Source organism: Zootoca vivipara, chromosome 1 (genome assembly GCF_965207765.1).
Source record: "Zootoca vivipara chromosome 1, rZooViv2.hap1.1, whole genome shotgun sequence".
Classification (NCBI taxonomy): domain Eukaryota; kingdom Metazoa; phylum Chordata; class Lepidosauria; order Squamata; family Lacertidae; genus Zootoca; species Zootoca vivipara.
This window is the reverse complement of record NC_142582.1, coordinates 33,173,532-33,234,479: the sequence shown is the minus strand read 5'-3', so window position 1 is coordinate 33,234,479 and position 60,948 is coordinate 33,173,532. Positions and strand designations below refer to the sequence as shown.

General features: G+C 43.3%; 1 protein-coding gene across 6 annotated transcripts; it reads left to right on the top strand.

The window, feature by feature from the left end:
- Positions 1-316: 316 nt before the first annotated feature.
- Positions 317-59,333, top strand: LYPD6B (LY6/PLAUR domain containing 6B). Of its 6 annotated transcripts, XM_088661631.1 has the most exons (7): positions 317-809; positions 50,911-50,967; positions 52,143-52,232; positions 52,854-52,998; positions 53,972-54,070; positions 55,001-55,131; positions 57,318-59,333. In XM_088661631.1, the coding sequence occupies exons 4-7, from the start codon at positions 52,884-52,886 to the stop codon at positions 57,480-57,482; spliced, it is 510 nt and encodes a 169-aa protein (XP_088517757.1). In that variant the 5' UTR covers positions 317-809; positions 50,911-50,967; positions 52,143-52,232; positions 52,854-52,883; the 3' UTR covers positions 57,483-59,333. The 6 variants fall into 6 exon arrangements, with proteins under 6 accessions (XP_088517757.1, XP_034987220.2, XP_088517753.1 ...); XM_035131329.3 differs by lacking the exon at positions 50,911-50,967; XM_088661627.1 differs by lacking the exon at positions 50,911-50,967 and having other exon boundaries at positions 52,143-52,240.
- The last annotated feature ends 1,615 nt before the right edge of the window (positions 59,334-60,948 follow it).

Here is a 60,948-nt window from a genome sequence, read left to right as displayed (position 1 = left end):
CAACCCCCTACGAGCGCCGCTAAAGAATCCCTGACAAGTGGCCACCCAAAACCCTCCTCCTGCGAAGTCCGACGTTCCCGAAGAGGCAACAGGTCCAAACAGAGGAGGCACCCCAGCAGTTCCTGGGGAAGGGGAGCCGCTTCCGAATCCGCGCCGGCGCTTCGGTCGCGCTCTCGCCCGACCCCACTGTTCCCTCCGCGCGTCTCCACAGCGCCGCCTACCCGCCGACACCGCGCCGTCGTGCGCGGCTACCCTTTCCCTCGGCCCCCGCCAAGCTTACAGGTGTTGCACAACTCCGCATCCTCCCGCCCCGCCTCCCGAAAGCAACTTCTTTGAGGTGGCGGGAGAGAGTGGCGCCGAGGGAACAACTTTCCGAGGAGCTAGCTCCGCGTTCCCTGGCCGTCCCGGAGCGCGAGGCCCAGTGGCTCTTGCCCGTTGCGCGGGAAGGACGGGTGTGTGTGTGAGTGAGAGTGAGTGAGAGAGACTGTGTGTGAGTGTGAGGTGTCTTCTTGCGCGCCGCCTCCTCCAGCCCCTTTCCAAGCCTCAGCCGGCGCTTTCCTCCTCCCGCCCCCTCGCTCCCCGCCTCTCAGAATGGGGGGTGCGAGCCGACCCCCTGGCGGGAGGGCGGGCGCCCACCTGGCAGCCCCACCCCGGCAGCAGGTAAAGCCCCGCCCCTCAGGTGTATGAGGCGGCGGCGCTCCTCTTCTTCTTCCTCGGGTTCCCGGGGCTCGCTCTGCCCTGAACGAAGCCTCGCCTCGGCGCACACCTTCTTCGGGAGAGAAAGAGAGACACGACCACTCGAGCGCGGGGTGAGTGAGTGAGGGTGGCGGCGGGTGCGCGGGGTCTGGGCGAAGCGGCGGTGCCTCCTCCCTCCTCCTCGGCCCCCAGCTGATGCCCTCAGCTGATCCTAGCCCCCAGCTGATGCCCTCCAGATGTTTGGGCCTGCCAGCTGCCGCCCTCTCTGGTAGGCCTGGTGGGAGTTGGGGGGTGTTTGGGGGTGTCCAGCCACACCTAGAAGGGATCGGGTTAGGGCAGGGGCAAGCCAGTGGGGTGTAAGGAGGAAGCCAGAAGTGATGGGCAACAACCCCAACCATGGGCGTAGCCAGAGGGGGCAAGGAAATAAATATATTTAACTAACTGACCACTTGCATCACAGATAATTTGGTTATTCCCACCACCACGTAAGGACTGCCCCTCCCTAAAATAAATCCTGGCTACACCCATGACTCCCAGCGTGGCCAGTGGCCAGGCGTTAAGCAGAACAGTTTGTCCATAGATACCGTTTGGCTACCCTGGGATGCGAGGAGGTGAGGAAGCTGATACCGTATTTGGGAACTGGCCATGGCACTCCAGGGTTTCAGACAGGAGGTGCCAAATATCAATTCTGCAGGGAGGTGCCAAACATCAAACATGGAAACTTTTGCATGCAAAGTGTGGCTTCTGAACATGTGTCAAGGGATAAGGAAGTGGCTTTGAAGACACGCTCCTTGGATTCCGAGGCATTTGTATTTTTTCAGGCTGAAGGATGTGTCAGAATAGTTTCTGCTGCACTCTGCCAGCCTGTGTGTCCTTACCCCTTGGTCTCTCTTACTCTTGCTCTGTGCTAGGTTAGATCTAGCTTGCAGCCACGAGAGACAGGTGACGTCCATCTCTAGAAGGCTGCAAGTATTGCTGAGCAGATTCTGATCGATGCCCACCTAGTTCAGCATTGCGTTGCCAGCCAGACAGCTCCAAAAGTTCACAAGCAAAAGCCCCCACCCCCCATTTTTAGTTTTATTTTATTTTTGCTTATAGGTCATCCCCTCACCAAATGGTCCTGGGCTGTAACAAAACCATCACAGTTCAAAGAAATGCAACATACAGGTCTTTAAAATAAAGGGCCAATATCATAATAACAAAGCCACAGCACAGAACAGCAGTGTGTAGCAACGCAGGAGGCAGGAAGACACCCACTCAACCAAAGGCTCAGGAAAGAGGTGTGTCTTGGCCAATCACCAAGAAGCATACATTGATGGCCCAGGACACACTTGGAAGGCCATTTGACAACTTGGGGACCACCTCAGATAATGCGGATTGCAATTCCCATGGGCCCAAGCCAGCACAGGGATGATGGGAGGTGTAATCTGACAACCTCTTGAGGACACTGGGTTGGGGAAGGTTGCTCTGTTTGTTCCCTGGGAGTGCTGTTTCTTGCTCATGGCAAATAGCCCTTACTATGACTATTCAGAGCAGGGTTTGCCATCCTCATCTTGAATGGGGCCCTATGCATTTAACACTTTGCAGAGTGGGCAGGAATTCAGTAGGGAGAACGGTTTGTTGGGGCTGAAAGCCTAAGCTGTTAAGGTATGCCTGTCATGCAAGTGTTGGAGATAGAGGAACCTTGTGAAAAAAAGGAGGAGGGGAGCTGGCAACCTTGTTCAAAGAGTGTCCCCTTTGAGCAGGGTGGGTACAAATTCAGAACACATTGCTATTACTTTTTTCCCCAGTTGGGTTGCAACAACTTCTTTTTATAGGGGAAACATATTTTCTTTTATTTGTTTTATTCACACTAGTATATTTCCTATGGGCTTTGAAAGACGAATACTGCTGTGTTTCAGTTTGTCCATGTATTTTGGGGCCTTTTGGTGTTCACCTAAATACATAGATAGATATAGGGACCTGCACCAAATACATAATTTGAGCTACAAGGGAGTTATTTGCTTTTGGGGGGCTTATATGCCTTAAGTTACGTTAAACATGACTAGTCTTCCTTATCAGTACCATTCATCAAGTAAACTGAGAAATCAAAAATACTTAGATCAGCTGTGTTTGGGGTGTGTGGTCTGAAAATAGATTGAATACAAATGAATACACATTACACACTGGCTTGTATTTGAGTCAAGCAGCTATAATTATAATTGGGTCTGTAAATTCAAATCTCAGTTTTACTTGAACAAACAAGCTAGACTCTGATTCACAAACACGAGTCCTGTTTGGTTCCAGCTTGCTATTAACTTTGTTTTCTTTTCTTGCCTTTTCCCTCTGCTCTTCAACTATGGAGCCGCATTTTTCTCTTATAATTGGTAGGTTATACTCTATTTGTTTCCATAAAGCTTTGCTGGACCAACAATTGTGGTGACTCTCTCTGAGAGTGCAGACCTGCAAATGTCAATAATTGCACACCTGAACTATTCAATCAACAGTTTTTATTTATATTTCGCATGGACTCTCTAGAAAATAATACTGGGTGACTTTGTTTTATGAGGGAATAGGCTCCAAAGTCTACCTTTTGCTTTGTAGTGTGTTTTGCACAAAGAAACGGGCAGTTTTGAGTAAGGGACCATGGCCAACTTCCACTTGCAAAAGCCCTTGGTGAGGAGATTATGTCCTACCATCTGTTGAACTCAGCTGGGATGGGCTTTGGGTGCATGCACAGCTTCCCAACATCTGTGGTGCTGTGCCCACGGCTAACTTTGGCTGAATTCAGTGCTTGTGCACATGCTGCTCCCAACCACATTACACAGCTTGGTTTTAAATTTTTGAAGGCTGACAACATCCCATGAACCAGCTCTTGCATGGAAGGAAATAATGGGAGTTGGGTTGCAGCATCTATTTTACGAATTCCTCTGAAGTCATAACGACACAAAATTTTGTGAAATGGGAGTTGGTGGCATGCCCCTGCTTGATGGGGGTCACACTCCTCCTGATGGAGTGATTTGCCGCCAGGGCTGTTCAGAGACAGCAGGTGATATTTCTGATCTGCAGTGCTTTCTGTCTGTTACACTTCATCGGCAGCCACACTCTTACCAACAAATGAGGGATCTTGGCAGCTGTAGTTCATGGCTTCGTAACTGCACATAGTGATTACTGCAGCGTGTTCAGCGTGGGGTAACATGAGATATTGAGCAGTGTGGGCTTTATAGGTTACCTGTGCTACCCCCAAGAGCACTGCTTAGTTACCGAGGGATGGCCATTGCCTACAAAGTCCAAAAGTTGCTAACTTTGGTATTCCTTGGGAATACCTCTTCCCCATCGAAGCCCTCCACCTTGAGAGATCTGATTGTGAGCTGGTTTGGGTAACAGTCAGAAGCAGAGTAGTCAGGATAAAGTTGTGGAACATTCTCGCTGAAGAGGTGTGTCGTAGCCTGACCCTGTAATGTTTTCCAAAGGTATTTCCAGGCTCTTGGTCAGGTATTGGTTCACCTGGAGCTGATCCACCTGTTATTTCCTTGCCAATTCTCCACTTGGTTAGCACTTTGAGCCTTACTGAAAAGCAGCATAAAGAATATCTAATGCAGTGCTTCTGCAAGAGTGCAGAAGGGACAATCCCTGCCATTTTCCCCCTACTGGTAAAGGTAAAGGGACCCCTGACCATTAGGTCCAGTCGTGACCGACTCTGGGGTTGCGGCACTCATCTCGCATTATTGGCCGAGGGAGCCGGCGTACAGCTTCCAGGTCATGTGGCCAGCATGACAAAGCCGCTTCTGGCGAACCAGAGCAGCACACGGAAACACCATTTACCTTCCCGCTGTAGCGGTACCTATTTATCTACTTGCACTTTGATGTGCTTTTGAACTGCTAGGTTGGCAGGAGCAGGGACCAAGCAACAGGAGCTCACCCCGTTGCGGGGTTTTGAACCGCAGACCTTCTGATCAGCAAGCCCAGCCTAGGCTCTGTGGTTTAATCCACAGCGCCACCCGCGTCCCTACTGGAGTCCCACCTAAAAGCCTCCGCTGACAATCAGGAAACCCTTACAGCTTTTCAGGGCTGTAGTGGGGAAGAGGAGAAGGAAATTGCCCTTCCACAAGCATTGCATTATAGTTATGCCCTGCAACAGAATTCTGCTGAATCACTGGAAGATTTGGCAATACTACCAAACTTTCAAAGACCTGGCTCATCACTCATGTCTTTCCTTATCAGCTTGTAGCAGATACTATAACAAGAGGTAAAAACATTGAGCATCAGTACTGATTTGTTGTGTGCCCTAACTACTAGAATTCCTGGAATTATTTGGCTTTTGACCTCCTTTTCTTATGTTTTAAGGCATATGTGTTTGTGGTATAATCCTTTACAGATGTCAATCCATTAGTCTCTCAACTTCAGTGTTGCATTTTAAATAAATAGGCTCTACAGTAGCATCTGCTGCGCATAAATCAAGGCAGGAGTTACTTCAAAGTGACAGATTAGATGTAAATCTTCCTGGTTGATGAAAAGGAAATGTTAACATTCCTTTTGGGAGAGGGAGAATGAAAACCCGCAAGGGACCGGCTTCATCAGTGTTCAGGACTGAACTCATGAAATCCGAACTTGAGCCTTGTCAGTTTAGGCTTGCAGTAGGTAACAACTGTCTACATTTGATAGAGGCTTGTGATCATTAACAGGATCGCTGAATTTTGAAACAAAGAGTCCTCGGGGCATGCTGTTCATCAGATATGATGAAAAGGCAAGGTAGCATCTGGGTTTTGGGAAAGCATTTCAAGGATCTGCTTACAGAAAAAAAAATATTATCTCTTTGCCATTCATTCTGAAAACAGCCTTCTTATTTGCATGAGAAAACAGGATCACCCAAACTGGTGTGTGTGTTCTTTAAGAGAAAGATTTTGGGGGGCGTTGGGGGAGGTATTCAAAGTACCCTGTTTCTACATGCCTTAGCTGTTATTCAGACAATAGCCACCTTTCTGCCTGTGACACAGGGAAAACTGCTTTTGAAATGGAGGGGAATTTAAGAAATAAATTGTGACATGGCATGGCGTGTGTGTGATGTCAGCTGCTCAAATAAAAAATGATTAAAATTTACCCCAAGGCACATGCAAGCCTTTAGGTGTGCTAGAAGTAGCTGCCTGGACTCCCAAGTCTTTGCTTACAGTATGATTTAACTTTTGGGTGTATCCCTGCTGCTGAGGTTTGTCATTATTATTAATGATAATTTAGATAGGACTATTTATAAATGTATAGCTCTGTGTTTGACAAGGCTGTCAAACGAAAAGGCCCCCTGGGGAGCTTATCACCCTCTTTAATGAGATCCTGGTGCGGCCTATGGAAGGGGTGGGCAGATTTCAGGCTTGGGAGCTCTACAATGTTGGTGTTTGGTTTTTGCTAGAACCCCTCAGGATATATCAGCAAGAGCCCTGGGCAAAAGGCGTACAGTTAGAATTAAAGAACAATGTGCCTCAGAGCACATTCTCAGCCCAGGAATTTGTTATCAGTATCAGTACTATTGTTCCATAACATCTGAATCAGGAAAGGCCACAAAAGCTTTTTGGTTCAGTGTCTGGATATAGGTGTAGACTGGATGAGGGCCAGTAAGCTGTGTTCGAATCCTGGGAAGACCGAGGCTCTTTGGGTGGGTGGTTCCCATGTTCAGGAAATTAGCAATTTACCTGTTCTGGATGGGGTTGCACTCGGTCTGAAGGAGCAGGTGCTTATATTGGAGGTATATCTCTATCAATAGAAGCCCAGGTGCCCTCTATGCTAGGAGTGCCTTTTACCAGCTTTGTCTGGTTTGCCAACTATGGCTGTTCCTACCTTGACCACTGTAGCCCATGCATTGGTAACCTTGAGACTAGATTACCGTAATGCGCTCTGGGTCTGGTTTGGAAGATCAGCTGGTGCAGAATGCTGTGACCAGGTTGCTGACAGGAGCTTCTGTTTGAAAACATGTGACACCTTTGCTAAAACAGCTTCAAAGGCTGCCCATCTGCCACCAAGCCAGGTTCAAGGTCCTTGCATTGGATCTCCAAAGCTCTGAAGAACTTGGGTCCAAGGCACCTCAGTTCCCTGATACATCCCAGTACCGTAATTGTGTAACTTACCGTGCAATTCTATACATATCTACTCAAAACTAAATTCTGTTGACTTTGGTAAATCTTACTCCCAGTAGTCTGAAAAAAAACCCCCGTGGAATTCCTTTAATTGTCATATCTATGTGATGCAAAATAAGTTATTCTGGACATTTATATCCCCAAAGTCACAATCTGGGGAATTTACAACCCTTTCATTGTTATTTTTTTTAAAATAGCCTCTGGTTGCATCCAACTCTTACTCCTTGTTCCCCTCGTACTGTTCAGACATGTAAGATCCTGCCTGTTTACATTGTATAGAAAGGAAACATATTTGTACAATTGGAGGTATTTCTTGTCAGCTAGATGTAAGACTTGATCAGAATGTGTTATTCACTGGTAAGGATCTTTTTTTTAAAAGGCCTTGCATGCTGTGTAAAAGCAAATATTTAATCATATGACAGATAACAAAGGATGAAAGAGAGATTCTCTGAATCTAATGTATACCTTGCAACCAATGAATGTAGTTGTGACAGAGTAGGAAATGGACCACTGTGCTAGGAAAATGAAAGATGTCCGGGTGCAATTGCAATATACCTGTTAAAAGGAGTTCCTTGTCTGTGGTGAGGACCCTAAAGAGACTACAATCCTATACCCATTTACTTGTAAGTAGCCTCATTAACACAGTGAGGCATTACACATGTATAGGATTGCACTGTGAATCATTCAGATCTGTGTTTTGCACACAGGCACATCTACAACTAAGGGACATTGTTATCTTCCTCGTTAGAGAGAACGAGAGGAACCACTTTCCCCTTTTGTGTTCTATTTCCATCCTTTTGCTTCTTTAATTATAATGCTGGTGATATTACCATGCATCGCAACTCTATGCAGGTTTTTCTTTTGCACCTAGTTTTGGTGGCATTCCTCTTGGAGTTGCCAGGATGATGGAGGTTTCCCAGATGGTACTCATTAGCACAGCTTTGCTAGACCTGTATCCCCAATAATGGCTGTGTTGTGCTATATCCATGTCATGTTAACGACGAGAGTGAAGTAAATCTGGTGATCAGCTTATGTCAGATGAGCCCTGCCTAGTGTGCTGATCCTTGGACTGCTTCTGATTATTTCAATCCTCTCCCAAGGGACCAGATGCCATAAGGGCTATTGCTATTGTTGCTTTCAGGAATTTGTAAAAGAAAGCTGTGTTAAAAGAGTGCAAGGCACTTTATGAACTGGGAGAAAATATTAAGGAGATTCAAAAAGCCTGCTGGATTAGGCCAGTTGCTCATCTAGCCCAGCACTCCCCCCTTCTGTGGTTTCCAGCAACTGGCGTTCAGAAGCGTTACTGCTTCCATTCTTCAGTAATATGTGAATAATTTACTTGTGCAAGCTTAAAAATAGCCTCTGCCTTAGTTCTTTGGGATGAGTAAGTCACATGACTTCCACAATCCTGAAAGATGCATGTCCTGGTTTTCCTCTGAGACTTGGTGGTGGTTTTTGAAATAAGCACAACAGAAGGTCTACACTCCATAGCAGAAGTGGGGAACCTTTGGTGCTCCAGATGTTGCTGAACTACAGTTCCTGTCAGCCCTAACAAGCATGGCCAGGGATGATGGGAGTTGTAGTTCTGGAGGGACAGATGTTCCCCATACTTGCTGTGCAGGCAATGCATGGGACTGCTTCTTCCTTTCTGTGCATTTCAGATGACTGCTATTTATCAAGATACACATTTAAAAATCAAGCAAGATGCCATGTGCATGTTATTCGATGCCACAATTACAAGAGACCGACTGAAACACTCAAACATTGTTAATGTTTAAAGCATGGGTAGGCAAATTAAGGCCCGTGGGCCGGATAAATTGCCTTCTGGATCTGGTCCGTGGACGGTCCGGGAATCGCCACATAGATTGCCAGTGCGCACGTTCTTTCCCTCTCCCTTCCTCTCCCTCACATGGCGGCGCCGCCTCCCCCTCCCTCCCTCCTCCTGGCTTCTCTCCGCCCTGCCTAGAGGAGGAAGGGGGCTGGGTTTTATTGGTGCCAGCAGCAGCAGCAGCGCTTGAGCAGCCCCTCTCTGGAGCCCTTTCATGCACCACTCATCGTCCTGCTGCTGCTGCCGCCAGTCCCTGCCGCTCGCAAGACACAGGTAAGTAGCCACCGGGGCTCGTGGTGCTCTTGCATCATCCCCACCCCCACAAATATAGTCCAGCCCCCCACAAGATCTGAGGGACAGTGGACCGGCCCCCTGCTGAAGAAGTTTGCTGACCTCTGGTTTAAAGTTTTCTTGCTTATGAGGCGCATTTTAGCTTGTGGGTTGGCTTCTTAAAAAAAAACTCTTTCATCTAACAAACAGTGTTGTCACTGGGTGTGTAGAGGCAGCGTTGGCTCATGATTTCTGCTTGGCAGCATCGTTGGACAAAATTGCCTATGAAGATGATGCTTGGCTTAGCCAAAACTATTAAAGTCTGATCATTCATATAAAATAGCCAAGTAATATATAGAAGGTAAATATAGTGGCTGTTGTCTTTGTCCATGGAGTTTTCTTGGCAGGGATACTGGAGTGGCTTGCCAGTTCCTTCTCCAGGTGGATCACGTTTAGTCAAAACTCTCCACTATGACCTGTCCATCTTGGGTGGCCCTGCATGGCATAGCTCATAGCTTCTCTGAGTTATTCAAGCCCCTTCGCCACGACAAGGCACCTTTGCTTTTATCCAGGGTTTTAATATAATGGTTAACCTACAATTGTTGTAATTGGTAAGCCTGTCATAAAAGCATAATAGAGAGTGCCTCTGTAAATTAGGCTTAATGTTGTTCAGTTCTTCTGTGGTGGATTAACAGTGATTGACATCAGGTGAGAGCCTGGATTCGGTTAATAGTGTCATGCCAAGAGTAATCAGCAAAGTTCTGTGTGTTTCTCTTACCTTTAAGTCCCCTTAAAGCCTACTTTGGAGGCAAGGAACTGTAATGTTTATTCTGAAAATGTGGGGCCCTTGGGAATGTTACGACATTTTCCTTGTAGGAGACCACACAGAGGACTTTGGTCTTGAACCTGCCTTGGGAAGTAGCTAGTTGAGGTTTCTTTTTTAAAAATAATATATTTATTGATTTTATAGCAAACAAAAACAAAAACATACAGAATACAAAATACAAAAACACAAAATACAAAAAACACAAAAATAAAATTCCAACTTTCTATATCACCTTAAAGACCAACTAAGTTTATATTTTGGTATGAGCTTTCGTGTGCATGCACACTTCTTCAGATACACTCTCTGAAGAAGTGTGCATGCACACGAAAGCTCATACCAAAATATAAACTTAGTTGGTCTTTAAGGTGCTACTGAAGGAATTTTTTTATTTTGCTTCGACTCAGACCAACACGGCTACCTACCTGTAACTAGAACTTTCTATATCTTAGTTAAAATCTAACACTGTTGACTTCCTCATTCCTCCTCCAACTGCGTTACATTGTAAATCATCTTTAGTAATTTCTACATCTTGACCTTAAACTTATTTTCCATTTTAACTAAACCTTTTTTATATTATAGCTAGTTGGGGTTTCATAGCAGACTGCTAATTCTACACCAGGGGTCAGCAAACTTTTTCAGCAGCACTGTCCCTCAGACATTGTGGGGGGCCGGACTATATTTTGAAAATAATAATAATGAATGAATTCCTATGCCCCACAAATAGCCCAGAGATGCATTTTAAATAAAAGCACACATTATACTCATGTAAAAACACCAGGCAGGCCCCACAAATAACCCAGAAATGCATTTTAAATAAAAGAACACATTCTACTCATGTAAAAACTTGCTGATTCCCGGACCATCCGCGGGCTGGATTTAGAGAGTGATTGGGCCGGATCTGGCCCCCGGGCCTTAGTTTGGGAACCCCTGATCTACACCAACCAGTATAGATGAAGGATATGAATACATTTATGAGTCTCATGGACATAGAAGCATGTCCTGAAATGTAGGAAAGTTGTACAATTATCAGATATTAACTTTATGAAGGGCGAATTATCCAGACACCTAGCTCTTTTAATGCAACTGCTATTATAGCTTTTGATGTGACAGCTTCAATTTTTGAATTTGTTGCATTCATTTATTAAATTTCTACACCACTCGAAGATCACAGGGCACTCCCTTTACAATATAAAAACACAAAAATACATCTACAGTGGCAACTAATGCAGGAGTTACTAAAGCATTTCCTGCAGGGCATGTTCCTGTGGTTTGTCCGCCAAGCTCATCTTAGTATGTACACAGAAAAACTAGTAATTCCAAAAGCTTTAAGTTTAAGAGCTTCTTAAACAGAGCATCAATACATACAGATTAATGCTTTGTTTGCATAAACTAAGGCTGCATTTGCATGACAGTTTCTCTGTTTCCACATTATATTTGAGCTTTCACATAACATAAGGTCACATGGAAGTTTCGTGCTCATCTCCATGCTAATTGCTTCCGGGGGCGGGGGATGGGACCCCATTCTCAATGCCGTCAACCTAGAAAACCACTGGAGTAAAGATGACATTTGGGGTATTATACTGGCATGCAGTATTTTCCTCCAGTTTTCATGGGGGAATATGCATGTGTGGGAAGTTTGGAGAATGTCCAACAACATTCATTGTTGTGTAAAACTGTGTGTGTAAAACATGCACACAATACATTAGTGTGAATGAAATTTTGCATGACATGATCAGTAAAAAAGCCACAGTACCATAATGCAACAGGTAAAGGTAAAGGGGACCCTGACCATCTGGTCCAGTCGTGTCGGACTCTGGGGTTGCGGCGCTCATCTCGCTCTATAGGCCGAGGGAGCCGGCGTTTGTCCGCAGACAGCTTCCGGGTCATGTGGCCAGCATGACAAAGCTGCTTCTGGCGAACCAGAGCAGCGCACGGAAATGCCGTTTACCTTCCCACCGGAGCGGTCCCTATTTATCTACTTGCACTTTGCTGTGCTTTTGAACTGCTAGGTGGGCAGGAGCTGGGACCGAGCAACAGGAGCTCACCCCGTTGCAGGGATTCGAACCGCCGACCTTCTGATCAGCAAGCCCTAGACTCTGTGGTTTAACCCACAGTGCCACCTGCGTCCCTAATGCAACCGGTACTACAGTGCAAAAAGAACATTAGAAGGCAGCACAGAAAAAGCACTCACATTATGATCAAGAAAACTAATGTAATATTATCCACATCTGAATGCACCTTAAAAGAGTTTCCTTCAAAATGAAGTCTAGATGAGGAACCTAGGAAGTGAATGCTTGTTGTGGAGGAGAAAAGGATAAATGAGGAGGACAGAGCCATCCAACACCTGAGTGAACAATTACTCCCTTTTAGACAAATGGGTGTTATCTGTATTCATCTGCCAACTGACAAGTTGTTCTTAAGGTAACCTAGCAATAAGCTACTGGAAGTTCACAACTAAAGTAGTTGTTAACAACTGCATGCCTGAATGCAGAGTATAATCTTTTTGGAGGATGCCTAAATTCTGCTGTCAGGGACTAAAAGGTTTATGCTAAAAGATAATAAAAAGATATTCGTAGCAATAACTTCCCCGGGCAATTTTGGTAAAGCGTGAGCCACATAGCTTCACTGTAAACAATGGAGGGCTTACTTAAAACAGGTGCAGAAATTCGAATGCTTTTCTGCTCCTTTGCAGATTTATTGCAATCGGGAATCAAGCAGATGGCAAAATATACTGTTAGGAACATAGGAAACTGTCTTATATCTCTATATGAAGAGTCAGGCCCATTGGTCCATATAGCTTAGTGTTGTCCATACTGACTGTAGAGAAACTGCTCTGCAGGGTTTCAGATAGGATACTCTCCCAGGCATAAGGTACCTGAAGATGCCAAAGATTGAGCTTTCCTCATGCAAAGTGTGTGCTCTGCTCTCCCACTGAGCTACAACCTTTCCCTTAATTGCCAACTTCCCAACTTCAAAGGATGGTGAAAGTTACCATTATGGTAAACCCTAAGAAAGACTTTGCAACCATTTACAGCCATGCCTGAAAAGCCTCACAAAGGATCTGAGAGTACATTATTCTAAAGCTCAAAAGAGTCTGGTTGTTTGTCTGATGCTAACATTTCCTAAGGTGCCTACATTTTTTCTCAGCTCGGTTATAGACATAGCTCAAGACATAGCTTACTTGCTGTTTAGTACCCCAAGTTCTTTGAAAGATCATGAATAATAATAATAATAATAATAATAATTTATTATTTATACCCCGCCCATCTGTAACTCTGTGCCAATTTGCAGAGATGCCCCAGTGTATAACAGTGGATAAGTGGGAAAGTTTCTCAAGCGATAACTGGGTGCAGATTTGTTCTGATTTTGAGTAATTATCTCCTCCTTTTCTTCTTCCATGAGTGTGCCTGCAATGTTGCATCCACCTGTAATGCTTTCTGGAATTCTGGTATTCCAGAAGGAGGGCATGTCCTTCTAAACTGTGGGTCTGAAAGTATGATGTGAAACTGGCCAATTAAGTTGGACCCATGAGACCTCCCGGCCCCTCTATTGGTCTGTTCGTATCAGAATTTCTGATAGTGCTTTGGTTGGAAGTGGACTCTCCACTTCTCCCTACCCAGTCTCTGCAGCTTTATTTGCTGCATAGATTGTCCATTGAGGGCCAATGTGCAGTCTTCATTATGGGTAGTGGGTTCTGTGTGCTCTGGTATCCGGGACCAGGAGTCTGAGCTCCTTTCTTCAGGTGATGAGGTTGAGGACTCTTAACCATAAGAGGAAGCACACACAAGGCTAGCTGCAGAAGCAATTCTACCATATGACTTCATTGCAGAAGACCTAGTGTGGAACTAGAGGCTGTCCTACTCCAACATGGTAGGATGATGATGATGATTAAAATTTGTATACTGCCCTATACCCGTAGATCTCAGGGCAGTTCACAACATAAATGGGCAGGTCTCATTAGGCTCATCTGGTGAAAGTGCTGGAGAGGGCTGGGGCCTTTTAATCAATTGGAAAGCAACTGCTGCTACTATATAGCATCTCAGTATGTTTCTTGCAAAGAGTTCTGTGGTTTTAGGGCTAAGCTGGAACCTTGGATCCAGTCTGAGCACTGCACCCAGTATAGACCCTTTCTTGTTTTTGCATCTAGCCTGAAGCTCACCCTGCCTATCATCAGAGCGGGATAATAGCAGCAAATAGTTTTCATTTAGCGCAGGCTGAGGAGTATCTATATTTTTGTCCTGAGGACCACATTCACCCATGGACAGCTTTCTAGGGCCTATATGTCCATGATGGGCATGGTCCAATGTGAGTGGGGCCACCCACATTCTTACATGCCCACTAAACCTCTCCATCCAACCCATCACCATGATAGGGATGAAATCACTCCTTCCTCACTTGTGCCTCCATGCTTTTTATTTCAGTGAAGGCACCGTTAGGTTGGGAGGTAGCAGGCCACTTAGTAAAATTTGGCAGGCCAGTCCAGGCCTTTGGGTTTGCTGTTCTTTGCACCTGATTTAGGGTTTTTACCAGTGCGTGAAAATGTGGTAGTAATTTCAGGCAGAGCACTGTGCGGCTTTGATTTTATGCTGGATCCCGTGACATTTTGCTGATCATTTTATTTATATTTATTTGGCAAAATGTATATAAAGCTTTATAATAAACAATACAGTATTGTGATTATTCTAAATTGCTGAAATTGCCATGGCTGTTCCTGTGCTGTTGAGGTGAAGTATATTTCTTTTTCTTTGGCGATCACTCATATCTGAGTAAGATTATCTTCCATAAACACGGTTTTAACAATGGGTCCGTAAGTGACTGTGGAGGCCAATTCTGGATCCGCACGTCCTTTCACAGTGGGGACATTGGTTTCCGAGCGGGAGTTGATCACGGTGTGGATTTGCCCAGCGTGCCTTCCTCTTAGCACGTTTCCCCCTTGCGTCCTGCATTTTGCTTTTTTGGATGTTGAGTGATAGGCCAAGCTTTTCATAAGCTTCTGCAAAGATATTTAGGATGGTTTGGAGGTCATCCTCTGAGTGTGCGCATACTACGTTGTCATTAGCATACTGAAGTATATTCAGTATGCTGAGGACAATGTATATTCTGAAGTATATTCAGAGGAGAAGTAGGAAAATGCAGAGGCATTGGGATGTCTCAGAACTGCTTGTGAGAAGTCTCACAATAATTCCTATAAGTAGGTATATATCTGGGATAGAGAGAGTGGTCCCATGCAGTGATTCAAGGCCCAACACAATAGTTTTTAACCTCGTAGGCTAGAATAAACAAACTTCTGTATATTTCAGAGAGGATTCCCAAACTGCCCTTTCTAGCTGACTCATACGTTCCACTTGTTTTCTGTTCCCAGGAAATCCTTCTCATCATTTGGATTAGTTGCCCTGTCTTCCTACAGGTGAATACCATTCCTATTTGTAATAACTTGCTTGGGGCAGGGAGAACTTGGAGGGAGGAGTATCTGCTGGTACTGATGAAACTACTTTTTCATCTCCACCCACTGAATTAAGGAAAACTTTCCGTGTGGCATTGCACGGAGCATGTACCGTATTTAGGTTAATTATTATTTTGCTGGTGTGGAGAAGAGCTTTAGCAGAGACAATATCCTAAATTAGAAGCCTGATCCTGTAATTTTTACTGTAGACATTAAGGACCAAACATCATGTTGCATTGAAGCTCCTGATGTAGGTTTCATTTTTTTTTTCCTCAGTCCATTTTTGGAGAGAGGAGGTGCAAATCTAATCTGCATTGTGAAGTTGATAATACCAGAAGCAGTGAAATGGTATGAAAACAAATTCTGGTCAAGAAAACTTGAGGTTATGGTTTGAGTTGGCCTGAAAGTTGGCTTTAAAGACAGAAATGCCTCTGTCTGCCTGGGCCCCTTGCTGGAACATGAGACAGCTGGACAATGCTTTAGTCAAGCTAAGTTCATGTGGAAAGAAGATATAAGGTGTGATGCTCCCTATGGACTGCAGTGACCCATTGTCTGTTTTGGTGTTGATGTAAGCTCTCCCTGGGAGGGATTTGCTCTGAAAAAGGTGGCTTATAAATCTTTGATATCAAATAAAGAAATAGTAATCATTGTTCTTTCTTGAATAAGATGATTGAAAATTTAAAACTCCAAATATGACTATCCACCCTCACGTTTTTCTAAATACTGGGAAAGACAAATGGATCTCCCCCCCCCCAATCGTTTGAGAACACAGGGAATTTAGAATGGTATGAGCTTGACATCTCATACCCTTGAGGTGGAGGTGACATGACCTTCCAGTTCCTCTATGAAAGAACCAGGTTGGGTGGCTAATAATTATTGTGCAGCCGGATACCGGGGGTGGGGTGTGGGGGAAGTGTCAAGTGAGCCAGGTTTTCTACTTCATTAGTTTGACAAAATGAATGAGGTGAGAGACGTGACTCGTTGGCCAAAACTGGAAGCAAGGTTGGGGCAGAAATTTGATCAGGCCATACAATGGATGCTTTCCAGTTTACCTCGTCAGCTCTTGTAACGGGTAATTTCATGTTTGATTATAAATTCCTCTGAGGTAAAAGAAACATGCACCTTCTGGTAAGCCATTTTAAGCAAAGCCTGTTGTCACCATAGTTACAAATGTCAAAACAGCCGTGCAGAAGTCAAAAGGCATCAAATGCAACCCCCAATCCACTAAAGGGGGGAGGGAAGACCCTGGGAGATGTGTGGCTGCAGATGGAGTGAGGAGGTTACTACAGAGAAGCCTCAATTTTGCCACAGAGGGGAGCATGGAAAGACTCGTTCCTGGACTGTGGGTGGTGCTTCTGTCATAGAAGGCACCTGCTCCTACTACTCCAAAAAGAAAATGTGGCTCATGGAGCAACTGCATCCTTGCAGACTGTGTACATCTCTGACATTCAGCTGTGTATGAGAACAGTTGCAGGATCCACTGCTTAGTTCAGGCCCTCTCAGAGGTTCAGAGAGCCCTGGACTGGTTCAAGTTTTTGAGACTCCCTAGCCATAATAAAATTAATAAAAAAGAATGACACAAAGAAAACAAGGCATAATCTAAAATTGTTGTTGTTGTTAAGCAAATGCTTGTTGAGTCTTTTTCTGTGCAACTGTGGCAGTGTGTGTCTTTTATCAAATTGCATCTTTTATTTCCTTAAATTTGCAACTCTAAGCTGAGGATATGAGGATATTTACGGTATGTCAGTTTGTGCTGCTGTATACAGGACTCTTATATCTGACACCAATGTTGGCAACATCCTGGTAATTTGACATTGCAGCAGAGCTGTAGCTACAGGGGTGGTGGTGGGATAGCCAGATTTTTTGCCACTGGTGAAGCCTCCAGACGGGTGCCATTGAGGATCCCAGGATGTGTGTGTATGTGTGTGTGGACGCAAATGTGTGTGGGGTGTGTGTGCCAAACCAGATCCTTGACTTGAGTGAAATAATGCCTAGTTTTGCCCTTGCCTTGCAGGAGCAGTAGGGTTTGCAGCACTTCAAACAAAAGCTGTCTACAGTAGGCTGTATGAAAGCATTAAGAACTACTTGAAGGGTAGGCAAGCCCTTTGATTGTCACATTGTATGTATTCCTGCTTCAACTTGCATAGGCAAACCAGAATGAGTCTTGCCTGTGATACTAATAAGAGGGAGCATGAAAATAGTCTCCTTGCTAACCTTTGAGATGTTCTACAAAAATTAATTCTGTAGAATGAGACAAAACAATCAAAGCAAAGCATCCTTCTACTTGCTTATATCTTGCCCTGTGTGGCGACTGGCTCTAACAGGGGTGGCCTATATTTATGGCCCTGAGGGCTGCATCTCCACCAGGTTTGTGGGCTGCATGCCAGTTTGCTCAGAAAGTGTATGTGGCCAACCCATCCCTGGCAGGTGCAGGCTCATACCGCACGTATTGCAAACATACCAGGATAAATGCACACATCACATGGGCATGCAACACACACAGAGATAAAACATTGCCCCATTCCCCTCTTGTTGTTTTAGATTGATCATCTGATGAGAGGATGATGGAGTGGTTTTCATCCTCATCATGAAATGTTTGGATGGTATACGTGCTCTTTACCTTTGACACACTATATCAGGAGCTGTGAATTTATGTCTCTCCAGATGCTATGGACAGCCAAATGGCCTGGCAGTCCGCATTTTATCCTTGTTCTGGGCGTGGAGCCAAGTGCCGCCATTGGGCAGTTGATGCCACACCCAAGGGAACGTCCCAAAGGCCTTGCCGCCATTGGTCAATTTGGTGGCAGGGAGACGATCCGGCCTGTGACTGTTCACAAGAGCAGCTTGGGGACCACCCTCAAAGATGCCCACCCCAGAAGGGTGAACAGACCTCTCATAATTTCATTGGTAATGCTGGTGGGGGCTGATGGGAGTTTTAATCCAACTATATCTAGCAGGTTCCCCACCCTTGCACTATATCCTGGGCTTTTAACCTAAGTGTCTGTTGGGGACCAGTGGGAACTGTGTTTGTTTGTTTTCTAAATAAAAAAAAAAAGTGCTTAGGCATTGCTCGGCTCTCTGAATGCGTTTGAATGTTTCAAACAGTGAGTTATTTGAAAGCTGTAGTGTAAGGTTACCAGACATCCCCATTTCCCAGGGACAGTCCCCAGATTTACAAATCAGCCCCCTGACAAAATCTTATCTGTTTAGTAGGAAGTTGAAAAGCGTCCCCGGATTCATTGAAAAAAAATCTGGTAACCTAACTGTAGTGATGGCCACCAAATTGGATGTCTTTATTTTTTATTTTTCCCTCCTCCCTCCCAATCATTTTTCCTTTTATGTCATGTAAGTTTTAGATTGTAAACTTGAGGGAAGGAACTCTCTTATCCACTGAGATTTGTAAAACAGCTCTGGGAGCCTTATTTGGCTACAGAGCAGCATAAAAATGCTCCAGATTAATATATACGAGTGGTGATTAAGCTGCATGATTTTTTTTTAAATCTGAGGCTTAGTTTGTCTTGGTGCTTGCCCATTGGAACAGTCACTCAAAGCAGGTGTAATGTGGTTCTTTTTCTTAGATAGGTTTCTATTAGTAGGGGTGCACAACACTTCCAGTCTTTGCATATCCATTACTTTGCTTTTAACCACAGCATTTGCCTCAATATCTCTGTAAATGACTTTATCTGCAAAAAATTAGTTTTAAATTCTAAGCACATTCATACCCAGCGTTTGATGTGGTTAACCACTTTTTAAAGATAAGATCCCAACCTCATTTTAATTAGATCCTGTTTCTTTGCTTTGTTTGTGTTGACTGCAGCCTTGTCCTTTTATTTCCTCTCTTATTTTCCACATGTCTGTGGTGAATTCTTTATTAGGATTTACAGCTTGTTGTAGCTGAAAAGCAGATAGCAAGATATATTCACCAACTGATATGCTGTAATCTTGTCTTATATAAATGGGCTCACTATCATTCAGCTGTATAAAGCACTCTTGCTATTACTGCAGGAAGGATAGAGCGAGCCGAAGTAAATGGCATGTCGGGATTCATGCAAAATATTTAATGCATCTTGAGAGTTACTGTTTAAAACAAACAGATTGTGACGGTAACACATCTTTCTTAATTCCTTGTCCAAATACCATGCAAACAGTAAAGCAGTGGTCGGGATTCAACTGTTTGTCCTGCTAGCGTAAGCCTGTGGGAGGATTTCTGCTAGTGAGTTGGGACTTCCTTCCCTCTCCTTAACCCAAGCCCCCCAGAATTGGGTGGAGATGGAGGAAAAACCCAAAACGGGGCACAAGAGATGAAGAGGAGGAGGGATTGTTCCATCTGGCAAGCCGAAAGGCTTACACTGATTGAAGGATTGCCACAGTGGAAGTCCTCCTGCTATATTTTGCCATTCTGCTTTAAGAATAGAATGTACTGAAGCACTGTTGTTGCTTGTATATTTACATAAAAGATTATCTATTCCAATCTCACATTTTTAGGACTTTCCATTTGGCCGTATATCATGTGGGCAACTGTGGCCCACTGTGATGATCTGTTTTCCATTGTAGCACAACTTGCAGGCTTGTTGGAGCAAAAACTACTAAACGTCTTGTAGCACCTTAGACCAGGTCAGCTGAAGGATCACTTCTTGCATCTGATGGAAGTACACTTCAGTCTAGTCTGAGGTTACCAGATTTTTTTCAATGAATCCGGGGACACTTTTCAACTTCCTACTAAATAGATGGATTTTGTCAGGGGACTGATGTGTAAATCCGGTGACTCTCCCCGGGAAATGGGGACACCTGGTAACCTTAGTCTAGTCCACGAAAGCTTTTTGCCACAATAATTATGTTTTGTTGTTCGTACTGTTGTATTCTTGTGGTGCCAGATGCATGCCTAGGTTAGCCACATTCTGAAAAACCATGCTGCTGAGATAATTTTTGTTTTTTTTAAAATAACCTTTTAATTGTTTTTGGATGTTTTTAATTGCATTATTTCATGACTGGTGTGTTTGCTGCCCTGGGCTCCTTTGGGAGGAAGTGTGGAATATAAATTTAACACACAAATAAGAATTTCACATTATGTTATGTCTTTGACCCTGCAATCGCACCCAGCAGCAGGGGAAGGATGGTTTTTCAGAAGTGATGGGTGGGTTGAGGAGTGCGATGAGAATGGAAAATGGAGATGACGGGGAGAGGAAGAGATGGATAAATAAGGGGTTCAGCAACCTCGACCTATCATCTAGTTTTCCACTGGAACTCACTTATCCAGCCCACTGCTGTTCTGAAGTGACCTGGGTTTGCAGACGTGGCTCAACTGCTGTCACATGTACCTTTTCCTACAGAATCATCCCAAAGGAGTTTTGATAATTCTGCACTCCCCACATGAGCACTGTTGTGGCTGGTTACTTCTGAAATTGCGAGTTCTTTGAAAACTAATTTGCAATGCTCCTTCGAATGCATGCCTGTACATACATGCATGTGCATGTTGATGTTCAGAGAGCAAAACTCAAAAGCTACCAGGCACGCACAAGGCCTTCGACATTCCTGAAATAGCTATCTCTGTATGTATTATATGGTTGCTTCCTGCAGCTGTACTTGTGTGGTCATTTGCTGCCTCTGTTTTCAACATACAGCTCCTGCTGTCCCCTGTGATTCCATGATGTCAGTGAGAGCTGGATGGCACTACATTATGCAAAGGGAATGCTGCTACAATAAGAAAAAATAAGTATGAAAATATCTGCTACGGCAGCCTGGCCCTAGGGGTGGTAAGGATTTTGATGGGCCAAATTCCAAGTTGACAGGAATTTGTATACAAAAAATAAGTGGCTGCTATATAAAGACACAGTTTAGCTGACTGTGCTGTGTATAACTTAACTACTGTATTTTGAGAATAGTTTTACACCCACAGGTATATATATATTCCTGCCAGCTGATGACAACACCTCACACATCTAATCAACTGGACCCATTCCACAAAAAGGAGCATAGCTGTCAAGTACCCCATTTTCCCCAGGAAATCCCCGTTTTTTCGTACCGTTTCCCGGCGATCCCCCGTATCAGTTCGTCTCCCGCTTTTCTCCCTTATTCTGCTCCTGCCGGCGGCCATTTTTTTCCTGCTTTGCCCATCTATGGGCACCGAAAATGGCCGGCGCCGGCACTGGAAGTCGCGTCTACGCATGTCCGAAAATGCGTAGACGCAACTTCCGGTGTCGGTGGCAGCCATTTTTGGTGCCCATAGATGGGCAAAGTGACACCGGAAGTTGCATCTACGCACTTCTGGACATGTGTAGACGCGACTTCAGCGCCGGCCATTTTTGGTGCCCATAGATGGGCAAAGCGACACCGGAAGTTGCGTCTACGCAACTTCCGGTGTCACGCAGCTGCCAGTCCAGGATTCTGCAGTCCAGGACTTGGCAAGTATGAAAAGGAGTCACCTTTTTGGCTTCACAGAAGGCACCCATTTGTCAGCTTCTCCTACCTCTTCAGTACTCATTGATTTAATTTAAGAGGCTTTTCATTATAACTTATCTGTTTAACTAAGGTGGCCCACCAGTGTTAGGGAACTGGGTGTGGATCTTGCTTCATTTTCCACCCGTTTGCCTTTTCACTTACCTTTCATCCTTTCAGCTTCCATTTCAATTGTTTTATTCAGTACTTCCCCCCCCCCCTAAAAATGTTTAGGGGTACTCTCATTTTGACTCAAGAAAATCACCATTTTATAGTTCAAATTGGGAAAAATAAATGCAGTAAATGGACAAAAGTGCAAATAACATGCATTACCTCATATTACACAGCTGACAGCTGACAGTAACTTCCACATTGGCATGAGGTTGTGTGCACTAACATCTTCCTGATTCCTCTGCTTGCTGTTGGTGTCCGTCACCAGTTGTCGTCATTTCAAAAACCATGAATTTACATACTCCGTGCTAGATTCCAACTCCTATTTCACACGTTAAACGCTCGCTTCCGTCTGAGACTCAGGAAACTGTGACAGGAAACGAGGTCGCCATCGGGGGTAGCAACGGAACTGACGACTCACTGTGCTAGAGAAGAAACTATTTTTTTAAAAAAATCCTCTCCCGTTAGACTCACAAAATGTTTAGGGGTACGCGTACCCCTGCGTACCCCCCAGAAAAAGCACTGGTTTTATTCCTTTTGTCAACTGTCCTGAGAATAGAACTGAACAACTGCGGTGGGTAGACATAGTTTATGCCATAATTATGCCAGTCTCTTGTTCTGTTTTGACAGGAAAAATATCAAATGTTTATTAAGTATAAACAAAAAGAAAGTACAGAATGAAGATGGGCAAACCGCCAGCTAACAAAACATTATCAGCAATATTCGTGCAGTGCATTTGTTAGGCTTTTAAGCGGTACAGGACTTTGTTGTTTTTGCTAAAACAGACTTGCGTGACTACTCGTTTGGAAGCTGACTTTTTGTTTGTGAATCTCATTGTTAATGTGCTTCTGTGTGTGTTTGGGTTCGTATCCTTTGGCTTCGTGCCAACTCCAGTATGCTCTGAGGGGGGAAAAAATCATTCATTTTCATACAGGGGAAATTTGGCATGTAACCAGCACTACCATGAATGGGCCTTGCCCGTCCAGATCCCAACGGAAGAGATTTTAATACACAGCATGATGGTGGGTGTGGCAGAGAGTAATAACAGTAGGAACAAGAGGATAAACGCAAGGATTGCCTCTCAAAATGGCAGCTAGTCAAAGAGCTAGGATCTGACACTCAAAGAGCAGGGAAAACCCCTACCAAACAAGCACTGCAGTGCCTGTAAAACCATAATGTCTACCTGAGTTAATTTATCACTCAAAAAAAAGCAGGGTCATATGTTCTCAGTGCAATACGTATTTATTGGGTGTAGAGACAGCCACATCTTCAAAGGGTTTTTTGAGGAAATCCTTTCAGAAATGTTTGTAATAACTGTAATTTGTGTGAATAGGCCTACAGCAAAAATAGCTCAAAGAGCACACAACTAAATTTATGTACCAGGATAAATATTTATATGTAAATCTAAGTGTGATTGTGTAAGATGCAGAAAAGACCTCCAGTAGACAGGGATGGAAGTTCTTGGGCAGCATAATTACATATGGTTTGGATCAGATAGTGTTTCAACCCCCATTGTCCAGCCCGGACACAGAGGTCCAGCGCCGAAGGCCTTCTGGCAGTTCCTTCGCTGCGAGAAGTGAGGTTACAGGGAACCAGGCAGAGGGCCTTCTTGGTAGTGACGCCTGCCCTGTGGAATGCCCTCCCAGCAGATGTCAAGGCAATAAGCAACTATTTTACTTTTAAAAGACAACTGAAGGCGGCCCTGTTTAGGGAAGTTTTTAGTGTTTGATGCTGTATTGTTTTTAATATTTGGTTGGAAGCCGCCCAGAGTGGCTGGGAAACCCAGCCAGATGGGCGGGGTATAAATATATTATTATTATTATTATTATTATTATTATTATTATTATTATTTTATTATTTCTGAAGCCTTTGGCTCATGTTGGGGAGCCCTCAGCTCTAAGGTGCTTTTGTTTTTATACATTGTGGGATTCATGTTATAATGGATGGGAGAGAAAGTGAGAGACAGTGACTGCTGGCCATATATTTTGTAAGTTGGCCTGTTTCTTGGGCTGGGACTTTTTGTGTGTGTGGCAGTACCCCCCCTCTTTTTGCTGCCTATGACAGTCATTTTGTGCTTGCACCTATGACACTTCTATCAATATATGACTACAAACTCCTCATTACTATTATTTTTCTGGTTAAAAAACCCCACACACTGGCCCTGCCTTTGTCATCTGCGGACCAAGCAATCAGTGTCAGATTGGAAGAAAATCAATACAAGTGTGGGATCCTGAGACAATCAGGATTCTCCTTTGCATGGAAGAGCCTTGCGCACATACCCTGTGTTTCTCCGAAAATAAGACACCGTCTTATGTTTATTTTTCCTCAAAAAAAGCACACTATGGCTTATTTTCAGGGGATGTCTTATTTTTTTCCTCCTCCTCTTGCCGCGGCCGGCATTGCTGCTGCACCTATCACTATGTCTTATTTTCGGGGTATGGCTTATATTCCTTGAATGCTTTAAAATCCTGCTATTTTATGGCAACGTCTTATTTACGGAGAAACAGGGTACATCTCATTCAGACCGATGCAAAAGCCACAGCTAACAGACTGGTGGCTATAATTAGCAGGTGTGATCTTCTACTCCACTCACATGTTTCTGAAGATGTGAGAGGAGAGTCGCTGGCGTTACCTGAGCCTGAGCATTCTGTGTCCCAGCTGGTGAACCTGCTTGATTATTTTGACTGGGATAAATGTCAAGCTTCCTGTTCCAGTTGCCAATGGTTCCTTAATCTCAAATGTGGAAATCATCATCTGCAGTAGGTCTTATTATAAGAGAGTTGTTATGGAAAGGTATGAGGCTCAGGTGGAGGCAGCCAGTGCTTCGTGGAAGGTGACAGCTTATCCTGCCTCAACAAATGTTATGTCATTCCATCGTGATCAACGTTTCGTAACACAGCAAATACTCTGTGATTCCGTCATGATCAATATTCCGTACCTAAGCAAGGGCTTGTATCAGAGTTGTGGGGTTCTGGGAACGGCAATAAATTCTGCAAATGCATACGTTCGGTGAAGTATTCTGATTTTTATTAAAGCTCTAACACACTTGTTGCACTGTGACTCATCCTGGTCTCTTGTGCCGCGCAGGTTAACCTGCCATGGTACTGTGATCAGTGGCTTAGAGAACCTCCTGGATTTCCCAAATAGGTTTTAACTAAAGTGGCTTTGGCGGCGTATTCATTTCCTGCGGGTGTTCATTTCCTGCAGCACAAAGACCAGCTATGTATCTGACATGCAAGGGCAATTCCTTGAGGCCGCAGTTATAATGGCATTCTAAACACTCACACTGAGCAAATAAATCTTTCTCTTTGCCTGAGATGTATGTGGCATGCCGTCTATTAATGTGGGTTTCCTGCGTTTTGATCTCCTCAGCATGCAAGAGCTCAGACAAAAGCAAATCATCTGATCATGTTTCATACTATTTCATGCTTATTTCCCTGGTTTCTGTTTTATTTCTTCCAGTCCAGCCATCCATAGCAACCTAACCGCCATAAACATATATTTGTGTACCTTGATAAGACAGTAACTTTTTTGGCTTACAATCACAGGGCACATTCTACAGTAGGTGCTCCTTCCCCCGCCTCCCAGAATGGCGGCTCTGCAGGGTTCCTGGGAGAATGCCATGACTGGCCATTTCAGATTCATAGTGTAGATAGTAAGTCCTTTGAAGGATTAGGACTGGTGTGCACAATGCACATGCAGCAGAATAAGGTGCTGCCGCTCAGCCCAGACTTGCTTTCTACTTGCAGGACTTAAAAAATAATAATCAGGATTAGTCAATTCCCAAAATATGAGGCCCAAGCTGCTAGCTGAAATGGTACAGTGGTGTGTGTGTGTGTGTGTGTGTGTGTGTGTGTGTGTGTGTGTGTACTGTTTTGGGAGGAAATTTGGTTTAGGAAAGTCACAAAAAGTTGCATTTTTTTAAAATGAGAAAAACCACTGCAAAGCCAGTGTAAACTGTAAAGAAGAGCATCAGAGAGAACAAAACCCACCATCCACTAAAAGCCTGGGCCAAGGTGGGGACAGGGAACGAATATAGCCTGGCTTCTACAAAATAAAGGTGATTCACATGTGTGTGTGTGTGTGTGTCTGGAAAGGAATGTCCTAATCAAGGCATCACTATGGTTGTTTGAGTAATTTGATCTTGGTGGCTTCTGATTTGAACTTACCTGATTTGCAGTTCCCACAGTAATGTGCAGTCCATTATCTTTATCAGATTTTGCTCTTCTCCAGATTTTGGTATGCTGTTCTCAGCTTGTAAAAGTGCCAAAATGCATTTAAATGCAATTTTGGGGGAAATTGTTTTTTATTGTTTTTTATTTTTATGTGGAGTTGAGATTGAACAGGCTTATGAATGAACACATGTGAAAGTTAAATGGACTGGTCTGTCCATCCCTTGGCACTGCCACAGGGAAGGCCCCTATTCCTCAGCACATTACCAATGAAGGCAGGTTCAAAAAGGTGATATTGAATAATGGACATATTTACAATATTCATCCATAGCAGAAGACACACAGCAAGAGACAAAGTCAAGAACATGCAAGGCAGAAACTCCAGGACATTTTGAGAGTCCATCACAGCTATCTTTTTTTGGCATGAATGTGTATGAACCTTGGAGCACTATCTTGAGCTAATCTCCTGTGGTTCCCCACCCCTATACATACCCCTTTGTGTGTGGCTAACACATTGACTAAGCTTCAGAATGAAAGATGAACCACTAGCTTTGTTACCAAGGTTTTGGCTCTCTGCCACCAGTCAAGGCTAGGCACAATAACCTTCAATTAAATAAAAGTTAGGTGGATAGTCATTACCTTCTCATTCTTCTCTCATCACTGCCACTCTAATCGCAGAAGCTCAAAAACTGGAATTATAAAATTGCAGGGCTCGTGGTGATTTGAAGGTCATCCAAGTTAAGTGCTGTTGGGTGTGTGCTTTACCCTGGTATGACTCAGACATGCATGGCATCCTGTAGACCCGTGTTCCTCAAACCGGCCACCTCCAGATCACAATTCTAATCATTCCTGACCATGGGAGTTGCAGTCTGGTAGCATCTGGAAGGCACCAGGCTGGGGAAGGTAGTTGCTGGTGAAGATGAAAGATCTCAAGGCCACCAGCTTATCTTACTTATGGTACTCAAGCAATTGGGTAGATGAGCAAGGCCAAACTGCGGCCCATGATAGAACTTGGATGTTTAAGAAAAGTGAAGGGACCTCGAATTGTATGAGAGATGTTTCTCGTGAGTTTGTGACCTGCTGCATTAGAAGTCATAACTGAAGGGAAAAATAGCAAGCATCTGACCAGAGGAGGAAGGCAAATAGGAGCTTGAGGTGGGCAACATGGTGGGGAAGGCAATGGTAGGCCTAGGGAGGGAGAACCTGTAATGAGGAAACAGTCATGTTGAGTATTATTAGAGAGGCATGCCCCCCAAATTGGCCCTAGGAAGGTTGGGAGGGCTCCCAGAACAGTGTGCAGTAGGTAGAGTGGTGGGGAGTCATTCCACCTGGCAACCTGAAATGTTTGCATAGATGGAACAACTGGAAGAGCACAGTGTTGAATTCAACCTGTGTTATTCCTACAATCAAGTCGAATTAGCTTCCAAAAAAGTTCACAAAATACAAAAAACACGTTAGGAGTTAAAATTACAGTAAAAAAAGCTGAAAGTACAAAAATATTTCAACTGTTAAAAAATACCCTAGTTAGCTAAAATGAGTCATTGTGTTTCTGTAAGGATTTTTAGCTGTCTCTTGTCAATAGTAACAATTGATTATTGGATTGCTGCAAACAAATCCCTTGCTATGTGGACACAGCAGGATATCTTCATAAAAGATCATTGCACTTCGCGTTTTTCACAAGACCAGCCCACCCACGAGGCAAGTTGAGGCAGCGGGATCCACGGGGCAGCAGACCCTGATGTACATCTTTATTCACCTGATGAATATCTTCCCTCACCCCTTCTTCCCTGGTGGAGAGTGGGGTGCCATTTTGTGGTTTGCCTCAGGTGCCTAAATGTCTTGGACCGGCCCTGCTCTTTCATTTGAGTTGAGTTTCACATTCATTCCTATATGGAAAACTATGAATCACATCATTGCAATTTTTAAAATATTGAATAGTAAATTGTATGTGCAGTCAGGGCAATGCCCTCGGTGCTCCAGAGTTTTTACCATGGATCTGGACCCTACAGTTCTTTTAGCATGCTACTTCCACCCTTAACATACAAGCAGAAGCCATGCCTTGCATGTCTTTGTGTTGATTTTCTCCTGCCTGCAATCCTCTGTGCTTCTCCCTCCCCCCACAAAGAAACATGAATACTGTTTTTGTTGCCTTTTGTAGCTTGATTTCTGTAACTGGATCTTGCTCTCTGGGGTCTCTATTATGCCTGCTGCTAAACTGCTCCTTTGATGGGAGAGGCTTCTAGTTACCAAATTCCCTAAAACCTTCACTGAGATGTGAACATCTATACATATAAGCCTCCCAACTTTATTTTGGAAGGCAGGCTGTTAAGGATGTTACTCTGGCTCTGCCTTCTGCTGCTTTCTGCTGCCTTCTGCTGCAACATTTCTCTACATCCATGGAAAGTTACCAAATGCTCTTGTGAACAGACAACAGAGAGATGCAGGTAGCTGAGCAAAAGAGGGACCAGGTATAGAGTGCAGCAACAGCAGGAAACAGAAACCTATTGGATTTGAGATGAAAACCATATATGTAAGTAGCAGTAATGTTGAGAACATACTAAAAAAAATGCTTTGTGGCAGCAAAGGTTGGCACTGCTGTCGAAAGAAGATACAGGGGTAAAGAAGAAGCTCAGTCCAAGAAATTTAGATAGATGATTATAAGCCACCAAGTTAGACGGGGGTGCACAGAAGAGGAATGTTTTCATATTTCCAAAGCCGACTCTGATCATTCATGTCAGAGGCACTATAATGAAATCAGATTAGCCTACCCTCTTGCCTTGCCTTTTTAATGTGATGAGGAGATAAACAAGCATAGAGTACTCATCCTGAGTGAATCAGAGAGGGTCCTCTGCTACCTCTTGATTGTTAACAGGTGGCATTGGGCATGTAAGATCCTCATAGAGAATTGCTTTCTGTTTAAGTGCTTCTAACTCAAACCTCTCAGCACAAGCTTTCCATTTCTAAAATCCCATCCGCCTCCTTAACTTGGTTTCTTCATGCTCCACTCCATCACTAGGTCATGCATCAGTGTGCTCTGTGTGAAAACGACTTCAGTGCCAGCCACCTGCCATATAAACCTGTGCCTATGTTTGCAAATGATCTCTCTCACCTTTTGGAAGTGCATCTTTTACTTGATGAATAATTCATACATAATTGAAATGCAACATTCAGCTCCTTTGCAGATGTTCTGAGCTTGAATTGTAGAACAGTCTTGAGTTTCAAAGGCAGGTTTGTCTCGAAACTAGCTACACAGTTTTACTCAAAACATTAACATTCTTTGCCTCTCACTGTCTACCAGCTCTTCATATATGCTTTGCAGAATTTTGAGCTGCGTGATATTACAGCCCCAGATATAGGGCGCTGAGCCTGGTTTGATGACCTGCCCTCTTTATTTCTTTTATTATAAATCCATTTAGTAACTGTCTTTTCATTTTGACGACTTTTAGCATTTGCTGAAAACAACTGTTTTAATAACATATACTTTTCACATACATTGGTTAACTATTTGGTAGAACTGAAAACATTTAGGAATTGATAAATATGTATCAGCCAGACAATAAAAGGGCTCATTTGAAGAATAAAGTAATGTTAATTATGATATAATTTCATTCCATTCCATTTATAGTTTTCTACCCCCCCCCCACCTTCACCCCTACATTGCCAATGAGAAAGCTCAGCCTCACTGAGCTATTTTCAGGGGATTGCGGCATAGGATTTTGTTCCTAAAGTTTTAATGTGAGCTTCTGCAAATCCTTGGGTTACCCTAAGTGTGCTGACACCTCGGCCTTGTTTCTCAGTGGTCTCATTTTGACTGCAGTCCTGTTTGGCACCTCCCAGCTGGGCGCCATTGCCATTATAAGAGAACAAAGGAGGCGTTCATGGTGAGTTCCGACACCTCTTTTCCTAGAAAAATAGAGCTGGGTGTGGGTATTAAGTGGCACCTGTAAAAGTTCCAATTCTGCCTATCAAAGTGGTCAAGTGGACACATATAATGGGGTAAGCCGATCTCATAGGCAAATTGGTCCCAAGTCGTTAATGGCTTTATCTACTAATAGCAACACCTTCAACTCAGCCCAGTTGCAAATCGACAGCCAGTTCAGACCTCTGAGCACATTGCAAGGGGTTGCAGTGTGAGTTTGCTGTTGGGAATGCATGGTTCTTTTAGACTAGGTGGCATTGGTAGCATTCAACAGGCTAGACAAATATGGTTTTGAGTTCTTGGAATTTTCATAAACTTGCAGCAGATGACTGGTTCGCAGTTCTCTCTGCTTCTGCTGCTTGCTGTCATTGTTTCCGGGGGGATTGTAAAAAAATGGGGGTTAAGCACTGTGTGTGTGGCAAGTTTGTGCCACATTTGAGATGAAAGAGAGATGACAGAAAGCAGCAAACCTGGATATAATTTAAATATAAATGAGTGTTTATCCTGCCTTAGTATTTAGAGGCACAATTATGTCAACAAATAGTGCTGGGTGGTGTGTCATTTTGGGAAACCAGCACAGCTGCAACCCTCTGCAATGTCTAGAATTTGACATAATTAAGCCAGCCTCAGCTTAATTAGTTCAGTGTCCCCGGTATTATAAACACTGCATTATTATTATTCCACCACCACCCTTCGGGGAATTTCTTTTCTAACTTGGAAACTTTCTCTCTCCCTGCTCCTGCCCTCAAAAGTTTTCCTAATGCTAGCAGAGAGCCTTAGAAATGACTGGAGAACAGTGCTGCAGTCACTGTGCCTCTGGATGGCTGCCACCGTGAGTGAACAAAGCCTGGGATTTCTCGGGGAATGCAGGCACTGATACCTTTATCATTTCTGCTGGACCTATTAACACTAGAATGCAGGCGTCTTGCTTTCTGTCAGGTGTGCACAAAGACCGTTTGTTGTTGGAGGGACTGAGCTAGAAACTTGGCCCGGCTTTGCTAACTTCCAGGGACCAGAAGAAGAAATCTGCCATCTCATTACGGTTGACCCAGTTCCTACCTTTCCTTGTAATAATGTTACACTAGTGTTTAGAGATTTTATGCAAACATACTCTTTAAAGCACCGTCAAGAGAACTCTGGGTTAAGTGGTGGCAGGTACTATTGCATGTGTGGGTGTGCTGCCATGTCCCATTCCCCATTCCCCCCCCTCCACTCCCTTATCCAGCAGGAGCCAATTAATGCAGCATAACTGTTTATATGAAAGAGAGAGAGGGAGAGATTCCATTGACTTTTCAGGCTTCTAGCCTGCTCCAGGGAACCAAGTGAACGTGACATGCATTGCCAGAGAGATGACATGTAGAACAGCTGATCTAGGTGAACCCGATGTTGGTGACCAGACCCCATAGCCTCCAACATTTCTCCAATGAAGATAGGGACATCCTATTCAACAACAACAACAACAAATTTTATTATTTATACCCCACCCATCTGACTGGTTGTCCCAGATACTCTGGGCAGCTTCCAACATATATATAGAAACATAATAAAACATTAAACGTTCAACAACTCATATAACTCCAACGCCTCTGTTGAAAATAGCAACATCCCACCATACCCTCCAACATTTTCCACACTGGAAATAGGGATGTCCTAAGGAAAAGCGGGGCATTCTGGGATCAAATCAGAAACGGGGGCAGCTTCTGTAAATCCGGGACTGTCCTTGGAAAATAGGGACACCTGGAGAGCCTGAGATGCTGAGTCCCAGAGTGCATTCTTCTCTCTGCTGAACATCAGCCATGACAGAGATAGAAACGCTGCAGGTACTAGCCCAATACTGCATTCACTGTGAGCCAACTTGCTGACTGCTGAACATTTGACCAAGAGTCTGCTGTGTGGAACACAGAGACCCAAGGAAAGCAGCTATTAAGGTGTTCTGGAAGTCTGGTAATACAATATAAGAAACCTGGAAATTAAGGAGAACTCGAAAGTTAATGGGAACTAAGCAGCCGTTAGTCCCCAGCTGAAAATAAAGCAGTGGCCAATGTGTGAGAGTGTCAAGGTTTATACTTTATTCACCCTGGGGTTCTTTAAAGGCTGTATTAAAGTGTATCACTGGTCTGGCACATACCAAGTTCACTTTATAATGAATTAGGAAAGGTTCAAGAACAGATAATTGTGCCAGAGTGCTGTCATGTGGAGAAAGAAAGAGGTGTGCCTCTTGGGGAATTGTAGAATAATGAGGAATTGTGCCCCAGTCATACAACATGGCCATTGCTGCTTGGCTGTTTCCTAGCAGGGGTGGAATTTGTCAAGATAGCAAAGCCCTCGAAACCTGTGTTCAGCATTTTTCAGAGCAAAGTACTACACTCTTAAGTGGACCATCCTGCCAGCAGGCATGCCTTTGTCAATAAAGATAGGACTAAAAACACACACTGTTGAGTTTTCCATTATCTAGCAATCCCTGAAACACCATGTGGGTGTTCCCTGTTAGGCAAACTTTTCAGAACAGTGTTTCAAGAGAAGGTTTCAGAAGGAGCACATGGAAATATGATGCAGTTAATTAAAATGAAAAGGATCACTCTTGCGTTTAGCATTTAAAAAAATTAAGGCATTGGGCAAACTTCCAACTCATTATTTATTACTGGAGATGCTGATCTTTTGGGGGGGGCATAGGCGGAGTATAGCTATTATGTTCATGTTCTGATTCAGTGGACATCATCACCATCTGTGTTCAGGAAACTAAAGACAAGGGTAAGCTAGAAACTGGGTTATAGCAGCAGTCCCTCAAATAAAACCAATAACAAGGCTATGGCACCTGTTTGGTCACTCCTAAGGATCATTTACTCAAAGGTCTGCAAGACTTTTATTAAAAGACTGATATATATTCAGTGCATCCTTTTGCTTCCCAATCCCTGTATACAGGGCTGGTTTGCACATCATGGTGTGCCATGATTTATAGGTAAAGGTAAAGGGGCCCCTGACCATCAGGTCCAGTCGTGTCCGACTCTGGGGTTGCGGCGCTCATCTCACTCTATACGCTGAGGGAGCCGGCGTTTCCGGCTCATGTGGCCAGCATGTCAAAGCTGCTTCTGGCGAACCAGAGCAGTGCACGGAAACGCCGGTTACCTTCCCGCCGGAGCGGTCCCTATTTATCTACTTGCACTTTGATGTGCTTTCGAACTGCTAGGTGGGCAGGAGCTGGGACCGAGCAACAGGAGCTCACCCCATTGCAGGGATTCTAACCTCTGACCTTCTGATCAGCAAGCCCTAGACTCTGTGATTTAACCCACAGCGCCACCTAGCTTCCTGTAAAAAAGAAAAGCAGTGTGCTAGTGCTGCTCTACTCTGCTTGTTAGTTTGGGAGAAGCAAACCCTGAGCACTGGTTCACATGTAATGCTAAGCCAGGTGAAGACTCATTTTTCATGCTGGGAGATAATTGTGTGTGGAAATGAGCAAAGGGCAACATAATTAATTTTTTCTTTGCTTAGGTATATTGATTAGTTTGGTTAACCAATCTACTGAGTAGTCTCTGGTACATAAATCAGAGTAGCTCCAGGTGATCTAAATAGAGTCATTAACATTTTTTAAAAGGCACCTCTCCCACATACACTCATTCTGAAATGCACTCCACAGTAGAACCAGATTTCCCCCATAATTTTATTAAAGCTTTTCTATGATACAAGATAAAAATAAAGAAAGAAAGAACTTCTGATTCTCCATCTGTCAGTTACATAAAAAGAATTATTCAAACATTTGTTCCACGATAACATCCAACGATTCCACTTTTCATAATCCAGTATTTTCCCAATCTACAGGCCCAAATATTGTGTGTTCATCTTCCTTTTCACACAAAAAGTCCAAAAGGGGCTCCCAATTAATGATATTGATAAATGTCAACAATAGTTTTCATGGCAAAACCAGACTGGTGTATGGTTCACGTAAGGCTTTGTTCTGTATACACACAGCAGGCATGGGGCCATTACCCCATTGTGCATGGACCCTTGTAATATGAACCCAGGGGCTACACATGTTAAGTGCCTAAGCAAGCAATTTCTGTGTGATATGCACCCCTTTTCTATAATAGGTGGATCACACAAATGGGACCTACTCATCTAGGCATTTAAACACCTAAAACTGCCTTAAACTATTCAAAGAGCAAGGAAGTTTGTAATCCTAAACACACCCAATGGTACATCTGAGTAGAAAACACAAAGCCAAAGAGATGCTGCAATACACACGGGGGGAGGCATAATGTGCACAGGAGCCAAGTATGAATCAGTCTTTATGCCTCGTAATGCTATATGACATTACATTTCTTCGGCATGGTTCCAAAGATAGTTTACAAACTGCTTGTCTCAATGGAATGAATGGTGGTTGTTCAGCAGCAGTGTCTTGTGCAGCAGCTCTTTGCACTTCTGGTTTCTCCTGTGGTGCTTTCTAATAACACCAGGAAAGTTGCTGCTGCAGCATTCTCTTGTCTCTTCCAAGTGGCCCATCACTGGTGCAGAAGGAATGCCTCCTAGACATTCTTCTCCCTCTCTCTTATCAAATGGAGATATGGGATGAAGACTGCAGGGTGATTAAAGTGCCTCAGAGTGTAGGAGGGGTAGTGTGGAAGTATAGCAAACAGTTCCCAGAATTCTTGTCCTTATAATTATCTTGGCTATGTGGCTGTGTGTCAAAAGTTATCTGTTACTTGACTATCTTAATATGCTTCTCACTAAACCAAGGCTGTTAATCTACACGGGTTATTTTTTTACCCCTTCCTGTCTTCAGTAAAACTACAGCGAATTTAGTTTTCGACTCTTATAAAACTTTCTTTGGCAAGTGGAAGCAATTTCCACTAAGGCAAAGACACCATGAGATGCAGCTCCTAGAGAGAATTTGCACTGAGCACAACAGAGCATTGTGCAAGCCAGGGTGGCAGCTTTTCCAGCAGAATGAAACCGAAAATCATGTGAAGATGTGCCTTTGTATAGTCAACTAGTTTCTACATACACATACGGTACATCTGGACAAATAAGAGGTATTATCAGAGTTCAGTGACACATTCCAACCAAAGAAAAATACTTGAGGTGTACAAAGCAGGGCTATTGAGGGCTGCGGCCTATGGAGAAGGTGGTGGCTTGAGTACAGTCCTGAGGGCCTGACAGGCAGTGTGCAAATCCCACATTTTGCTCTGGAGTGGGCAACCCATTAGTTTTCTTTTGTGACCAACCCACCAGGTATTTTCTACCTTATTCTCTGAAGTCGCATGATCAAGCATTTGCATAAAATTCTAAACCTTGAGCTGTGTGCAACCAATCTAGTGCACACATTGGACTCCTCATGTGAATTCTGTGCTCCCTATGGTACCCACTGTTGCTAATCCTATTGAGGGATATTTGAACTAATTTCTGCCATGGGGTAAGAAGAGGAATAAATGGAAATTCAAACAATGTCTATCTAACTCAGCTTGACAAATTTTCCTTTGCTTTGTTTTCAGTAGATAGCATTTGGCAGGTGGTAAATCTTCTGTACTATGTGCAAAGTTAAACAAGAAACACTGGTTGAGACTGAAATGGTCAGATTGCAGACCTTTGAGTATTGACAGGGAGGGCTGACGGGGTGAATTAAACACCCAGGAAGCATTGTGGTATTAGTTAACCTGAGGCAACAAATAAAATAAAACATGAATGAATATTCTATGTTGAACTTAATGAACTGAACTTATTATCAAACTAGTTGTTATCTCATTTCCTGGTTTGGAAAATCACTCTTTTGCTCATCGTGATTTAACAACATGAAATAAATCTTGCTACTGTGGTATTCCAGAATCTTTGGTGCCATCTTTGGTGCCCTGGAGCTGTATGTTGCAAGTTAAGGGCTGGAATCTTTGCTTACTAAAGGGAGAGCTACTTGTGAATAAGGTGGGAATACATTTTATCACTTTTCTTTCCCAGAAAGACCTCATGGGGTCAGTCCCGTGGCATGCCTTTCTCAGCTACTTTGTGCTGACATGCTTCCACTGTGACCTGCGGTTGGCTTCCCAAGTAGCTTCTGCTTAGCCTTGAAATGCAGAAAGAAGGCACTAGAAGGAGTATATGTTGTAAACAGTTTTATGCCTGTCTGTAAAATACATACCAGGCATATTGGGGCTAGAGTTAAAACTCAATTAAAATCTGTGGAGCTCTGGAGCTGACTGCCTGGCTTGCTGGCATCTTGACCAGAAGCCACCGGAAACTAGAACTGATTGCAAAAACTTGGGTCAGTAATGCCAAGAGGAACTATGAAGATAGGCCTTCCTGACTGCAAAAGCTATTCCCCTCTCCTCCATTACAAGAAGTGCTTATAATACATGAACACATATGGAAGACTCTGGAATCTAGACATTTGGCAATAATAAAAAAGGGGGTCCAGGTGTGGATAAGAGTTTGAATTGAGGTGTGTGTGGGAAAATCTTAGATTTCTAAACAATTGCCTCTGACAGCAAAGGGAGGTAGATTGCTGACATATATATAATTTAAGATGTATATTAAAGCTGTATTTTGTCAGTAGAAGACATCTCATGAATTCTGTGTGACAGATATAATGAGGTGAATCCCTGAAACTCGATATCGGTCTTCTTACCCCGACACTTGAGATCTATATTTCTATGATCCACCTCCAGTCTTGCAAATGTAACTTGTGTTAAACTTTTTAAAACAGTGCACTTTTAAATTTTGTAATCCACTCTTGGACCTTATGGTGAAGGGCAGCTAACTAATTCATTAAACAATAGCAGCAAATTTCAATAAATTTTCCATTTCAGTCAAAGTTTTCCAAGAGGTTACGTCCACTCAACAGCAGAAATATATTTCTTTAACAACTTTGGGTGGTTGGTTACATTGAAACCAGCCCTTGATACTCTTCAAATAGTGTTTAATACGTGAACAGTCCTCCCAATCTTCCAAGGTGCTTTTGTTACCAAAAATGTCTTGTAGACCTGCACATTTTGGGTCATGAAAACTTGCATACCCAGCTACTATCTGACTTCATTGCCTATCCTGTCAGGTCTCGGTTTTCAAGTACAGTACACTACATGCTACAAAAGCAGTAGAACAGCAGTAAAGCAAGCTTAGTAGTTCTTCTGCATTTGCATCATCACCCTCACATTAGTGTTCCTGTCACTGGTTATTAATTGTTGAGTTTGTTTTGAGAGTACTGTTATCTGCACAGCTTTATTATGCTCCTAGCTTTATGCTTATTTCTTGTTCTTTTGTGCACTGGCTAAAGCAAGCAAACACCTCTGCTCTTAAGAAGCAAAATTGCAAGCCCATCTTACAAAATCATTACAAAGCAGTGCTGTGTTCTTCACCTGAACTGACATAATTTAGGGCATTTAACCTTTGACCTGATACTGTGATAACCATACTCTGGGGGAGTGAGAAACCTATCCTTTTATGGTTGCCCGTAGAGAAAAGTGAGTTACGGAACTCACTCGGAATGTGCTTTAGGGATAAATAATACAGTGGATGCTTAGGTTGCGAACGTGATCCATGCAGGAGGCACGTTCGTAACTCGCAGCGTTCGCAACCCGCAGCGCCACATCTGCGCATGCGCAGGTTGCGATTCGGCGTTTCTGTGCGTGCACAAAGCATGATTTCGCGTTTCTGCGCAAGTGCCAAAACCCGGAAGTAACCCGCTCGGGTACTTCTGGGTTTGGCGCGGGACGCAACCTGAAAGGAAGCAACCTGAAGCGTCTGTAACCCGAGGTATGACTGTACCTGCCCAGGTAAACCTAGATGAACGTACAGGATTGATGCAGATGCAGAATAAGTCAGATCATTGGTCCTTGTAGCCTTGTAGTCTCCATTGGCTGGCAGTGGTTCTACAGGGTTTCAGGCAGGGAGATGACACAGCAAGCATGAGGCCTGAAATGCCATTGCTTTTACTTCCAGCTAAAACTGGAAATCTCAACTAAGAGTTCATTGGTGCACCTTAAGGATTTAACAAATTGAATGTGGCATAGGTTTTCTTTGTTTTGTTTTGCTTTCTTTTGCTTTTACTACATTGGATGAAGTGGAGTATTATAAAAAGATAACATTGTACTGGGTATAAACTTTTGTATATCTTTGAATAAGTAACAATGAAAATAGATACAGTGGTACCTTTGTTCTCAAACGCCTTGGTACTCAAAACAACTTGGAACCCAAATACTGCAAATCTGGAAGTTTGCGAACTTTTTTTGGAAGCCAAACATGCTCCATTTTGAGTGTTGCGCTTCTGTTTTGAGTGCCACACTTCCGTTTTCAGTGTTACGCTGAGGTCTGTCTGATTTTGCTATTTATTTTGCGTTTTTGTTTTTGTGGCTTTTTGTGTGTGTGATTGTGTGGAATGCAGTTCAGCTACTGATTGATTGATTGTGTGACTGCAGTACATTGTTTATTGCTTTCATTTTATGGATCAATTGTCTCATTAGGTAGTAAAATTCATGTTAAATTGCTGTTTTAGAAGCTGTTTTTAAAAGTCTGGAACTGATTAATTCATTTTGCATTACTTTCTATGCGAAAGCGCGCCTTGGTTTTAGAACGCTTTGGTTTTAGAACGGACTTCCGGAATGGATTCAGTTTGAGAACCAAGGTACCACTGTACTTTACCAGAGTACTTTACCCACAACAAACACTCTGTGAGGTGAGTGAGGCTGAGAGACTTCAGAGAAGTGTGACTAGCCCAAGGTCACCCAGCAGCTGCATGTGGAGGAGCGGGAAAGTGAACCTTGTTCACCAGATTACGAATCCACCGCTCTTAACCACTACACCATGCTGGCTCTTCTAGCACACACACATATGCCACACTAAATTTGTTATTATTTGAGGTGGCACCAGACTCTTTGTTGCTTTTGCTGCCAGAGATTAGCATAGCTAACCGTCTAGAAAGCTTCCAGGTTCAGTTTCCACCCTGGTTTCTGTTATTCCCAAAATGAAATACTCTTGGGTAGCTCAGCGGTTAAACTCAGTGTCCCCATTGCGTCTTGACCAATGATACAAACAGAACATTTCTCCATAATCAGGCCTTTGGCTGATTAACATTCTGTGGCCTTTAAAATGTTTTTGTGGGAGAGGAGTTATTAGTTTGTTTTTGTGTTATGTATTTTGTGTTCTCATTTTGTATTTTTGCATGTTGTGAACTGCCTTGTGCTCTTTGGATGAAGTGTGGTATACAAATTAAATAAATAATCTAGTTGCAACTAACTCAAGTCCTATGGTTCTCAATGAGACTAACCTTGGCTAGACTGAAGCCAATAAGACTTGTCTGACAGCACCACAGTGTAAATAGACCATAAGGGCACAGTCATTATGCAGAACATCAGCTGGATATTCTTCCTTAGCACAATGGAATATATATTGGTAGCATTAACACTGCAGAGTGCAGAGTACTGTACCTGGGAGCCAGGAGATTGCTTTATGTGTGTGGCCACTGATTTGTTAGGACAAGCTTTGCTAACTGCATACTTGAGAGCAATTTTAATATGTAAAGAAAAGAGATTTCCTCTCCCCCTCCACCCACAGTGCTATGAGCAAACAAGCACAAATGAAAGAACAAGGGGCCACGTTTTCTGAGATGGTACTGCTAGCGGTGGTCCTTCCTCAACCTTAAAACTATGGAACATCAAAGAGGCAACCAGCAGCAGTGTCTAAATTGCAGGAAATTATATGTGCCTGATAACCAAGAATTTAATGCTCAGCTTGCTTTAAGTGCTCGTAATTTTACTCTGCTCTTTTTGTGCAAGCCAGCAGGGGTTTAGTATATGGCAGGGGCTTGTACAATTGTTTTAGTCTTCTAACAGTTGCCCATGTTGGCGGGTGAAACAATAGGATCACACCCCTCCCAGAGTCTGGCACTTTCCTGTCTCCTTGATTTTACTGGAAGGGTAAACCATGCACATAAATTTCTCTCACTTCAATAAAAGAGGTGCCAAATTGTGACTGGGGTTTGTTGTTGTTGTTTAGTCGTGTCCGACTCTTCGTGACCCCATGGACCATAGCACGCCAGGCACTCCTGTCTTGCACTGCCTCCCGCAGTTTGGTCAAACTCATGTTCGTAGCTTCGAGAACACTGTCCAACCATCTCGTCCTCTGTCGTCCCCTTCTCCTAGTGCCCTCAATCTTTCCCAACATCAGGGTCTTTTCCAGGGAGTCTTCTCTTCTCATGAGGTGGCCAAAGTATTGGAGCCTCAGCTTCACGATCTGTCCTTCCAGTGAGCACTCAGGGCTGATTTCCTTCAGAATGGATAGGTTTGATCTTCTTGCAGTCCATGGGACTCTCAAGAGTCTCCTCCAGCACTGGGGTTTATATGGACATAAAAAACCAAACAAAACTTGCTCTATGCCTGTATCCTGTCCTTGACAAATGCTTATGAATCTTGAATTTTCACTCTTGCCACAGTAGTTTCTGTGACTCCATATAAGCCCTGAACTGGATTAGAATGTTGCTTTTTATTGGTGGCATTTGAATGCCATGATTCAGTTCATGATCAATATATGCACATCAAGAAAAGAAGGATGACTTCCTAATTCCCAAAGGCTATTGTGAACATTTTGGTCTGCAATAAACCTGCTGGCTGCTGTTTTCTTTTCTTTTTCTCTCTCTTTCCTTTTTGGTTGACAATTGACAATTGCCTGCCACCACCTGGTGTGTAAATCAGGGCTACAGAATTCATCAGGGTACACAGAGATCAAAGGGATCTATTGATTTATGGGCATAATGTAGATTTCCCTTTGTATACCCATATGGTAGTTTCATAGCAAAGGAATTCTTACTGATTTAATCTCTTTTGGGGGTTTGGATGTGGGGCTTTTATGACTTTCTTTCTAACATATTTTTCAAAGCAGTAGTAATTAAGATGGTTTGTCAGTAGCTCCATTATATACCCCTCCCAGTTTTCAAGAGTGAAAGCTATAACTCACCTGTAAAAATTTGCCGCAGGCTGACAGTTGGCAGAAAAGATTTTAGGAACACAGGAGAATTTTGTGAATGATTATACACTCTTTCGACACAGCTGCCGTGCAGTTCTGTTGTGTCATCTTTCGTATAAAGCACACCCCAATTTCACCAGATCAGACAAATGTGCAGCATGGGAGTCTTGTAGCAGCAGTACTCATGGTTGCAGACTAGGGTTTAAATTAGTAAAAGGATAGACCGGGGCTGGACCAAGACATTTTGGCACCTGAGGCTAACCACAAAATGACACCTCTCCTTCCCTCTGGGGAAGAAGGAGTGAGGATCTACATCAGGAACAAGGGGCTAAGGAAATAAAGAGCTGCATTGAGATCTGCTGCTCCTGCAGATCCTACCGCCTGTGGCATTTGCCTGACCTTGCCTCATGGGTGGGCCAGCCCTGGGATAGACTTTAGAACAAACTAGGAAAACTAGAGACAAAACACTATTTGTAGAGTCTCATTATCTTAGCACAAATCCATGTATGTTATACTTCTGTCCTGCTGTTCAGTGGGATTAAATGTGCATAAATTTGCAGCCTTAAAAACATGTTAAGCATTCCTCAGTGGTGTTCAGCTAACATCTCATGCTAGTGCAAGCGGATTCCCCCCCTCTTCTCCCCCTTTTGCGGCCTTGCACCATCCCCACATCTGGAGAGTTGTGGGGGGAACCCAGAATGGATGGGGGGGGGAGAACAGCCTGTTTTGCAAGAAGAAATATTTGCAATGGTGGAATGCTAACCTTAGCTTCAGTGTCCCTGTTTTTAAAAAGTATGCTTTTAAAGGCCAGTTCTCGCTTAGCACCGGTATGAGAGGAGCTGACTCATTTCAATGAGATAATTCTTATTTTACCTTTTGCGTTCAACACACAAGTGCCATGCCATGTCAGATGTGATGTATAATATGTGCAAAAAATAAAAACAAACCTGCACAGTCTTCTTATCTGACATGGCACAATGTTGTACTCTGAAGCAAATCTGGACTTGTTGAAGTGTAATATAAACAGCTGGGTAATTGGCAACTAAGGCTATTGAAGTATTGTCTCAAATCAACATCATAGTGCTGGAGTGGTTTCATGGGATGGCTCAAAGCCCCAAGGAATTTAATCCATTTTACTGTATAGAACAGCTTCCTCAACCTTGGCCCTCCAGATATTTTGAGACTACATTTCCCATCACCCCTGACCACTAGGCCTGCTAGCTAGGGATCATGGGAGTTGTAGGCCAAAAACATCTGGAGGGCTGATGTTGAGGAAGCCCGGTATGGAACACTAAGGAAACCTTTACTCAGCAAATACACTCAGCATCTCCTCAAGTTTAAGATTAGCAGGACTTGACACCACCATGATATATTGCCTACCTAGCTTAATTTTCATATTGGCCACAGGACATACCGTAACAGAAATACAAAAACCTAATGATGACTTCGAAACTCATATATTATATAAAGGGATGGAGTTCAGTTTTAATGCAAATTTGCATGTTCCAAAACAATGTGCAAACCCGAAACATAGAGCTATTCTTCAAGATATGAACTACTCTGAATTTTGCAGTGTGGCTCTCCAACGAAATAATGTGTTCAGTGTGTGTATATTAGGGGAGCATGTGTATAGAAATGCAGTGGGGGAGGAAATGTTTGTTGCCGTTGTTATTTTCTGCTTATAGATGTTAGTTTGTCCTTTCTGCGTCGTTTACCTCTGTATAGTCATTGCATTACTTATCTGCACTGGATATTAGTTACCTATACAGTGGTGCCTCGCTAGACGAATTTAATTCATTCCACGGGTCTTTTGTTATAACGAAAAATTCGTCTAGCGAATCCCATAGGAATGCATTGAATTTTTTTGAATTTTTTTTGCCCATAGGAACGCATTAATTGAATTTCAATGCATTCCTATGGGAAACCGTGATTCGCTAGACGAATTTTTCGTAAAACGAATTCATCTAGCGAGGCAAGCTCCGCTCGAAAAATCCTTTCGTTAAGCAGACATTTCGTTAAGCAGGGCATTCATTAAGCGAGGCACCACTATATACAGCATACGAAAGGTAAATAAAAAGGGTTTTATTAAAAGAAAAAGAAGAAACCAATGGTCATATTGCTGGAAATAACATACCTGTCAGGGAATTCCCAAGGGGTCCACGGGAGGAGGGGGATGCCAGATCGAGTTACAGGGATCCCCGGCCCCTCCTCTCCAGCTCCACCTCTTCCAGCCGGGAAAGCAGCGAGTCGTCCAATGGGGAGGAAGGGGATGGTCAGACAGGTGGGAAAGGGGAACAGTGATTCTATGGAGCCCCTGCAACACCTTCAGAAAGAAAGATGCACGTTCCGTCACCCCTGCTGCGCAGAGGCGTCAAACGCAAGGAGGGGAGGCGGCGCCTGGGGGTCCAGAAGTTCTTATGTTGGGGGAGGAGCAGGAAGGGGGGTACTCCCAGATTCTGCGAGTGACTGAGATGGACGTGTTTAGTTAGCTCTGCAATGTAAATAGTATGCACAATAAACCTGTAAAAAGCCAGGTTGGATCCCAGCATCGTTACTCGTGACTAACCACCTCACGCCCATTACAGCACCAAAACATATATGTTACGGGAAAGTGCTTGCAAAGATATGCATATTAGGATAAATGTGACCTAAAATCCTGACAAATTCTTGTGAGGATTTTCTTTTTTTAAAAAAAAGTTTGCAGACTCTCATGAAAATGTGGGGAACTGAACTTGAGATTGGAAAAACGAGAAACTGAAATGGCAAGATTTGCCTATTCCTACTCATATGTTATCATGGTGGACAAGAGATAGGTTAATCAAGATTGCTCCTGGTTATTTGTCTATCTTACCTATTCATCACTAAGCATTACCTTGTTGAAACCTTCCTAATTTAAGGTTGCTTTTGCTGAAATCAGGGATCAGTTTTTCAAATACCAGTGCTGAATTACTGTGTGCAGAACCACATAGAGCTGGAATTTTAATCGTTTTGAGAAACTGTAGTGTCCCCACCTACTTTTCTCTTACTTTCCTTTTCATGCTCTTGATTTATATCTGAGTGAAAGGTATGCAGGTTGGGGGTAAAAACTCCAGGTACATTTTATTAACATGAGTGTGCAGCATACCACACTGGAGGGAACACCCACCTACACACACACACACACACACACACACACACACACACACACACTTTACCTTGAGGCATCTCTACTTTATTATCTTGTTTTCAGGCATGAAGTAAGTGAAGCATGTTGCCCTCTTTTTAGGAAGTTCTTATTAACCTACTTCAGTTGATCTGTTGATTTAGTTTAGTTTCCCTTTAATCAGATCAATCTTAATGAAGCCTTTGGAGACAGTAGGGCTGAATGAGGCCATACAGTGGAATTGTGACAGCGCAAGAAAAATTAGTGCTTGTGGAGGTACTAGGGGGTGCAACACTGCATGTGAATTACCAAGGACTGGATTGTGCAGACAACCCTTACAGAAAATAGTGTGATGTTCATATGACCTGCCCTTCATACACATCCCATAAAACTTTCTACAAAATCCCACATTCTCTAGCAGCCTCCTCTAACTCTAGGTTGTCAAATATTGATGGACTACAACCTGCATCATCCATGACCATTAGCTGTGGTGGCTTGGAATGACGGGGACCCAGCATATGGAGACCCAAGGTTGGGGTAAGGTTGGTCTGCAGAAAGCATTGATACACACGGTTTGGGTTCCTGGGTGTGAGTTGCTTTATTTGTAGTTGGCTTGGATCAGCTTCAGAGGAAGTACGGTACACAATCTGCCTCACTGTTCTTGGAGCTAAACCCAAGAATCCCCAGTAGATGAGTGTCTTGCCTCTTCCCATCTCCCAATCACTTGACGTATGTGATTGCTCGAAGGAAAGGCACTCTTCCCATACAAGTTGCATACTAGCCTGCAGTCCTAAGCATACCTACTGGGTAATTCCGTCAAAGTTAACGGGACTTGAATGGATGGGAGTGCTAATGTGAAATACAGTGTTGTTTCTTTTTCAGAAATCTTAACATGGTGGATCTCCTTCCCTCTGCCTGTCCACCACAGTATATGGGATGAGGGAGGTATAAAGTCCTGAGGTGGCAGAATGGCCTATATCGCTTCAAACTGCAGTCGGGGGAATACCAGTGCTCCCCCACTTAAATCTCCTTACCAATATAGGGAGAGAGGGAGGGAGGGAGGGAGAGAGAGAGAGAGAGAGAGAGAGAGAGAAGGAGGTTATAGCTCAGCCTTCTGTCTTCAGTGCCAGGCCAGAGCCTCTTCCATTGATCTGCTCCTTGGAAGGTGCAGGCAGGGCCGTCTTGAGCAGATCGCGCACCCTGGTGCTGAGGAGCGGAGATCGCTCCGCCGCCCGCCCCGCCCTCGCAGGGCGCAATTGGTTTCCACACGGCTTTGCCGCGCGGCGCCCTCCTTGCCAGGCCGGCGCCCAGCTTACCAGCCTCCCGCCGTGGTGCACTGCACCACCGGGGGTCTATGTAGAGCCGGCCCTGGGTGCAGGTAGGGGAGAAGACATTGCACTTGGCAAGGGATAGGGGAGGGATTCCTCTTTCATTTCCTGCTTTTTAAAAGCAGGTCACTGCCTTTTTACTTAATCCTGTTGCTAGTCAAGAGAAGCAGGATGCTGAACCCCTCATTTTGGGAACCCTTCTTAGCCCTTGGTCCCTGTTATTTCACAAAGCATCATCATCATCATTAAATTTATATATTCCCCATCATCAAGAGACCAATTACAATTGTAATCATGCTTTACAACACCATGTTAAGATTTACTCTTTCTTTACCATTGGTGTTGAACTGGTCTTCTGATAGCAGAGAGCAGGAGAGCATTCCAGCAAGGACACGTTCAATGGCTCTCCCAGTGGAAATGTGTGCAGCCAGAAAGGGAACATTCAGACACATGCAAGGGAATGCTGCCCTGCAGTCCTTTGCCAGCAGTCTGTGTTCCTTTGAAGCCGGGGATCAGACTGGACTTTCAGTTAAGCGTAAGTACAAACATGCCTAACCCAAACGAGGCTCTGCTGTAGTGCAGACAAGCGAGTGATACTTTAAAAAGAAGTGAACTTGAACTGCAGCTGTTTACACACATTTCCCCCTCCCCCTTTGAGTCACCAATGTCTGAAGAATGAGCTGTTAATGAAACGTCAGGGTTCAGTTCAATTCAGAGATGCATGGCATGTTGGTTATAGAGAGGAAGATTGCCATATTTTTTATTGGACATAAACCACAGTTGTCACATATTAGACACCTCCCCCACAACCCTGAAGGATTGTTTAGTTGCAAATGGAGAAACCAGAGGCAGTAAAAAAGGGAACAAGCTTGAAGAAAGAAAAGCAAGGGAGAGAGGACAGCAGTGGAATGAGAGAGAACAAAGACGCCTTTCTGAAGCACAGGTGTGCCACCTAAAATGGTAAAGAAAGCGGGGGGGGGGGAGAGAGAGAGAGAGACTTGCACCCACTTGTTAGCCACACATAAGGTGGTTTTTATCATGCTTAGGAAAACAAAATTCCCTGTCAATCATTCAACCCTTCATTTAAATTTTAATCTGGTTTAATATGAATCAAAATTCAAAATCTTTGTTTCCCCCTTGCTCTCTCAGTCATACATAAGGTGTGTAATGTATGGGATCTAATTTGGCATATAGCAGGGATGGGAAATGTCCAGCCCATAGGGACAGCACCCCCATTTGACCACACCCACCGGCCCTACATCTGACGTCAGGTATGGGGAAGGAAAGATGTGGCTGTGACAAAGGGGCTTTGTAGGCACTATCAGTCAGCTGGTTGGCAGCAATCGCAAAGCCCTGTGTACAGCACTTTGCCAGTGCCAACAATCAGCTGATTGGTGGGGCTTACACAATCAGGGTGTGGGAGATAAGAGATGTAGGAAGGATGGAAAAATTGTGGCCCTCCAGATATTGTTGGATCCCCAACTCCCATCATCCTTGACCATTGTTCAGGCAACATCTAAAGGAACCCAAGTTCTCCACTCATGACATAAATGTCCTGATGCTGAAACAGTACATAGAAACAAAACATACAGCAATAGAAAGGCTTGATTTTGGGTAACCTCAGTGTACCGAAACTGTACATGGGTTCCACTTCAGTTCAGCTTATATCATTTATATTTAATGGAGCAGGATGTCACTCATAAAGTTTCGTGCCAGAATAAATAAATTAATCTCTAAGGTACCACACTACTATTTATCTTCCCTTTTAAAAAGAAAAAGAAAAAAGGGTGGCATATATATTGCATTAGGTAATGATAAAGAGATTGTGTTTCATTAAAAACAAAAACCACACATGTTGAAATACTATATTCCAACACCAGTTGCTTCTGCTTTATGCTCTTATCAGTCTTTTACAAGACTTAAACAAGACCGTAGTTTTTCCACAGTTGGTGACTCCATTTAGGTTTTTAATTACAAGTAGCAGCTGAAATGGCTTGGATTGTTACAATTTTCAGTTGCAAAACAACAACAACGATAGCTTCCAGGAACAACTGGTAAAAAACAAACCCTAAACAGTGCATTTGTTCAGTTGGCATTGTAGTAGCAGATACTTTCACAGGCTGCTGCACACCATTTGCTGTGCAAAAACAATTTGATTAATGAAGTCGTGGATGGTGGGCAGAAATCTCTGGAAATATCCAGACTGGTTCCCTTTGGGGTAGTGGCAGTGTAAATGTTTGAGATACAGAGACTTTATTGACCAAAGGATTTATTAACTTGGCTGGCTTTTAATATGTAACCTGGGGTGGGCAGATTTAAATTAAGAACTCTATGTGTAGAGGAAAAATAGCTATACATTCCACATTAGAGTACGTTTAGGTTGGAGGGCAGAAAATTTCTGTTAAAAATAAACAATTAAAAAACTGAGTAATTACAACATCACACACCACAGAGAGAGGGGGGGGTTTAAATCATTGAGCTCTCCAGATTTCTGTGCCTAGTTTTTGTTTTTTTAAAAAAAATGAAGAAGGGAAAGAATATTACATCCAAAGTTTGGTCAAATTTAGGCAATTCCCTTTTAGAGGGGTTCTCGAACTGTGGCTGCCACAGGCAGAAAAGTCATTTAGTGGTCCCACCAAGGCTCTCGGCATTTTTCAAGTGGTCCATCTAAGGGGCTGAGGAGAGTTTTGAGAATCACTTCTCTGATAGTAAACCCAGACAGTCAAGCATTAGTCAGTCTGGAAGCTAAATGGGCTCGCTCAAAAATAAGTCAGTGTTTCCCACATACTCAGGGGACTCCCTAAGTGTGTTGATGTATGCAAGTTTGTAAATCAACAGATACACACACACACACACACACACACTCTAAGCAACCAAGCAAGGACCCATGGGATTCCAGGATATACAAAATGTTAAGATATTAGTCTGAGAAGCAAGGAAGGAGATAACAAGATGGAGGCAGAGAAGAGAGAATAGGCTTGTTCAGGCCAGTGGCCCCTTATAGTCAGCATCCTAGATGAGGGATTAGGATTGCAGGAAAACATGCCATGAGTTTGTTTGTTTTTTTAAAAAAAATCTGTACAGGGATGTTTCAGAGTGGCGAAAATCTATGCGGGCTGGGGCTGGTGAGAATTACTATCCAAAACACCTTGTGGGCAGCAGGTAGGCGAAGGCTGGTCTTAGCTTGCATTGCTTGCTTTCCTTGAAGTGGCTCATACTGAAGCAACAAGGTCTAGAGTGAAATGTTTGTTTGGTGGTGCAGGTGCAGTTTTGTGTTTTAAGGTGAGTGTTGGCTGTCAGAAGCTCTGTGTCATGCCTTGCTTCCATAAAAGCTGGTTGTTTTTCTGCGACAGATAAGCCCTGCATTGAAGGGTATCAGTGCCCCACCCTCACAGAGCAAACATTAAGTGAGCTATTCAGAAATAAAGCTTTGTCTATATTACCGGCACCACTTAATTCAGCTCCAGCACACTTGCACCACTGGGGGGTGGAAGCTGTGTACACATGACGCTAGCCACAATCCATAGGAAACCAGTTCAGGCAGTCATTGCACATGTGCAGATTACAGTGCATGCGCAGATTACAGCTTCAGTGAACTGGAGTTTGGTGCACTGAAACAAATAAGGTAATGGGCATTGGTGATGTGACTTAAAATGTAGCAGAGGAAAACAACTTTGCTGGGCTCCAAGCTGCTGATGTGTACGTATCCTACAATATGGCCCAAGATTCTTTGGCTAGTTTGGTATTTGAAGAGTACAGAATGAGAGAGAACAGAAGCAATAGTTTCAAGGACTGGGAGAAACAAAGTTCTTTGTGTTGCAAAACTGTGTACGGTCAAAGCTATGCATAAAAAGCTGTAGAGTATTTCAAGGGTGAGTCTACTCCTGTTACCACGCTTCAGTTGTGCATCAGGGATAAATAGTTGTCAACTCAAATGGAAATAAAACAAAAATAATGCATGGTTCTAATCGAGTGATGGCGAACCTATGACACGCGTGTCAGACGTGACACACAGAGCCCTCACTGCTGGCACACGCCCCATCGGCCCATTTGCTCTGTTGTTGTTGGTTCCCCCCATTTGTTCTCCCGCTCCTCGTACAGTTTGTCTCTGCTAGAGCTTGTCTCCGCTGTTAAAACCCGGATCCTTTTTTGTTGTTGTTGTTGCTGGTAGCCAGATTGGTTTTTTAACCCGTTCTGTGCTGGTATTTTTGTGCTTTGGCAGACTATGTCGGTGCTGTGTGTTAGTTCCAGCGAAGGTATTATTCGTCATTTATTTCTGTTCTCTTCCCCCCCCAAAAAGCGCAGCAGCTTTGGGGTACCCCCCCCAAAAAAGCAAAGCAACTTTTGCACCCCCCCAAAAAAACCTCCAAAACTTTGGCCAGCAGCTCCCCAAAAAAACAACTCTGGGCACTTTGTGATAAATAAGGGTTTTTTGGTTTGGTTTGGTTTGGTTAAATAATTAGTTTTGGGTTTATTAAATACAGTTCATAGAATCATAGAGTTGGAAGAGACCACAAGGGCCATCCAGTCCAACCACCTGCCAAGCAGGAAATAGTTATATATTACAATTATACATTTTTGTTATTTAAACTATAAATATCGTGGAATTATGGGTTTTTTATCTCGAAGTGACACACCACCCGAGTTATGCTTGGTTTTTTGGCGAATTTTGACACACCAAGCTCAAAAGGTTGCCCATCACTGAAGCAGACAAGATCTAAGATAATATTTTTAAAGAACGGTGTGTGCCTCCTTATACTAGTCTGCAGCAAACATAGGAACCAACTCCTAGGGGCCATGGGGGCTTCGGCCCCCACAAGAAAACATTTGAGGGGGCTGAGCCCCCACAAAGTTGATGGGCATTCCTATTAAAGTGGTGTGTGCGCACTGCATCATGTGATCGATTGTGTGGCAGGGCTTTCCTTGGGCCCCCACAATATTTTATTCAAGTTGGCACCCCTGGCAGCAAGGAAAACCAGCATCCTTTGAAAAAAAAGCACTTTCTACTTGGTATTGGTGGCTGGAATTATTCTAGAGTTATAACATAATAACTTTGCTAACAAATTGGACTTGTTTTTGTGTGACAGTATATTCTCTGGGCATGTTTGCATGTCATAGTAAGTCCGCATTGCTTCCATGGCTTCCATGGGGCATGTTTCAACTAATGTGTCCTGTCAGCGGAAGCCCTCTGCAACAACTTTTTCTTGTGCAATGAGGCTTTCCACATCTCCTCCCCCTGTGCCCCCCAACATTGGCTTGGGGGCAGATCAGAAGAACCCATGGAAACGGTGGTGGGGAGGAGAAGGGGCATCATTCTGTGTGGGAAGCCAAAATTCTTGCACGATTAGTGCAACATTGAATTCCTCCCATGATTTATCAGGAATAAGCAGATATATTCTACTGTGCTCTTCCCTTGTCATGAACAGGGAAATGCAAAGCGAGAAACCACATCCTGAGGTGTTCAGACCCAAGTTCATTGTTTGCTTCCTGTTAAGTAGCCAGGAATCTTTAGTCAACAAACCATGCCTTTATGGCTAGTAATTCTGGTTTGCAAGGGAGCAACAGTGCACAATCCAGGACATCACAAGAAGCCGAGTTTAGTATCAATTTCCTGATTTGTTTCTCTCACATGCACCAGGGAAGGACCACAGCAGGAGCAATTAATCAGCACACAGCTAGTTTCCAATAAACCATGGTAAGTTAGAAACCCTGAAGTATGGACATGGCCCAGTGTGTTGGGATGTTCATATGGGTATTGTTAGTTATTGGACTCCTTTTCATTCAGTTGGTGACCAGATGGAGATAAACATATCATACACAAGACTGTGTGTGTCCTAGGAAGAATTGGGGATTAATTTGGTCTGCTAAACAAACATGGAACATTCTTCTGGAAATAATCTGTGATAAACTGTAATACCCAGCAGGGCCAGCTCTAAGGCAAGGCTGGGTGGCGCAGGGTGCCGGGCCGCCAGGGGGGCACCGCGCGGCTGCGCCCACCAGACAGCCGCGGTGGGAAACGGGGCGGGGGGGCGCCAGAGCAATCTTCATGCCACGGCGCTAGGGCGCCCGATATGCTTAAGATGGCTCTGATACCCAGTCACCTTCACATGTTTGCAATGGCCATTGGTTTTTAGCCAATGAAACTTGACTTGACTTGTGCATGTTGAGTGAGAGAAGAAGCACAGGCTGGTTCCCAGCTCCTTAACTGGCTGCAGTTCAGATCCCAGTGTACAAAAATGGGTTTGGAAACTGCAGATCTCATCTGATCTCATGCCATCTAGTGGTGATTCTGAATAGCGGTCGTATATACTCCACTAATATCGGACACGTCCATGTTGTGTTTGTGCAATATTCAGAAGTGCCAACAATGTTCCTGGTTGACAACATTAACCGTCTACATGCTTGTAAGCTTTGACACAAGTGTATTCTGTTGTAAATCGTGTCATTCCTGGAAAAAAATGCTGTGATATTGTGATATTGATGATACATTTTGTGGAAGGACTGTAGTTCAACTTCCAGCATTTCCAGGGAGAGATGAACAAGAGTCCTGTCTGAAACTCAGGACAGCCTCTGTCAGACAGTGTTACTGAGTCCAATAGACCAGTAGCCTGACCCACAGCTTTCTATGTCCCATATTCATCTTTTCACCAAACCTTTGGATTAAATCCATTCTCGGTTTGAAGGTATGACTGCACTTATTAAGTTCTTTTGTCCTTTATGTAACCAATGTGAAATCCACCCTCCCATTTTGGTAAATGAGTCTTTGTGACTTGGAAAAAGCTCTTTAATGTTTATCCATGAAGACTTTTCCTTTAAATGTGACCTTTAAGTGGGAGAAATCATGCTGAATGCCTTTTTATTTCTCATTAGCACCTGCAGATCTGCGTGTGGAATTCTGATGCCTTCAAACTGATACTTGCTGATGTGATGGCATTGTGCAAGATGAGAGATGCAAAATAGGCAAGTAGGTAATTCTATTGGAGCAACTACTTTTTGAATATGCATGTTACCTGTTATAGATAAGCGTTAATTAAGAAATTTAAAATGCATGCAGTAATGGCGATGTGTGAACTTGTTTTGCATTCAGCAGAAAATGGACAGCCTAGAAATCATACTGTTGTAGATTCTGACCAGAGCCTTGAAAACCCTCTTTAAAAAATAAACCTGAACCCTGTATGCTTCTACAGTTCAGATTGGCAATGGCCACTGCAACCTGCACTCATCTTTCTTTCTAAAAAAGCTTAATTTTATCCATTCAAGCTTGTTAATGGATGTTTTTTTCTTAACCTCCTCTGCTCTATCACAACCGCTGCACTTATGAATGGCCTTCTGCTGCAATATGTAGCAGTGCTGTGATGTACATTACAACCAGGCCAGCAGAAGGCAGTGCCAGCTTAGCTTTGTGGAGCTGATGTCACCTTTAATTCATGTATGCCCCCTAGGCCATTGCTGGGACTAACAGTGCTGGCAGTGGTAGATGTGAGTAACGTATTGTACAGAGTGTGCCAGACATAAAATCAGTTCTCAGGCTGTTTTTGGTAATGATACATTCTTTCTCCCCTTCTCCCTCTCGGTTATAAGAACCTTATGCTTTGATGTGCAACAAACAGCATGCCGTTCCTCTATCAAATGTTGGCTGCAGCTTTTGTTCAGGTCTTCATAGTCTCCAATAATTGGATTCTAGCCAAGAACATCAACTTCCATAATGTGAGACTTCCAGTAGACCGTAAGTAGCCAGTTACAGTTCTGTTACAGTTTCGTTGGCTATGCCAGTACGCGTGTTTTCAGCTCTTTGGGCATTTTCTATTTGAAATCTCTTGTATCATCATCATCATCATCATCAGGAATCATAGCTGCCAAGTTATCCCTTTTTTAAAGGGATTTTCCCTTATGCTGAATAGGCTTCCTCGCGAGAAAAGGGAAAACTTGGCAGCTATGTCAGGAATTCACAATGCATTTCTAATAGACCTAAAAGCTAAACATCAATTTGATTGTCTCTGGTAATTGTTCATTTTTTGGTTGAACCCTTGATTAAAGCACACCTGCATGTTCCTCTTTTTATTACTTTTGCTACTTCTTTCTCATACTGTTGTTTAGGACACATCCTGCAGAGATTTTGCATCTGTTATTGAACATAGCAGTTTTCCATTTGTTGCCTTGCTCTTTGGATGTTGTATTACAAGAAACCAGGGGCTGGATGGGCTCCTCATTTAAAGTCTGTCTGCGCCACTGTACTGTAGTTAGTGCTGATCTGTTTTATTTAACCTGGTACAGTGAGTACCTCACAATGGGCTATGCAGCCACCGAGGGTTCTTGAGATGAAGGATAAAATCAAGAAAGCACCGACGAAATCCACTTTGAATATCTTGGTTGGGTGTGAGAGACAGGATATGAAAGATTAACGGTTGCATGCAGACAAAACTGAGCAAAACTCCACTCGTGCAATGGAGCTTGCTTAGCTCCTCTCCACATGGCAGCCCCCTGCACTCACCTAAAACCCACTCTTAAATCGATAGGCCCATAGTGAGTATACTTGGGATTGTGATGCAATTCAACATTGCTCTTTGCTGTTTGGTTCCCCTCTCCCTGGAACCCAACTGGGGAAGAACTGAATTTGGGATTAGGACATTTGGGCGTTTGGGATTCTGAAACTATTTACTTCTTTTCATTTCTTTATTTTTATTTTTTTAATTTCAAAGCTACTCCATTTCCAAGCAGCTTCAAGTGTTTTACATGTGACAATGTGGTTGACAATTACAACTGTAACAGATGGGCTGAAGACAAATGGTGCCCGCAGAGTAAGTACATGGGGAACAGTAAGATGTTTAATGTTATTTGTTCTGGCTTTTCCATCTGACCACACCATATTTTAGATATCGAAGTGGCTAAGAAGGTATTTAACACTATTGGGTTTAGAGTGCACTGCTATACTTGCCATGCTTCTGATTTGTCGCAGAGCCAGTCACATGTATATCTGACTTTGGTGTCCTTCATATGGCTTATCAGTAACTTCATTTTATGTTGTTGCTGTAAGGCCCTTTCCCATAGGACTGTTTCCATTCCCAGCTTGTCATCCACTGCGCAGAAAGCACCCACAAGACTGAACCCACCAATAGGATGCCAAGACTTTAACGCGTCAAAAATCAGCAGTTCCTCTGTAATATATGAACGGCACATGTTATTGGAAAACAAAATGGTGACTTGGTAGTGGAAAGGTGGTGTTCACTCCTTGAGTTTTTGTCTAGGTAACACCCACACCCCCAATCTCTGTGTGCCGCAGATTGCATTTAGATGCAAGCAGTGCTGTCTTGCCTTCTGTGTGGGAAAATGTGTGGGGAAATGTGCTGGTCAAAGGAATGGCTGCAGGGTGGGTTGTGCTAATATCCTGGCCACCTTCTCCAGTACCTTGGGGAAACCTGCACCCAGTGGAATTCAGGAGCGTATGTTAATATGTAGGGATTTCCATTCTAAGGAAGAACAGGACCAGAAAGTCTATGCCCTAATTTCAGAGCCAATAGAACAAACGTTTAAAATATTCTGAAGCAAGGAGAGGTGTGTCTGTGGTCAAGCCAGGGGATGCAGGGCACTGGGGGCAGAAAAAGAATGGCTTATTTATGAAAAACTCCAGACATCTTGAGTTCTGGTCAGAAAGTCCAGTCTCTGATTTGACTCTCACTGCATCAACTCTATTACTGATTTTTCTCTTCTTCTTCTTTTTGGTTGCTTAGACACAGAGTACTGCTTGACAGTCCATCACTTCACCAGTCATGGAAGGAGCACCTCTGTCACTAAAAAATGTGCTACCAGAGAAGAGTGCCGTTTTGTTGGATGTCGCCACCACAGGGAAACTAGTCACACTGTGAGCATTGCCTTTTTGTGTACAGGAATGTACTTTAGAACAAGGTGCCCTCTCTGTCTTCCACACCCAAGGCATAAATTAGGCAATTATTACCCTCGGAAGACAACAGTAATCCCCATCCAAAGTATAGTTGTTGCCTGCGTTGATGATGGAGGTGATGATGTATTAAATTTCTATACCGCCCTTCATCCAGGGATCACAAGGCAGTTGACAGTATAAAAACACAAAAATACATAACATAGTAACAAACAAAAACAGTAACCTGCCCCCCCCAGTTTAAAAGGTCATTTGTTGTTGTTTAGTTGTTTAGTCGTGTCCGACTCTTCGTGACCCCATGGACCATAGCACGCCAGGCACTCCTGTCTTGCACTGCCTCCCGCAGTTTGGTCAAACTCATGTTCGTAGCTTCGAGAACACTGTCCAACCATCTTGTCCTCTGTCGTCATAGTGTGTATTATTAATTATTAAATTTATTTTAGTCACTTATTATGCACATATTAGCATTCCAGAAGAAGCTGCTTACATTGCACAGAACATACAAATAATTTTTGCTTGGTTTGCATTTGTTTATATAGGTTGCAGAACACCAGTCAACTTTACCTATGCTGTACTGTTTTTAATATTCGGTTGGAAGCTGCCCAGAGTGGCTGGGGAAACCCAGCCACATGGGCAGGGTATAAATAATAAATTATTATTATTATTATTATTATTATTATTATTATTATTATACCTAGATTTTAGATTTTTTAAATTTATTTTTAAAGGACACAATCCTGTCTTAAGAGGCTGGAAAAAGCAAGGTTTCCTTGGCCCTTGTGTTCTTGCTGACAGCCGAGGTCCCAGACTGTCAGACATCTGTGATCAGGCTGTATGTGGATTAATACATTTTGACCTAGATATTGCAAGCATGTAGTAGACAAAATGATGCGTGTTTATATGTAGCTGAATCACTGACTGAGGTCTCCACTGTTGGGAATTGGTGTGGCCTGTTGACAGAAATCTCGTGCTAGGACATTGGCTGAAGTATCTGCACAGTTAGACAACACATTGGGTGCTTTTCGCCTCTCATAAAATGGGGACAATGGGCATTATTCTCACAGAGCTGATGTAGAGGAGAAAAACCATGATGATTATGAAGCAGGGGGAAGCCAGAACCTTCCACAATGTTGGCCACAGATGAAGGATGTTTCCTTTGCACTCACACGGCTTACCATTCTGTTACTGGCAATGGGAATCTGCAAGTGTACATTCTTCTGGGTTGTACGTCGCATGTCAAGAGCAACACACAAATTATTAACCTTCTGTTTAAAAGCACACATTTAGCAGGGATTCAGCCCTTTATTATCCATTTAACAGTTACATAAAAATGGCAAGTTTCCATTAAATAATTATGGTAAAGAAACTGCTGCCATATGAGGCTGTGACATTTAGGTTGCTTCTGCTGTAATTAGCTCTTTTCTCGAGAATTACTGTCGTTCGTCCACTCATTTCTTGCAGAGAATCCAGACAATGCCATTGCCAAATTGTTATATCCCTCCCCGCCAGGCTTGATTTGTGGCATTTGTTTTCTATTTCTTGCTGCACAACACAAATGCAATGTAGACAGGCAATGCATTGCTGAGGATTGCAACTTTTACTCCTGTATAAACATTGCGGCTGTTCTTTCCCCGCTTTCAGTTCGGTTGACTGATAATAATGAACTGCCATTTAGCTCCTGTTCTGCTCAAGAGCAGTGGGTTCCTTTCTGCCTCCTTGACACAGAGGCACGGTACATCTGGATAACATAGTGCCATATTACTGCTCCGTGGAACTTCCCTTACAGTTAAGTGTAAGGAACTTGGTGTAGAAGCAACTTTAGTTGATATCAAATAAATGATTTAAAAAAAACTTTTAATTTTAAAGATGTGCCTTCCAATAAATCAAGAAACAGATTGCTTACTTATTTGTAATGCAGGTACTTGCAAAACAAAACACCAACCCACAGATGCCAGGTACCGTCATAAAAGAGGCATCCCTCTACCATGGTGTATCGATGGATTGCCTTTTCTTAAGTTGAGCCTACTATAGCAAAACAAAAAATGCTCCTTCAGAATGTTTATTTTTCTTCACTTGCAACTTTTTGCAGATTTAACTCATTGACTAATTAAATGGGGAAAAAATCATATGTTGTCTTTTAAAACTTACAGGAATGCATCTCTTGCTGTGAAGGGATGATCTGCAATGTAGACATACCAACAAATCATACTAATGCGGTATTTGCAGTTGTCCATGCTCGGAGGACATCAGGCGGCAGCAGACAGGCTGCTAGTATCCTGTTGCTGGTTTCAATCACCACCATTTTTGTTTTGTGACATGACTCTTTCTGTCAAGCAGAATTAATTTGTCACTTGGAGCTGTATGAAGACTGTCTCTCAGAAGGTGACCAGTGCTACTTTTCTAGAAAAAGAGGTGCCGGAACTCACCATGAATGACTCCCTCGTCCTCTTATAATGGCAATGGCATCCACCTGAGATGGTAACAAAGAAGAAGAATCCTCTGACATCTACTAAACAAAGAAAAAATATAGAATGGTGCTGTGTTCTGTTGTTTTTGAAGAGTGCTGCCTTTACTGTGAAGACACCAGCAGATGCTTGTTCAAAGTATTAAGAAGACCAAACACGATGACCAAATGTTGTTGACTTGGCTAGTTACTGGAATTCTAGTCAGTGGAAGAGTTTCTGGTTGATAGGAGAATTTGTACATTTTGCATATTATCTTAATAAGGAATTGTTCTTTCCCCCCTCTGATATGGAGGTTAAGCATTGAACCGTCATGTCTATTTCCCCCCCTAATATTGCTTTTAAGAATAAATAGTCAATTTGATGACGATGAGTCTTTAAAACGGATGAAGCGGTGTGGTAAAACATCTGGTAAAACATCCTATTTATTGGGACATCAAGCCATACCACAGCAATAAAATGTGAATTACATGGTTTTTCTCTTGCTACATCAGTTCTTCAATAATAAACTATGGAAAATTCATGGAGGAATCTATGTAATTACAGATAGGTATCAGTGCTCAATACAAACGTCTCTGTGTGAGGCTGGAAAAGACTCTTGTCCGAAATCTTGGAGAGCAGTTGCTACTCAGTGTAGACAGTTACTGAGCTAGATGGAGCAGTGGTCTGACTCAGTTTACTAGGTTTCTTCCTGCAACTGTGGTTTGGAAATTCAGATATCATAGTCGGCACAAACCTTGGTTTTGCAAGCCTATTTCTAATTTTAAAAAAGCACTTAAAGCCTTTAGTTTAGATCAGGGGTCCCCAAACTAAGGCCCGGGGGCTGGATGCGGTCCACTTGCCTTTTCAATCCGGCCCGCGGACGGTCTGGGAATCAGCATGTTTTTACATGAGTAGAATGTGTCCTCTTATTTAAAATGCATCTCTGGATTATTTGTGGGGCATAGGAATTTGTTCATATTTTTTTTCAAAATATAGTCCGGCCCCCCACAAGGTCTGAGGGACAGTGGAACGGCCCCCTGCTGAAAAAGTTTGCTGACCCCTCGTTTAGATCCTGCCACTAGTTCAGCACAATAGTCAAGAAACAAAGGGGAAACAGAAACAGTTTGGATGTGGCCAATGAACCCACACTGGATGGAGGCCACCAGTATCCTTTAGCATTACAAACGAGCGTATGAATTACTTGGAAACCTATACAGCTAGTGAGAAAGCATTTAATACACCTGAAATTTTTGTAGCTTAGCAAAACCTATTGTGCTCTTCCCCCCCACCCCCAATTGTTTTCAATGTGTGTAACTTGTCTGGATCTTTTTCATCATGACCTTACAGAACATAATTAGCAATATTATACAGTAGAAACAAAACAAAACCCCAAGGTCCTGTAGGTCATTCCTCATCAGTGCACAATAGTTTCCTCTTGTAAAATTTGCAAGTAGGCCTTCATGGTTCCTCCCCCCTCCTCCTTTTGGAGGGGGCAGCTTTATTCAGTCACCCTGTGGATTTTGAATGTGTTTTTAGCGGCCATCCAATATCTATAGGCAGATGAAATGTTGCAGTTAGGAATCTAGGCTTCAAATCCCTGCTCAGCTACTGACTTGCAGGCAGGTCAGTTTGTGGGAACATCCTTTCCCTGCATAACAAATACATCCTACCTCACAGGGTTGTTGTGAGGATGAGAAAAATAAAGACATGATTTGGTCCTTCTCGGAATGAATTCTTTTGCACGTGGAGATCTTTGCATGTACAAGAGGATTCTTTCCTCCCATGTACCAAAACCTGCACAGATGTGCAGGTCTGCATGTATACCTTGCTGTTCTCAGGGAGAGGCTGGATCACATATGTATTGTACATACGACAAAATACTGCAACTTGGAAGGATCATGTCTAGATAAAACAGTTGCCTAGGAAACGTATTTTTATATATATACTAATATAGTCTTTTTATAGAGAGTAACATCTGCAGTTTAAACTGCAGAACTCTCCTTAATTATTGCTCTGTTTTACCATGCTCTTGGGTATCTTAAATCATTTTGCTTTTGAACCAAAGTTTTGCATGCTCAGGCTCTAATTTTATTTAACTAAATTTGAATTGCATGAAAGTAAGAAGACCAGCCTCTGCTGAATTATGCGCCACTTAAACCTGAATTCTTCCATGAGCATTGCTCATTAGTTGTTTTTTTTTGGGGGGGGGACGGGGGCGGTGTTCCTGATTTTTGTGACATTTGTTTGCAAAAAAAAAATATGTCCTTTGTTTTTAAAAATTGTTTCTTGTTGTTACTTGTAGACAATGTAATGGTTTGATTTTGTTTACTCTGTAAAGAAAAGGTCACTGCCCAATATGGGTGATGGCTAGTCTTTTGGAGAGAAGCCAAGATCATATGGGAACAGGATTAACATGTGCCCTTTTATTAAAAAGTTACTATGCATGTGTGAGACACACACACACGGCTGAGATTGGAAATTTTGCAAGTTGTAAATGGCACCACAAAGCAATAGCTGGATAGCATTTAACTGGTGCTTTAATTGTACTGTGTCACTTTGGAAGAAATAATGGGTAAAATTGCATTTAGGATACTTCGGTTAATGAGTGAAAATTCACAAATTCTAGAGTGTGAACTTTCTAGAGTTTGTGACACAAATGAGGATAAACCTTATACTGAGCTTCCATTAAAACAAGAAATACCCTATGTTTAGTAGAAGCAGATATTCAGATCAAATACACACCACAGCTAGAAACAAGCCATGTGCACAAAGCTCAGTGGCCAAGCATGCACTCTGCATGTAAAAGGTTCTAGATCAATCTCTGGCATTTCTGCTTAGAATGGGGATGGGAAACAGTGGCTCTCTAGATTTTGTTGGACTCCAGCTCCCGTCATCCCTTACCGTTGGCAGTGCTGGTTGGATCTGATGGGACTGGCAGCCCAACAACATCTGGGAAGCCAAAGGTTTCCCACCCGTGGCTTAAAGGATCTCAGATTGCAAGGCTGCTTTGATACCACTGCATTGTGAACAGAAATTGCTGGGCAGAATGAATGATTGGAAAGGCAGGTTCTTATACGAGAGACACGGCAAAGTGAGAGACTGGAATGCAGCAAATACAGATTCCTGTACTAACTCATCGTATTTTATTTTGGGCATCATACTTCTATAAATTGTGACCCCACTGCTGGGAACGTTTTGCACAGGTTCTCAATTCATACAATGACTGAAATTGAAGACTGTTGCCTAGGGAGAAGAGACGACTAAGGCGTTTGTGAGAAACGTTGGCTACAACTTGAGGCAGCCTTTGTTCTTTCTTTGCGCCAGGCACATCCACATG

Bases quoted from the DNA above. Each gene is read 5' to 3' on its own strand.
- LYPD6B (XM_035131329.3), top strand. From the start codon at position 52,884: ATGCCGTTCCTCTATCAAATGTTGGCTGCAGCTTTTGTTCAGGTCTTC. The intron at 52,999-53,971 runs GTAAGTAGCCAG...TTAATTTCAAAG, and splicing joins TGTGAGACTTCCAGTAGACC to CTACTCCATTTCCAAGCAGC. The intron at 55,132-57,317 runs GTGAGCATTGCC...TAAAACTTACAG, and splicing joins ACAGGGAAACTAGTCACACT to GAATGCATCTCTTGCTGTGA.